The sequence below is a fragment of the Quercus lobata genome, chromosome 6, assembly GCF_001633185.2.
Source record: "Quercus lobata isolate SW786 chromosome 6, ValleyOak3.0 Primary Assembly, whole genome shotgun sequence".
NCBI lineage: Eukaryota > Viridiplantae > Streptophyta > Magnoliopsida > Fagales > Fagaceae > Quercus > Quercus lobata.
Window position 1 is genome coordinate 8,522,694 of NC_044909.1, and position 60,634 is coordinate 8,583,327.

The window sequence follows — 60,634 nt, forward strand, 5'->3', positions numbered from 1 at the left end:
GCAATTCAGTTGCCCATTTTCTAGCTAGGAAGGCTAATTCTAGCAATGAGCTACAAGTTTGGATTGATTCCTGTCCTGATGACATAGCTCCTCCTGTAATTTGTGATGCTTTGTAATTTTCTTTCTTGAAATAAACTTGACCTGCTGGGTATGGATTCTCAAAATAATAATAATAATAATAATAATAATAATAATAATAATAAGAAGAAGAAGAAGAAGAAGAAGAAGAAGAAGAAGAAGAAGAAGAAGAAGAAGAAGAAGAAGGAAAAAAAAAAGAGAGGAGATATTAATACTTTAAATGAGTATTAGTACAATTTAATTAATTTTAAATGAGTATTAATACATTTTCAATATATATAGAGGCCCATTAATACTTATATATTTTCATGAACATATGCTTTAAAAACTCATGAAATTAATGAGTTAGATTTTTTTTTTTTTTTTTGGAGAAACCAGACCAAAAGACCTTGTATTATTGAATATATATATAATATATATATATATATATATAAATTAAAAAAAAAAACAAAAAAACAAAAAAAAACAAACAAACAAACAAACAAACTACTATGAGTCACGAGTGACTAGGGGAGCTACATCCTCAAGAATGGAGTTAAACCAAACCCGTAGCTCATTACCAAACTTTGAACCTCTGGCTAAAAAGTGGGCAACTGAATTGCCTATACGTTTTACATGGGAAAAACTACAAAACTAGAAATCTCTAGCAAGTGACAGAACATCACTAACCACATGCCCATACTCTGGGTGTGTTGAATCCTTGAGCCAGATTACTTGAATAATAACCTCGGCATCGCCCTAAAAAATGTAGTCCATGGCCTACAGTTCTTTTGCAAACAGTATTGCCTTATGATAGGCCAGAAGTTCAACAATTGCAGCGGAGGTGAGAATCTAGATTCTTTGGGATAAGGCTCCAAGTACCTCCCTGAGCAATTATGAACTACAACACCTATATATCCCTGCAATACCTATCTCATTGAAAGTAGCACCATCAAAATTAATTTTTAGAGAAGGAGAGGGGAGGAATCCATCTAACAACTCGAGGCACTAGTGCTTGAATCCAATTCTAAGGATGTAGGGCTGTTTGAAACTCATGGAGGAGAGTCATCACTTTGGTTCGAATTCTGCAAAGATCAACAAAGGCTTCCCTAAGTCCATCCGAATTTCTTTGAGTCCATATCAACCAGAAACAGATTACTAACAGGTTCAAATCAATGTGATCACGCATAGAGAAAGCCATCCCCAGCAAATCTGAGAATTGCAGAAACTTGTACCTGAGTAACTTAATCAACTCATCATCCTTAGACCAAACTGCAAAGAGACAGGGGCAACTCCAAAGGGCATGTATTATGTCTTCATTGCCTAATTTGCACCTCGAGTAGAGAGTCACTTGCACCACATTCCGTCGCTGTAAATTACACAGAGTTGGAATTGCATTATGAAAAGCTCTCCACAGCATATGTCTTACTTTATGGGGTACTTGCAAATCCCAAATGCCATTCCACTATCTGTGAATTTTCTCAGGATTTAAACAATTTGGTTTTTGACTTCTATCCATACCAGCTAGAAACTTATAGGCACTCCGAGTTGAATAGGAGCCATTGGGAGTTGGAAACCAAACCTGCTTATCCTTTACTACCTGGCAACTTAGGGGGTTGCCAAGAATCATGTTAGCCTTATGTGGCAGAAACTCATGCCTAACTAAATCAAACCTCTAGGTATGAGTACCCTCGTCAATGAGTTCACTAACTTTGCATTCTTGTGGGAGAGCACCAATAGATGATACAATCCTAGCAGCTGGGGTTTTGGGCAACCACCTGTCTTTCAGAATATGGACTGATTTCCTATCACGGATTCTCCAACCTAACCCTAATTCTATCACATGCCGAGCTTGAATAATACTTCTCTAGGCATAAGATCCTTTGTTGGAGCCATCACATTCCATAATAGAACAGTTAAGGAAGAATTTCGCTTTAAATACCTTATGCAGCAAGGTGTTCTCACATGTATTGATTCTCTAAATTTTTTTTTCCAATAAATTGTCATTAAACTTACTCAAATCTCGAAACCCCATACCTCCTTCGCACTTTGGAAGACAGCTTCTCCCAACTCACCCAATAGATTTTTCTCTGCTCACCTCTATACCCCCACCAAAACTTCCTAATCAGAGATTCAATTTCATTTATAAGCCCTTTTGGGAGCTTGAAGCATGACATAGTGAATGTGGGGATTGCCTGAATTACTACCTTAATGAGAATTTCCCCCCTTGCCTGTGATAGCAATTTTTCCTTCCACCCTTTCAGTTTCTTCCAAATTCTCTCTTTAATCAAACTAAAAGACTTCTTTTTTGCTCGACCAACTAAAGAAGGTAAACACAAGTATTGCTCATATCTTTGAATTACTGGGACCCCTAAGAAGTTTGAGATGGCTTCACGAGTCTTGTGAGAAGTGTTAGTGCTGAAAAAAAATGTTTGTTTTCCCCCTATTAATGTTTTGACTAGAAGCGTACTTGTATAGGTTGGGAAGAGCTTGGATTTGTATGCATTCAGGAATAGAAGCCTTACAAAAGACCAGGCTGTCATCTGCAAACAAAATGTGAGAAATCTTAGGTCCAGCAGCATAGATGGAAACACCCCATAATGCCCCTTCCATTTCAGCCTTAGTAAGCAAAGCATGCAATCCTTCAGTAACCAATAAGAAGAGGTAAGGGGATAACGAATTACCTTGGCGAAGCTGATAAGACTCTCTTGGAATTAGGATTTATGGTATGTCACTTCAAGGGGACCTAGGCCTTTATAGCTAAAAAGGTGATGAGGAAGGTAAAAGAAACAGAGAGAGATATGTAAAGGAAGTATGCAATCAGAATCTTCTTATTATTCAATAGATACAATCAGTGCCTCTTATATACACCTTACACACCCTAACTAACTACCCAGATTATTAGCTGGACTAACTACCACTAACTGCTAGCAATACTACCCTACAATACGCCCCATAGTACAATAGTACACCTACAACTCATGCTACAATACAAGTCTAATGCAATAGCATAGATACAATACAAAATTGGATGCCTAACATACCCTTCCCCATTTAAAACATCTTGCTCACAAGGTGGGGAAACCTAGAATGCAAACAGTGCAAAGACTCCCAAGTGGCCTCTTTAGGAGGATATCCTAGCCACTGCACCAAAACTTCAGTGATAACCCGGGTCCTCAAAGTCTTAGTTCTAGTCTTCAACACAGTAATGGGCTCAATGGCAACCTGCCCTTCATCATCAACAGGTGCCAGAGTTGGCAAGGGTGTGACATGTTGGCCTAGCTTCAACTTCAAGCAAGAAACATGGAAAACAGGATGGATTTTGGACTCAGGAGGTAAATCCAGCCTATAAGACACCGATCCCACCTTCTGCAGCACCTTAAAAGGCCCAAAATACCTTGGAGACAACTTCCACTTCCCTTTGTAAGCCAAAGTTTTCTGTCTATAGGGCTACAGTCTTAAGTAAACCCAATCCCCCACCACAAATGATCTATCTTGCCTATGTTTATCAGCTTGAGACTTCATCCTTTCTTGTGCAACATGGAGATGACCTGTGAGAATAGACAGAACTTCCTCCCTTTGGCTCAAAATTGAATCCAAGACATCTACCTTGGTTGTGCCAGGAATATAACTCTACAACTTTGGAGGAGGAAAACCATACAAAGCTTCAAATGGTGACAACTTGAGGCTAGTATGGTAGTTGGAATTAAACCAAAACTCTACAAATGGAAACCATTCAGCCCATTTAGTTGGTCTATCACTAGTAAAGGCTCTAAGGTACTGCTCCAAACTTTTGTTGACCACCCCAATTTGGCCATCTAACTGAGGATGATAAGCTATAGACATGGACAACACTGTACCCTGCAATCTAAACAATTTAGACCAAAATAATGAAGTGAAAGTTGCATCTCTATCACTTACAATAGAGGCAGGCATGCCATGTAGTTTGAATATGTATTAGAGGTATAAAGCAGCAACCTTAGCAGCATTGTAAGGGTGAGACAAAGGCACAAAATGGGCATACTTGGTCAACCTATCCACCACAAGTAAGATCACTTCAAACCCTTGAGATTTAGGAAGTCCCTCAACAAAATCTGAGCTCACATCAACTTAAGGAGTAGTAGGAATGGCCAATGGTTGCAGCAAACCAGCTGGGGCAGATGTCTTAGACTTGATTCTCTGATAGACATCACACTTTTTAATGAATTTCTTCAAGTTAGCCTTCATGCCATGCCAATAGAACTCCCTCTTAGCTCTTTGGAAGCACTTTAAGAAACCTAAATGGCCAGCAATAGGACAATTATGAACCAACTACAAGACTTGTGATTTTACAGGGCACAAGGGTCCTAAAAAGAATCTGCCCTTGTGGAAAATCAAATCATTCTAGAAGGTAAAGCCTTTAGGAGGAGCACCAGATTGAATTGAAGATATAAGCTACTGAACAGAAGGGTCTTGAGAGTAGCTATCCTTGAGAACAGCCAACCATGTGGGATCAGGGACTGAGAGAAGGAACAAACAACTTGTTTTCTGTTGTAGGGGCAACTGTGAGTCCACAAGAGCAAGGTTAGATTTCTTGGAAAATGCATCTGCCACCTTATTCTTAACGCCCTTTTTGTATTCAACCACAAAGGCATATCCCAAGAGCTTAGCCAGCCATTTTTGCTAAGCTGGCATGGCAATCCTCTGCTCCAACATAAATTTCAAGCTCTAATGGCCAGTCTTCACAATGAAGGGTCTGCCCACCAAATATGGTTTCCACCTTTTAACAGCAGTTGCTAAAGCCAGGAGTTCAGTCTTATAAGTAGACAAATGCTGGTATTTACCCTTTAAAGCTTGGTTGTGGGTCTATTATCTTGCATCAAAACAGCCCTAAGACCAATACCAGAAGCATCACACTCAATGGTGAAAGGCTTGGAGAAGTTGGGAAGAGCCAAGACAGGTGGGTGACTCACTGCTGCTTTAAGAGCATTGAAAGCCTTCAAAGCTGTATCAGACCATAGGAAGCCATCTTTTTTTAGAAGATCAGTTAAAGGTTTAGCAATGGTGCCATACCCTTTGATGAACTTCCTGTAATAGCCTGTAAGACCTAAGAAACCCTTTAAAGCCTTGACAGAGGTTGGAATTGGCCACTCCTACATTGTAGCAATCTTCCTAGGGTCTGCCTTAACCCCCTTACCAAAGATAATATGGCCCAAATACTCCACCTCAGAACTCCCAAAAACACACTTAGACCTCTTTGCATACAAGTGATGAGTCAACAATACATTCAACACAGTTTTCAAATGAGCCAAATGATCTACCAAACTCTAACTATAAACTAAAATGTCATTAAAAAAAAAAACCCAGAACAAACCTTCTCAAATAAGGCTTGAAAAGTAGATGGGGCATTGGTCAAACCAAAAAGCCTGACAAGGAACTCATAATGTCCTTCATGACTTCTAAAGGCTGTTTTGGGAACATCTTCTAGCTTCATACAGATTTAATGGTATCTTGACCTCAAATCCAACTTGGAAAAGATAGAAGCCCCTGCAAGTTCATCTTACAGCTCATCCATAACAAGAATAGGAAACTTATCCTTTATGGTTGCCTTATTTAAAGCCTCATAATCAATGCACATCCTCCAACTCCCATCAGCCTTCCTAACAAGTAACATAGGTGAGGAAAATGGACTTTGGCTAGGTTGAAAGGAACCAAGTTCAAGCAACTCATGTACAATCTTTTCAATTTTTGACTTCTGAAAATGAAGTCAAACACCTTAGAAAACTGGTCCAAAAGGTCAGAAAGAGTAGTATGCAGCAGTGGTTCATCAACTGAGGTAGGGGTGACTGCTAAAATCTGGAGAACCAGCCTTTTCCTTGTAGCAGAATCATTAAAGAACCTGTCAATCTCTGAAAAGACAGACCCTTTAGGATGGAACCCCTTTAACAATACCCTATTACCCAAGTAAAGAAACTTCATGGTCAATAACTTGAAGTCCCAGCTGATTTCCCTAAGAGTACTTAACTAGTGATTACCTAAAACCACTGCACAACCCCCTAAATGCGATACATTCAAATCCATAACAAACTTGGACCCTTGGATTGCAAGAGTGACTTCATGACATATTCATAAAGTCCTAATAACACTACCATTAGCCACCTTTACTTCCAAAATCTAAGATGTATCCAAGTGTAAATTCAGTATATTCAAGTCTGACACATCCAAAAAATTATGTGTACTGCCTGAATCAATAAGAGCAACTACTTCATGGTTTTTAATCATACCTTTAACTCTCATGGTATTAGTTAAGGGGTTGCCTATCAATGCATATAAGGTGATTCAGCAAGAGTATCTACATGCTCACTCCCTTGGACCTGATCTTGGGTTCCCAATAGTCCCCCATCATCATCCAACTCCACCAATTGCAATCCAAACTTATGCTTAACCTCCTCACATAACCCTTCCAACAAAAATACCTTTGTTCCCTTATACTTATGGCCCAACTGCCACTTTTCATCACAATTATAACACAGACCTTGTTTCCTCCTTTCCTCCATTTGTGCATTAGATAACCTTTGCATAGGAAGTTTAATCCTTGAATTAGTCTTGGTCTCTAACTTAGGTAATCCCAAAATTGAGGGCTTCCCATTATCCACAACACTGTTGAAATTTTTCTTGCTACTTAGTAAATATTCTTCCTAAATTTTGGCTAAACCAAAAGCTTCATTAAGGGACTTTGGCACTAGCATCCTAACTAGTAATCTTATCTCATCCCTTAGGCCACCCAAAAAATAGCTCAATTTATGAGACTCAGATAAACCAACAATTCTATTAGACAGAATTTCGAAATTACCTTTGTAAGCAACCATAGTAGAAGTTTGCTTGAGCCTAGTAAGTACTTCCATTGGATCATCATAGGTTGTGACCCCAAAACAAGTCTGAAGGGCCTTCACAAACACCTCCCAACTTGCAAAACCTCCAATTTGCTCAGCATCCCGGAACCAAATCAGGGCCTCGCCATCCAAATGGTAAAAAGCTATAATGACCTTTTGATGGTCTGGGGTATTGTGGTATGAAAAGAATTGGTTTGTTGTGTAAATCCAATAAGTTGGGTCTTTTCCCTAGAATCTAGAAAATACCAATTTCAGGTTCTTGATTGGATTCGTGATGGGAGATTCATGAACTCCCCGATTGCTACTTTGAAGCAAAGCTCGTGACCCCTGAATTGGAGATTGTCTTTTATCTTCAGCTTCAACTAGTTTCTGCATGAACCCAGTAAGAGTATGCAATTGCTTCTGAATTTTGTGTATTCGAACGTGTTTCAGTCATGGTGGTGGACTGGATCAAATTGCTATGATGCCACTGATAAAACTCTCTTGGAATTAGGATTTATGGTAGGTCACTTCAAGGGGACCTAAGCCTCCATAGTTAAGAAGGTGATGAGGAAGGTAAAAGAAACAGTGAGAGAAGGGCAGAGAGACATATGTAAAGGAAGTATACAATCAAAATCTTCTTATTATTCAACAGATACAATCAATGCCTCTTATATACAACTTACACACCCTAACTAACTACCCAGATTATTAGCTGGACTAACTACCACTAACTGCCAACAATACTACCCTATAATACACCCCACAGTACAATAGTACACCTACAACTCATGCTACAATACAAGTCTAATGCAATAGCACAGATACAATACAAAATTGGATGCCTAACAGAAGTCCTCTCTCAAGTGAGATAAGGCCATGGGGCTGACCATTCACCATAATAGAATATATGACGGATCGAATACAGCTTGATATAAGAGAAACCCATCAAAGGAATCAAACTTTTTGAAGAAACTAGTTGAGTGTGGTACAACTTATTATTAGTTTTCTCCAATATTTCGATAAGTTTTACCAAAAATCTTGTAACTTAACTAATTGACACCTCAAATTCCAATAGAAACATTTAGGATTCAGATCCCCACTCTCAACTATTGATGTATGAAAAAGATATTTCAATAAATTTCATTGTAAAAAATTATAATCTTTAGTTGTTTTATATATAGACAAAATAGAAATACACTAAGAGTAGTATAGTGATTTATTCATATTATATATATGTGTTTACAAATTGAAAATTGCATGATATCGTAGCTAATATAGATAGTCATGTTTCATTCCTACTAAATAATGCATATATCCTTCAATTTTTATTTTTATTTTTATTTTTATTTTTTTTACATTCTTGATTGTGTGTTACTAAAAAAATTTTCCCCTTTTTGTTGGACATAGTTTCAATAGTGGCAAAAACAACTAAATTTGAGTAAAAATGCCATATTTCAAATCAATTGTTTCTCACATAAAAAAACCAATTGTTTCTCATATAAATCTTAGAAAAATAATATTAAAACTTCATTATGCTTAAAATAATTAATATAACAAAATAAATATATTTATTATATTAGTAATCTTTCTAATTACATAGAATACATATTATAGTATTAGTTCCACACACATACAAACGCGCCTGCACACACACACACACAAAGGAGTTAGGAAATTTAAAGGATTAAGATTAATTTTAGTGAATTCACAAATATTTAATTTTTTATCGCTTTTGTGACAATTGTTGTCAAAGCAACTAAACATAAGTAAGAATGTCATATTCTAAATTTATTATTATTATTCCAACTAAAAATTATTTTTTATATAGAGTTTATAAAAATAATCATATAAATTCATTTAATATAAATAATTAATGCATAACAATAGATAATTAATATATGCATTTACTCTATGGGCTAATTCAATGAACCGATACTTTAATATAAATGCAAATTTTGTTGAAGTAGAAAACTAAATAAAGAAAAGTTCAAGGAATGCGCCACATGGCACAACCTCATATTCTCCAACATGAGATTTTTGATATTTTATGTAAGACGATTTTGGATAATGTTTTACATATATTAGAAGAAAAAGTACTAATTTAAAGTAAAGAAACATATACATTTTGAGATATTAAAAATTAGTTTAGTATTTTCACTACATATTTGTAGCCTTCTCAAGGTAAGATTAATTTTTTTTTAAATCATGAAACTAAAGATAAATGTAAAAGAGTAACGGGACAATGAAAATCAACTAATTTGTATTGTGTTCACATATTTCATACCATAAAATGAAAGTATGTCCAACTCTCTCACCGTCTTTTACTCATCGATAGTGTGACATAAACATGACATGGGCAAGTGCGTGTGCATATATCTTATAAATATGCATTTACTCTATTGGTTAATTCAATGAACTAATACTTTATTATAAATGCAAACTTTGTTGAAATAGAAAACTAAATAAAGAGAAGTTCAAGGAATGTGCCACATGGCCCAACCTCATACTCTTCAACATGAGTTTTTTGATATTTTATGTAGGACGGTTTTGGATAATGTTTTACATATATTATAAGAAAAAGTAAACTAATCTTGGGTTAGAATTAAAAATTAAAATTATTTTACTATTCAGCTTATTTTTATTACTATTCATGGGCTCAATTGCACTTTTTGGCACTATTCATAGGCCCACTATACTATTTCAACTAACTTATACATTTATCTACAGTACTTTCAACAATAATTTTTCAGTTTTAACAAAATAAACGGTATCTAAATACACCCTAAATTAAAGTAAAGAAATATATACATTTTGAGATACTAAAAATAATTAGTTTAGTAGTTTCACTGTATATTTGTAACATTCTCAAGATAAGATTAATTTTTTTTTTTTAAATCATGAAACCAAAGATAAATGCAAAAGAGTAACGGGACAATGAAAATCAACTAATTTGTGTTGTATTCGCATATTTCATACCATGAAATAAAAGTATGTCCAACTCTCTCACCGTCTTTTACTCATCGATAGTGTGACATTTAAACATGATATGGGCAAGTGTGTGTGCATATATCTTATAGATGATTTAAAATTAAACCATGGTAGAATATGGCTTTACATTGCGCACCAAATATTCTCTCTACTTATATACCCAAAATAAAAACTTCCCAACCAAATTACCTAAACCTAAATCATATTTAAGCCCCTAATTTTAAAATGAAAAAAGAAAAAAGAAAAAATTACCCATAGGAGTTTTGGCGTCTTGATGGTAGTGAAAGACCTGTATAACAGAGGTGGTGACCCCCTTAGATTCCTCTTTCTCTCTTTCAAATGTTTTGTTAGTCTCAAGTCTTTTATTTTGGTAATATAAGTGAAACAATGTGTTTTATTTAATAATTCATAACATTTTTGTGTCTTTCTATCTCTCTTCAGGGCCTTATCTAGTTAGTTATTACCATTAGTCCTTAATTATTACTTTTTTGCTTTTTTAAAAATACTAAAAAGGTGGGTATGCTAAAAGACATGAAGAAAGAAGAATAAAGAAAGGTGTGGCGTAAGTTTAGTCAATTAATGAGACATTAATGAGATAACAGTAAAATAAGTTAATGTGAACTTTTAGGTAATAATAAAAATTTAAAAAAAATAACGAAAGAGGTAAAAAAAAGCCTAAATGCAAAATTAGAGCGTCACTTGGTAGGATCTCATGCACTCCCGCATGAGGTCTCTGCTTTTATATATATATATATATATATTGATTGATGATTGATTGATTGATTGATTAGCTATAAACTATGCCTATAATTGGTTGAAAATGTGTGTAAGCACTACAAAAAAACCGGTCTAAAGCTGCGTTTGAAAAACGCAGCTTAAGACCCCAAAAACGCGGCTATAGGCTTTGAGCTGCGTTTCCTATGGCCGCGTTTATAACACGGCCTAAAGACCGCAGCTCAAAGACTATAGTCGCGTTTTTCAAAAACGCGGCTAAAGGTCTGACCTATAGCCGCGTTTTTGGAAACGCGGCTATAGACCAGCTTTAAGCCGCGTATGAAAACGCGGCTATAGGTTTTTTTTTTAAAAAAAAAAATTCTGGGTTTTTTTTTTCCCCAGAAAATTCAAAATTGAAAAATCAAATATAAAAAATTCAAAATTAAACACAAATACAAAAAATTCAAAAACAAATACAAATTCAGAAAATTCAAAATCAAATACAACATACTCACAATACAAACACACCCAGAAAATTTTAAATTAAACACAATATACTCACAATACAAACACATGCACCCAAAAAATTAAAAATCAAACATAAATCCAGAAAATTCAAAATCAAACACAAACCCGGAAAATTAAAAGCAAACACAACATACTCACAATACAAACACAACGAAAAAATTCAAAATCAAACAAGAGTTGTTCCAAAATATAACACAAACCCATGAATCTCCTCTCATTCAACAAAACCAACCAAATCTAACACTAATTCCATTCAATAAAACAAAAGCACAAGCTCAGAATCAAAAAAGAACACAAACCTGTGAAGAAGGAAGAAAGAAAAAGGAACAAAAAAAAAAAAAGGAACCCAGATGGGAAGGAAGAAAGAAAAAGGAAAAAAAAAAGAAAAAAAGAAGAGAAAAGAGTTACCTGGATGTGGAGAAGGAAGAAAAAAAAAAAAAAAAAAAAAAAAGAAAGAAGAAGAAGACTTACCCAAATGTGAAGAAGGAAGAAAGAAAAAGAAAAAAAAAAGAAGAAGAAAGAATGAACCATCTGATGAATGAAGAAAGAAAGGGAAAAGGAAGAAAAGAGAGCAAGTGGGGGTAGGTGGGAAAGTGGGGTACAGGTGTGAAAGGTAGTGTACGTGGGAAGCTTCAGAAAATTTTTTTTTTTTTTTTAAGCGCTACCTATAGCCGCGTTTTTAGAAAACGCGGCTATAGGTAACCTGTAGCTGTATTTTTTCTATGTAAAAACGTGGCTAAAGGTGACCCGTTGCCGAGTTTTTAAATCACAAAAACAGAGCTACAGGTTACCTATAGCTGCGTTTTTTGAAAAACGCGGCTGTAGGTAACCTTTAGCCGCTTTTTAAAACACAAAAACGCAGCTATAAGTCCACGGTTGGACCTAAAAAACGCGGCTACAGCTTATCTTTAGCTGCGTTTTAAGTTAGCTATAGTGGCGTTTTTATAAAACGCGGCTATAGTATGTGGCTTTAGCCCCTTATAGCTGCGTTTTTAAAAAAACGCAGCTAAAAAAAACGCAGCTATAACCCGCATATTTTGTAGTGAAGGCAAGCAGATGAAGTTATCATTATTCCTCGCAAGCAACTTCTCAAGGTGGGGATGATTTATGAGGTCTAGAGATTATGATTAGTTTGCTGTGAATGTCTTTCAACTTGGTTTGCTAATAAAATTGCTTGCATGGAAAATCTTTTCAAGTATCATATAGCGTTTGATGCTACAATAGTTTTTAAGTATAAAATAGTGTCTATCTTTCATATAAAAATAAAATGTGTAACTAGCTATTATGTGCTGATTCAAGGCATAATGGGAACTTATTCATAATTCAATAGTTACCATGAAGGAGAGGGATTTTGATCATGAATGTCTTAGTTGGAAACGTTAAGAGGTGTTAGTTGAACTACAAAACTCTTAGTAAAATTAATTGATCTTATACTTTATCAATGATGGATTAAAAAGTTTTCGAGTTTGGCATTTTAAGTGGACTCATATAAGCCATACCATGATATATAAGTAATAAATTATAAAAGATCCTGGCTAGTTTAGAGAGACTGATATCTAGATATATAAGTAGGGTGTAATTTGTACTTACAACCTAAAATTTAATTCGAATCTAAATTAGCTTCTAATTGTAGTTTAATTTTGCACCAAGTGCTTGATTTAATCAATATATATATATATATAAAACCGAAGCTTTTGAAGCTTCCACAAATTTCCACATCAGCACAATATTAAAAAAAAAAAAACATAAAAAAAAAACGCAATAAAAGACACCCTTTCACGATGTCTGCCTCCCGATGCTCTGTCTTTCCCTTTCACAATGCTCTGCCATCTCTTCCCTGCCTTTCTCTTCTACCAGCTCCTCCTCAATCAGACCCACGGCAAACCAACAGCAAAGCATCACATCTAAAAACCCAAAGATTCCTCAATGAAAACCCACCATACCCACAAACCAACAAACCCAAACTCTTTTTTTCCTATTCACAACATGATTCCAATCCCAGCAATTGCTATGCCTCCCTTAATCCCATCAAGCCCAACTCTATATATCATCGTAGAACCCGCTCCCCTACTAAAACTTTTCCCAAGATTGATAAATACTCCTGCGGACAAATCAACAAGAGAAAGGGTGAGCTAAAAGACAAAATCTTGAACACTTACCAGTTATCTCTACAAACCAGCCCCACAACCGCAGTGAACAATAATTCTAAGGAAGAAGAAGATGGAGGGACTGATATATATGGGTATTGCGACCACAGTATAGAGAAAGAGAAGAAAATATTTTTTGAGAAGCAAGAGAGGAAAATATAAAAGAGCAAGGGAAAGGACAAATAAATAACTTACGGTAATGTTTAGCAAAAAAAAAAAAAAACTTACGGTAATCAGACCCCTTTACAAAAATTAGCGGATTAGCCCAACTCTATATTTAAAAATAAAAAATAAAAAGATGGGCTAACCAGCCACTTTTTTTTTTTTTTAGAAAAACCAGCCACTTTAATATATATATATATATATATATATCAGAAGTTTTTGAAACTCTCACAATATTTAAATAGAATTATCATTTTATTTAAATAAAATTATTTTTGTTTAGTTCAAACTTAACAGGGAGTGAAACTCTATCTCTCTAATAAGTCCAACTTAAACTCAAACTCATCATTTTTTATTAAACAAAATTATTTTTGTTTAATCCAAACTTAATAAGGAGTGAAACTTTATCTCTATGACAAGTCTAACTTAAACTCAAACTCAAACATTGATATTATTATTATTATTATTATCTCTCTACTTCACTAATGTGATATTTTATGATAGGGTGCAAACCTATAGCCATGGATTATTCTTTTGAATGTAACCCAATCTTTTTCTTATATTTTTCTATTTTTTAGTCATATATATTTTGTTTTGTTTCAATAATTTCTAAGCAGTGAATTATTTGATTCTTTAATATTTTTTGATCTTTGAAAAGTTTTAATATTTAAATTTTTGAGTTATTTTTTGCTGTATCTGAAATTATCTGACAAATTTTTTATAAGCCATTACACGTTCAAGTAATGGTTTCTTCATCAAATTGTAACACAAATTGAAGTTATACAAAAACGAATCATGTAATGGTGTAGTTTTTTAATCAATTTAAGACTTTATAAAATTATTTTAGCCTACCTTACAAATAGGTAGGTTCCCGTGCATAGCACGGGTTAGCGACTAGTTTTCTTAATACTGGTGCCAAGTGACCTTTAAGGTTGACTTATTTATTGGAAACTCTTGGGTATCACACCCAGAGTTCTTCCATTAACCCATGTTCTCCAATCATGGGAATACATCCTGAGAATCTCTCTAGCTAGTCTCTACCATTAACACCACTCCTCCCATCACACTTTCTATATGGAAAGAGGCTAAAATCATGGGAAGATGATCAGATCTAGACCACTATATAAACTTCAGGCTTCCTCCACTCCAAGGTATGAAACAGAAAAACCTTAAACTATTGATCTTATTTGGGTTCATATGAGTCTCTAACTTAAGTATCAAAGAAGCTTAAGCCAACATCCCACTAGTGCCCTCCAGTAGCGTTCTTCCTTCTTGTAGGTCTTCCATAGCCTCTTGAGTCTCGATGAACAAGTGGCTCACTAATTTTTCATGCATCATCATTAATATAGTTGCTAAATCATTTTCTTGAATTTCTTTTTCGCATGTTATTAGATCTTCAAATTGTTTAGCCCGTACCCTTGCTGCTCTCCTTTTGTAATTGTCTTAGTGTCATCCCCGTCTCCTCTCTCCCCTCAATTTGTTTTACAGGTTGAGAAGACAGATGGTTGTGGCCCCAGTCTTTTTCTTAATAAATTTTGTATAATTCAACAAAAAAAAAAAAAAAGCAACATTTTCAGATACTTCACTTAAGCTACAAATTGGCAAGTACTGTTACAAAATTTAACCCAGAAATGAAGTGTCCTACTAGTGCAATAAATCGAGTTAGCATCCAACAGATAGGTATGGTGGAGTACAAGTGTACAACTTGATATCATGCAAGCCATAAATAAACTTGTAACTATAACTACGTTGGTGGAGTACAACTTGAAATCCTGCAAGCCATAAAGAAAACTTCTTTCTATAACTAGGCGTTCCCAACCTCTTTCATTGAAGCAAGCAATTAAAGCAGATACATATACAAGAAAGGGACTCTTTGAAACTCGTAGTAGTAATATTGTTTTATGTACTGTAAGTCTGTAAAATTTTTAGGACTAGATACGGAATTCAATTTAAACCATTAAGGAAAAGTAGACAGTGTCACTGCAATACTCTTAGCCATTAATAGGTTGTTATATTTGGAGGTTAAGGGTTTTAGAGCCTCTAAACTAACTTTGAGAGCTTTCTCATTTCCATCAAAACTCCTGAGTCCTGAGGCTTTAGATAGGCCATAATATTGTGCATTTGAGTGGTGATGTTATAGAAGTAAAAAGGCCAGAAGAAGAAAATAATGTAGAAGAAAAAGAACAAGAAGAGGAAGTTGATCAACATGAGATTTTCAATGGTCTCAAACGTAAAAAACTTTCTTGGACATAACCTTGTTAGAGTAGATTCTTTCGATTTGAAGGCCGATAGATTCACCTCGAATCAAGGCACTGGATCTCCTCAAGTACTATATTTTGTTTTTTCTTTTCCTCATTTCTTTTATTGTTGTTGTTATTGTTATTTTTAAATAATATTATATAAGTGACTCTAAAATTTGATGACTAATTAGAGTGTGTTTGGATTAATTTTTCTTGGGCATGTAAACGCATGTTAATTTAATTGTTGTTGTTGTTCTTTTTTCTTTTTCTTCTTCAAAAAATTTGTTTATTAGAATTAAAAAAAAAATTCTTGTATTTTCAAAATCAAAAATATGTTTGATTAGTTGTAAACACACACACACACACACACACACACACACACACAAAAAAAAAAAAAAAAAAAAAAAAAAAATCTAAAACGAAATACAGAAAATTCGTTTGGATTGATAACTAATTTTTTTTTTTTTTTTTAACCTGTCCTGAGCATCCCATTATATTTGAGGCTTACCATGTGAAATTGATTGTGCAAATGCTCAATAATATGCTGCAAATTCTAAGAAAGATAATTCTTAAACCCAAAGAAATGTACAAGCAGTAGGCCAAGGATAAAAGTGTTGTCATTTTGGGGAGAGAGGAATAAGAATCACTATTTGTTCAAAATCGACAAAAGTAACTGAAAGGTATTATAAACAAATAGTAATTCAATTAGCAAACAAGTTGACGAAAAAAAAAATCAATTATTATTATTATTTGGTTTCCGATATGATATTTTGAAGTGTTTTAGTGCAGACCTTGGATTGGGGAAGCATCATGAAGCAGGCAATTCAAAGCAATCGGGTTGTGTATGGTGATTTGGGTATTTTTCCTACCGGAGTTAAGCACAAAGATGACATACTTGGCCTTCTGTCTCTAATCTTTTACTCATTTATGTCAATTACTTTGATAAAGTATGTTTTCATTGTGCTGCCTGCCAATGATCAGAGTGATGGTAATTAGTTAATTAATTTTCTCTCATGCTATTGATAGTTTTGGAAATCTCTGTCAACTTCCATCTTGTATTGACTATATATAGTGGCATGCATGAGGCTTTTAATGTAGTTAATAAAACTGGGGTTTGGCTTACCTCCAATATTTTTTTAACTAAAATCTCCTTTTATTTTAATGAAAAATTGCCACATCACTCACTAACTAAATAGAAAGTGGAGATTAAAACTCACTACCACTTGCTATTATATATTTAAAACAAAAGAAGATTTTCAGTTAAAAAAATAATGGAGGTAAGCCAAACCCATAAAACTGTATATTTAAAACAAAAAAAGACTTTCAGTTAAAAAAGTAATGGAGGTAAGCCAAACCCATAAAATTGAAATCGTGAGTTTAACTTATCACGTTTACAGTGTTATTTACATTTGTGTGAGCATCCACACAAGTGTGTAATAAGTTTTAGTCTTATGTTTTTAACCACGCATGAGAGGCAAGTGGCCTCACCCTAATTACTCACCCTAATTACTGGATGTTTATCTTCATGTTATTTTTAAATTAAGGAAAATATTATAAAGTTATTACAAATTTTAGTTCAAAATATTTGTTATATAATAATGGAATAATTGTTTTGTTGTAAGAGTAACTTTTGCTTTATATTCCCTTATATGCTGCTCTGCGTAAGTCAGCTTGACGCATAACTAGTAGACTGAAGATAAAGAAGTGCTTCACTATTAACTAGATCAGGCGCGACTCAACCATTGGTGGTTTAGGTAATGGCTTAAGGCCCCCAAATTGAAGAAGACTCCCTAAAATAGAATATATTTTATCCGTTTGTCTTATAGTATTACACAAAAATAATTGTGGGGGCCGGTCAATCACTAAAGTTATTAAAGTCAAGTTAATTGGGCCTGTGGCCCATCCGAGGAGGCAAACCTGCCCGAGGAGGCCCATATCAGATTGAAGGGGTAACCAAACGAAGGGAAGAGGGAATATCATGAAAGGGGAGTTCAGTATTCGTCTGAGGACAAAACCCTTCTTGGCAATACGAGTCTGAGGACGATCAGGACACCATCTGGTTACAAACATACCTCAGAGCTACGTCACCACTCAAGGTGGGATAAGGGGCCAAAGGTGGGAAAGAGAGAAGGCAAACAAATATCTACGGTAACAGCTGCCTCCAAATTAATTGCCTCTCAACCGACTCTCTGGCAGCATTAATGTGGAAGTGATGCCTGAACAGTGATGAAACAGCCTTACAGCTACTAGAAAGAGGTTCCAGAAGGTCTTAGATAGGACAGAAAGAGATCCCCTGAACCCAACCTACACGTGTGTGGTAAAGATGGAATAAAGAGGACGGTATATAACATGAAAGGAGGGCATGCAGAAAGGGATCGGAACATAGAGAAAAACAAAGAGAAGACTCAGGAAGAAAACTTGAAAAACAAAAGAACTGTATCTATTTCAAAGAAAAACCGATCGTTATATCAGCTCTGATCCATCTATAAACGTGAAGTTGAATCTTTTTACTTCTAGAGAGGTTAATTTAGTTCTTGAACACCAACACTCTACAAATTATATTGTTTAGGCCTTTTAACGTACAAACCCAATATCATTTTGGGGCCGTTATGGATTGAGTCCTTACAATAATAATAATAATAAAAATAAGGTCTCACAAAAAAAAAAGACATCTTCTATTGGCCAATTTAAAATATAAGACTTTTTTTTTCAAATGTTCAACATTTTATTAATACATTTTACTATATATGTTTGCGGTAATTTAAAAGTGTAAACTTTTTAAATTTTTCAAAAATTTTACTTTTTTGTTCTCTCTCTATCAAAATTAAAATTAGAATTAATAGTTTTTGAGATAAATTCATTACTGAAAATCCATTGTTCAATAACTAAGGTTCAATATTGCCAAGAGAGACAATGACCATTTAAAATATAGGATTTATTCTAATACTAATTGTTTTGATATTTTTAGAGTTTTTGAGATTGTGCACTGTGAAACTAATCGACTTTGGAAAACACATACACACGCGCACGTGCACGCACACACATATACATGTATTTAGAGTTTACGTTTGTGAAAATGTTTGTTACATATTGTAATTTCCCTATATTCTTAATAAAAAAAAATAATTCTTCTCATCACCACCCACGGATGTAGGCCTAATACCAAACCACATAGATTTTTGTGTCATGGTGCATTTTTTTTTTCTCCCTATTTTTCTATCTATGTTTTGTGTAAAACCACTACAATTAACTATGGGGGGATGAGAATCCAAATCAATTAATAAAGTAGGAAAGGGCATTTCCAAGGAGGGGAACTCCACGAAGTATCCCTAGAAATGACCTGTTTAATTCATAAGAAGTTCGAAAGGTTGCAATTGATGGGGGTGCTGAGGTCTCTTACTTAACCTCGAGAGGTCGAGAATCAGGAACGAAGGGAGCACGGTGCAATCCCAGGGGGGACAAAGGTAACTTGGTATTAAACAAGGAAGAGAAGAAAAAGAAAGGACAAGGTAGCCATCCCATCCACATTAAATGCATTGCAACCACTTAACTAGCTGCATTAATGGGAAAGATCCAGATGCATCCTTGCTAAGTTAAATAAAGGCAAGAAGCACCTGGATCAAGGGGGGGAGGTCTAGTTTTTGAGAGAAGAAGAAGAAGAGAGAGAAAAATCATCCAATTGTAATACCATCCTCAGATTAAACCCAAGGACAAACACTTAGCCATTACTAAGCTCTATCCAATCGAATATTAATCACTACACACGTAGTTTAGATCGGATTTCCATCTTTTGTCTTGTAACGGGTACTTAAAGGTTGACTTTGTATCTTATCTCTATAAATTCATTGTGTGAGTGAATAGTAATTGGATCACGATTATTCTATTTGTTCTTTGTTTCACTTTTTGCCCCTCTACATTAACTACACAAAGAACAAATGAATAAGTTTTTGCTATCTCAACAAACATGTTTTAGAGAATGGGTTCTTTGTTTGGATTGATAGGCTATTTTAGTTTTTATTTTGGGTTCTTTGGTTAAGCAATTGATTGTTCCAATCTCCACTAGATCTTTTTTGTTTTGTAATCATCTATTTACTTGGGTTTTTTTGGAATGACATCAAACAATTCGTCAATAGAAAATTTTGATGGGAAGAATGATTTCATTCTATGGACTGTAAAGATGCGTGCTTTGCAAGTTCAACAAGGATTATTGAAAGTGTTGTACAAGGATATGCTTTGTCAACAATGCTCTCAGATGAGGAAAAGGAAGATCTCTTCGTAAGGGTACATAGAGTAATTCAGTTATTTTTGACAAATGAATATCTAAGAGAAATTGTAGAGGAGAAGACAATTGTAAGATTGTGCATTAAGTTAGAAACTCAATACATGATTATGTTTCTCTCAAATTTCCCATACATGAAGCACTTGATATACACCATTATGATGAAAAAATGTACACGTGTATTTGATCATATATATAGATGAATTTAATATGATTTAAAAAAATATATATATATTGATTGTAATGTAGGTGATGAGGATCAAGTCTAATTTTGTCATGTTCATTATCTTCTTTTTCAAAGCACTTTGTTGATAGTTGATACCACGATATAAAAGATGTTTAAAAGTCCAAGTAGTTAAAATGAAGACTTTTGAAAACTAGGGTGAAAGTCAGGCTGAAGGTCTATTTACTAGAGGTAGATCCAATGAAATTAAATCTAGTATCAACAAAGATAAATCTAGATCAAAGTCTAAATCTAAAAAAGATTATATATTTGCACTGTTAAAAAAGAAAGGGCACCAAAAAAATTTAAATTACTCTAAGCAAAAATATTAAAATAAAAAAATTCATTATACTAATGATACAACTAGTGTTGTGGAGGATATCCAAATTCAAATAATAATAGTTTGTGGCATATGCGGCTGGGGCATATGAGTGAGATTGCATGACAATATTAAGCAAACAGGTTGATCGGAAGGTCAAAAAATTGGGAAGTTAGACTTCTATGAGCATTGTGCTTTTGTCAAGGAGTGTAGAGCAAGTTCAACACAATGAAACACAAGACTAAGGGCATAATAGATTATATCCTTTCAGATATTTGGAATCATTATCTTATATATTCAAATAGTGTTTATTGGCACTTATTAACTTTCATTGATGATTATCCAAGGAAAGATTTGTTATATTTTGAAAACATAGGAACAATATGTTTGTCACCGTTTGGCCTTATAAGAAGACCCTTGTTAAGAAACAGGCTATTAAAAAGATCAAGTGACTTAGAAATAATAACAATTTCGAATATTACTAATGTTTTTCATGGTATCTGATTATATCATTAGTTGGAAAACAACATTATAGTTGACGATTATATTGCTTTGTTTACTATTGAGGAAGAGTATAGGAGTGACGTATAGACTGTGAAGAAGCTATGTGGCTAAGAGGTTAGTGAATTAGGTTTGTAGCAGGATGATATTGTTGTATTTTGTGATCACCAAAGTGTAATACATTTGACTAACAATTAGATGTATCCTGAGAAAACCGAACACATTAGCGCCCAATACAACTTTATTCACAATTAGAAATGTTGCTGCGACTGATAATCCATCGAACATGATACCAAAGCTGGTTCCTCTGCACAAGTTCAAATACCACTTGAACCTTATCGGTGTTTGTAGTCTGTGATAATCCTTAGGGGTTTTGGTGAAGGCAATGAAGAAGTTTCATTTATGAGGTTTGATCATATTCAAGTCAATGTGGAAATTGTGGAAATTTGTTATAGTTGGCTCGAATTGGTGTAGCACTTGTAGTGCCACGTTGTCTATCAAAAAGGCATTAAAGCCATGTCGACTTAAGAATCCTAGTTCTACTTGGTTTTTGAGATTGTGCACGGCAGCACTAATCAAATTTGTGAAACACACACGTATATCGAAATTGCAGTATTCTTTAACACACTCACAACTTTGGTATCTGGCATGCCAGGTTAAGAAGATTAAAAATACTGTGGCGTACAAGTTCTAGTGAGAGAAAGCTCTTTGGCACATAGGATTTCTATGAGTGTCTTTGTGCCATATTTTCTAATTTTCCTAATTTCTTAGTAAAACTCTTTCTTCGCTATTACCAGTAAATATAGACTAAATTAAGCTGAACTACGTAAATTTTTGTTTTCCTTATGTGATTATTTTATCTTTTTATTTCTATTTTCAAATAAAGTTACTATATATAATTTACTACAAATTAGTTTTCCGTTATTTGATCAACCATGACAAACAATATCATCAACAATATTCCTTCTTTCCGTATAAGGAGTTTTAACATGTCTACTTGATACAAATTATCTTAGCCTACAGTAACAATTTTCTTCCTTTACAAGACATTATCTTAACACTAGCAATGCAACTGTTCTTTCTTTTCTTTTTCTTTTTTCCATTTTTTTTTCCCTCAAAAAACCCTTCGGAAAGTGTTACCAAATACTTTGGTGAAGAACATATATATGATTACCTAATTCGAGCTGCTCTGCAGTTAATATATTATAGGTCCACATTCATTACTATGAGTTGTCCTAAGCAATGTCACATGCGTGTGCACTAACCAAATAGGAACTAAAAACAGTAGTAGTTCTTTTGCTACAGATCTACATCAATGTGTCTTATTTTTCCTCGTTTTGTTCAGCTACAAGAAACAAATATTGAGGGAGCCACACGTAGAATAATGATAATTAGGTTACCAAGTTCTTTGGAAGCTTTTAAACTCAAATGGGATGGTTACAAAAATTTCTATTCTAGGATGTGATATATAATGCTTCACATTGCTCACTGTTGATTAATTTTATTATTTTGGAGCTAAAATATTAAGGAAATGGATTAACAAAATGCACCAAACTTGGTTTTTTTTTTTTTTTTTTTGGAGAGGGGGGGGGGGGGGGATGTTAAAAGACCGAGTATATATCAAACTAGCTAATACACACTAAAATCAGATATGAGCTTCCATTCATGTTGTGCATGGTGTATTGCATAACTGGCAACATTGTGCTTCAAATCTATGCACTAATACATATTCAACCCTCCTTAAGATGCTATTAATACTACAAAATCTATGCTTAATGGAATTCTTGCTACTCATAATTAATGGCATTTACTCATTAAATATAAAAAGATATATGTTAATATTGTTGGTGTCATCAATAAAATTCTCATCCTAGAAGGATATACTCTCACACTGTACGGAAAATGGAGTATGGAATTGTTGGATGTTTTCTAGGTTTTAGGCTTGTCCTTCAAACTGTCTCAATCTAATCCAGAGAGTTGGATGAAGTAGTACTCCAACAAAAGTCTTAAACATTATAAAGGAATATCCCAAGTTGCACAGGTAAGGAAACTAGAAAAACCCTAAATCCTAAAACTTTAAAAAACCTTAAATGTGAGAGAAACCTTTCAAACCCTAACTCTTGTCCTCTCTCTATCTATTTGTCTTCATGTTTATGAAACTGTGGCTTGATACAATGAACCTGATCAACATTACTCAATATAATTTTTTTTGGGTATTTATTTGGCGTTTAGTGGATTAGGTATTGGGTCATTGCTGAAATGCATGTGGTCCCCAACTCACAAAGCTGTGGGTTAAAGAAAATTAAACCCTAAACCTAAAAGAAATTTACTTTAACCAATCTGGTCAACATCCACACTCATACAAAATATATACTAATTGGATGTGGACTACCAACTCTATTAATGGAGACTTCATAACAGTATTTGTTCTGTATCGGCGGCGTGAAAGCTAGGGCCTGCCCTTAAACAAGTTGAGATGGAGAGAGATTTAGAATTGCTATGTAGATGAACTCAAAATTAAACACCGTTTAGATTGGTAATTCATAGACTTAATAAACATTTATGACTAGATTGCTCATGCAGGTGATGGAGATTTAAAAAAAAAAAAAAAAAAATGAGTGTGTATATAGACAAATCGTAAGCAAATTCCTATATCAGCATCATATTTATCAATCAAAAGTTGACATGATAGTGATTTACTAACCTTTTGTGGTCCATCTTGTTGCGCGACGATGCTGGAAAGAATTAATGCTTAATCATCACTATTTTTCCAGATAAAGAACATTAAGATCAAATTAAACACCCCCAAATTTCCACTCCCTATTTTCACATACTAACTAATATGAATTTGTTGACAATTGCAAACTATGTAATTCAGGGGAAAAAAAGAGAGCAAAGATTCACAAATCTAAGATGTGTTATAAAAAGCACGCAGATAAAAAATTAAAGGTAAGAATCCATAAACCATAATCTTCTTCATTAACAAATAAAGATTATAAATTTAAATCATAGTGCTTTCTAGTGATCCCTTAAGCCTTAAAAAGGCTTTGAGCTGAAGCTATTATACTCCTTTCAATCACATTGACTTTCTTGGAGTAGGAGCTAAGCGAGAGCATGATTGCTTGGTTAGGACAGCAATTTCTATATGAAAATGGTATTCATGCTTCTCTTTCATTGTCTCTAACCCTGTCTTGGTTAGTTCTTTCTACTTCTAGTTCTCTATATCTGTGCAAATACCTTCTTATTGGCCCGGAATAGTCATCGAAACCTAGTGCTTCCAGTGCCCAGCAAACATCATCTCCATTCACAGTCTTGCGCCTTTCCTTTCTGCACTTCTCAGATGCCTCACTGGTGACAAAGCTAATGAACTCAGACACACATTCTTGCATAGTTTCCTTGGCTTCCTTTGAGATTTTTGCATTTGTTGGCAAACTTTGCTTCATGATCCTGCCAACGTTGGCTATTGGAAGCAACCGCTCTTGCTCTTTGATGTTATTATTATCTTCATTTGGATCATAAGCTCCAACATTATCGTCCATTTTCTAGCATAGAACTTGTCCTTGACAGAGTCACAGACTGGTCCTTTCGGATGTCAAAAGCTTTCTTTATATACATGTACACATAAAAAGCTGTAACTTATGTCTTCTCGTTTAAAATGACATGTGGCTATGCCGATCACATCAGCATCAATGGTGGGCCTCTTGCTAGAGCTCCATCACAAAATACCATGAAAGTTTTTGAAATATTAGACCAAGTTTCAAGTAATACCAGAGGCACCCAAAAATTTCCAACCTTTTTTTTTTCATTACCTGTTGAACTTATAAGTTTTGATTAATACAACGTCACTTTCATAAAAATTAAAAGATTATTTAGTCATACTTTCGGAGTACATCAACATAATACTTCATGTTCTCACATAAATAATGGATCCAATCATGAATTTAAATTAGAAAGACCTAAAATTTACATGAGAGGATGGAGTAGTAAATAATTACTCATCTTATCAACACATATTATTAATACTACTTTTATGAGTAATACTACCGTCACAAACTATTTTACAATATTTTTACAAATTATTAATGTGGCTAACTTCTCATTGGTTTTCATCTAAGTCCACCATTAATATTTATTTTTCATTTACTAATAATCACTCATCATATTATTAATTTGTAAAAAAATTTCTAAAAATTTTTTTATCTCTTGCATTTCTCTACTTTTATTCACTTGCATCAAGAAAATTATTTACATCAACATAACACTTCATCTTCTCACATAAATGATGGATTATATCATAATTTAAATGGACAAAACTTAGATGCAGTACCTAAGGTGCTAAGGTACTGTTCCTTAAGTTTTCCTCTTAAGATTCAGCCATGTGGCTTAATAATTAAAAAATACATTTTCATCCCATGACAAAGAATTCACATGACATAATCTTAAGAGGAAAACTTAAAGGACAACACCTAAATATTGTACCTAAATCTTGTCCAATTTAAATTAGAGAGACCTAATGTTCACATGAGAGGAGGAAGCATAAATAATTACTCCTTTTTATCGGCACATATTATTAATACTATTTTTATTTTATACTAATCACTGCATATCATTTATTTGACTAAGTCCAACCCTACAGTGACAACAACATACAAGAATATACCTTATGGGTAATTTATTAATCAACTGCAATTGTAACCTTTCAAAATGGCCTAAAGGCTCCAAGATACACAGGAGTCATTAACTTCTTCTTTTTGCTGAATCACAGGAGTCATTAACTTGATGGATTTTGGTAAAGTTCACTGATGAGCTCAGACTAATCAGCATGCTTAGAATAATGAAAAGGTGCGACTTTTGTAAATGCATCATGTCGTGGCATGGAACCAACAATCCGTATACCTTAAAAAAAGGATTAAAAATTTGAAGAGAAAAAGAAGGAGAGCTAATTTATTATTAATTGCATAATTTTGCTTGAGATTTCGTCATTCTATACGTCAGCGAAGCATTTTTTTTTTAAAAAAATTTAATTATGTAAGGTTGTAATCTGAATTGTTAGTAATTTAAATCCGTACATGTAATGCTACAAAGACATGGCTAACTGTCCAAGAGCTCAAAATTTTGCCGACACTTTCCACTTCAGTCACATATATATATTGTAGGGACACGATTTTTAACGACCCAAAGAGGGCTTTGGGCTCGTATGTAAAAGGCCCGAACAATATGATTTGTAGAGAGTGGGTTTGGAAAGGCTAGGCCCTGGTCACCAGACGGTGGGTTTTTCGTAGTGTTCACACATGGTTGAGTTGTCTTCACCCCTGGAGTCTTTCTCCTAGAGATGGGCTGGGAGGCTCTGGTTTTTTAACCATTTTTCCACCAGCCCCCTCTTCATGGATTATCTTTCCTTTTATACCAACATGTAGCCATTCTCCAGCGCCCACGTGTAGGTTTGACTTTCTAGGGTAGATATTTGTCCCATCGGCCCATACCTAAAGTGGTTGGGAGTGGTTGTAACAGTTGAAGAATACGGCTCTGTCAGGTGCAGAGCATTGAATGGCGATGAGAGCAGCTTTCCTCGGATATTTTTAGATTTTCTTTCAAGTTTAGTCCTATACCAGTTTTACCCCTTTTTTCCGGTGGGATTTTGGATCTGCCGAGGACTGAACTGTCCTCGGCTGTATCCCGAAACTGTCTTGTGCTCTATATTATCGAGTTTGGGCCATAGCTCTCCTCGGCTTGGGCCTTCGGACTCTCCACGAGCAAATGGGCCTGGCCCACAAATTATTGGGCCCCACATATATATATATATATATATATATTGAAAAGTCAGAATCAGATATTGGCATATCCACTTTCATGATGATTTGCTTTCATTTTTCTAGTTAAATCAAATAATTTTGCACTTAGCTATAATCTATTGTCAAAGCACTGAATAATTGACATAGTTATTGCCCCTGAGATCATCATAAGCTTCGTATATAATTGCCTGATGCCACCATTTGGCTTATACTATAAAATTATATATATATATATATATATTAGTTTGAAAAATCATAACATAAATATGTAAATTAACCAAAAAAAAAAAGTATATGCCTAAATTAAACTCGCTATTATAATTCAAAATCAAGGTTTTACAAGTAATAGCATTAAAAATTCTATAAAATTCACAAGCAAAATAAACCAATGTCATAAGATTGCAATAAAGTTTTTGCTAAATAAAATTTTATTACACGTATTTAAATTCTACATATTAAAATAATAATAAAAATCTCAAACTATGTAAATAAAGGAAGAGGAAAAAAAATTTTAAAGACTTAAACTTAAAGCAATAAACAAAAGAAACACAAAAAATCATAAACAAAAGAAAAGAAAATAAGGTTCAAACAATAAACTATATAACATATATTGTTATACTCATACCTATGTGCTACTTAGCTAAGTGAAACTAAAAAGTGATGTAAAACAGACAGTACATGTCTTTCTAGAGCAACAGGGGCGCTGGAAGTCACTACGCAAGATCAAAGGGGATGCCAGTAGAGGCCATTGGGGTGATAGTATTAGAATTGCATTAAATTTGGTAAGTTGAAGGGAAACGACATTCTAATCTAGACTCATTATTATGAGTATCGCCAAAATTTAGATGAATTCCTTCGTGAAGGCCCCCGAAAACAATGTTTTTGCTATTTATTATAATATTTGTTTTTCTTTAATAACTTTTAATTTAAAAGTCAGAATAAGTTCCTATCTCTTTTGGGACGACTCTTAAAGTTAGTAGTTTATGATTTTGCATTTAACTCAATTTTGTCATTTTTGGTAAATTTCGATATTTTATCACCTAATCGCATAATTAGTGTGAATTAGGGTTTTAATCGTTTTTCTTAGTATTTATATATTTTGTAGCCGTCAGAGGCAAAGGAGACTATTATCAATAAACACAAACGTTTTGTCAGATTTTCTTCTGGTGGATTCCAGTTTTTATCTTCTTGTGGATTAAGGGAAACCCTTCATGAATTCGAGATTTACTATCAAAAACTAACAGTTTAGTTTCTACTCCATCAAGAGAGCATCTGTGTACTTTCTTTAGGCTTCCGTGACATCAAAAAGTGATTTGTTTATAGTAGAAAATTGATGCACAGTTGCAAGTTTGGGGAACTGAAACTATGAAAAGTGATGGGTAGAGTAGTGTGAATCGGCAGAGAAATAATAGAATGGTGCATTTTTTATATCTCTTTAGGTTTTCCCTTATTTAAATTACTATATTATCACACATTAAACAATAAAGAAGCTAATAGGATGGACCTATTAATGTAATTTTGCACAGTTCACAAACCTAGTCAGGTCAAACCCAGCTGGGTAACATGATTTGCTTAAAATCCGTCGGGTTTTACCAGTTTTGATTGGGTCTTGTGCACATCCGATCCAATTGATGACCCGAACCGATCTATGTGCTAGGTCACCGAGTTACTAGTCTAACTGGCAGGGCCAGGCTGGGTTTAATAACACTGGCTTATAGAGGTTGATTTTCATTTTTTAAAAAAAAAATAGTCTACAAAGCTTGAATCATCAAAAGTTCTTACTTGTCACTACTTTCTATTTGCTTGCTTTTTCAGCAAAACAAATGGAGGGTTGGTGAGATTTTTGGTATGATATTAAGCTGGAATTTGGAATAGAATCATTTCCATATTTTACGATTTAAATTTTATTTATGATAACTAATCATGTATATTATGTCATCTTTCTTTTTTTTTTAAATTGTATATTGTATCATGTTATTTAAAAATTTTAAATCAAATTTAATTTTAAATTTATAGTATTTAACTTGAACTATAAAATATATTTATTTAAATAAATTGCGAACTGAATTGAGCTAATTCGAACTAATCTTGGGAATTATTCTACAAAATTGGCTTACATTTTTCTTTCTCCTTTAGAACAAGTTCAAACTCGATTATCATTGGCTAATGGCCTAACTTATCATTTTCACAAAAACCTGATATTTTCTTGAAACAAAAAAATAAAAAATAGCACTTTTCTAATTTAAAATGAAAATTTTGGCAGGGAAAAAAAATTGTGTCCTTGTATATGTTACTAATTACCATGCCTTGACTGGAAAACAAATTAAGTTGTGGCAAGCCAGACTGATTCTCAAGGATATAGTACCATAATTATTTTTCTACAGAAATGATTCTTCAAGCTTATAGTTCTGTCTATAAATTCAATTTTCTAGTGCAAGCATTTGAGAAGTCATTCTCTTTCTTCTCAAACTGACCAATCATGTTATGGTCATCCCAAAAAGAATACTCTATAAAAATAAATTCGTCAATATTTTTTATGTATGAACAATTCCTCAATAATCTTGTTTTAAACTATTATTTAGATTAATCAAAATTAATTTTATAGTCATGATAATTATGGAACAGCACTAATCTACATCTTTGATATACCAATCTTGATTTTCAGACAACATTGTACGACCAGAAAATTGTATGATTATAGTACGTTATAGTGGTCTGTACTACTGCGCACACTGCTAGCTTTTTGCTTCCATTAAAATCGAGAGCACTTAGATTCAAGTAGCTCTGCTATCTGGGGCAAATGAAAGTATGGTGGAAGCAATTATAAACTGAGCCTGAATGTAAATTGAAAACTAGTATAAAATAATACTAGGAATGTGTATGCATGTCATTTGAGAATCTACCAAGCAAATAAAAATAGGAAGTACTTCTAGAATCTTGAGGAATATCCTGTTGTCTCCTTGCTATTTCGGCAAAGAATCTTCTCATCCATCTTCCTCTTAAATCTACTTTGAATGAGAAATTTTAAGAATATAAAATTTGTCACAGTTTTCTAAAATGTTAACTTTTAATTAAATTATGCATAAAATTTACGTACAGTAATTAAGTACTATTCATTTAGTTCTTATTTTAAAATTCAACTATATGGTTGTACTTAACTAAAAAATACATCTTTATTTTATGAGAAAAAAGTCACATGATTGAATTTTAAGAAGAGAACTTAAGAAACAACACATAATATGTTGTACCTAAGTTTTGTCTTTAAATTATATCTTCACATTTATATTAATATATTACTAATATTATTTTATGTATCGAAAAATGTTTAAACATGTCACCTCAACAATTGTAAAAAAATTTATTAAATATTGTCTTCAAGATTTATTGAATTTGAATTCCAAACAAGATCTAAATCCTCATTGATGGCAACACCAAGTAAGTTGAGCCAGATGCTACTTTCCCATGCTAAGTACATGGGGGGAGCACAGGGGCCTCGATTTGAGCCCGAAAAAGAACGGAGCATTTATGTAATAATATTTTTATCGAATTCAAAAAAAGTAAAAAATAATAATAATAATAATAATAATCATCATCATCATTGATGGCCACGGAAGAGCAACTCCCTCCTGGATATTGGCCCACTAGGATCAATAGGACAAAAAGCTTAAAGATTTTCATTATAATTCCAACAGTTGAAAAGAAAAGGATTAAGTGACCAATCACCTTGTTTAAACCTCAACGGATCTTCCGGGTTTCTGATACCTTTGGTGGAGACTAAAAGCATCTTGAAGTAGCTGATGACCAATTAAATATTCTATAGTCAATTTTGATTTTTGTTTGGATCCTTTTAGAAGTGGATTGATTTAGTTTACCAAAAAAAAAAAATCAATTATCAAAATATATTTGAAGTGACGAATGTTATAGGTTGAACATGCATGCATTTGCTGTCCAAAGTTTGTGCTCTAGCTACTGCACATATTGGGTGTATCAAATAATCAAATTCAACCCTTTTGTATAGCCGGCTTGAACCGAAAAGCCTTACATGTTCAAATGCAGCAAGACACTATTAGAGGACAGTAGGTTCTATTTCATTTTGTAATAGAAATTGGCTCTTTTATATATGTACTCACTAAATGATATAATCACTAAAAGAAAGTCTAGAAGTGCTTTCTTCTACTTTTTCCACTCATTAATAAACTCGATGCAAAGAAGCTAAAAGGAATGGATAGCCCAAAAATTAGGCTCTCAAACATTTGTAAGGAACTAAAGGATGGAACTAAACTTAGTCATTACTGATATATGATTTATGGAAAAGTTATTGTTCATGTCTCTAAGTCGTTGTTATTTGGACAATTTCCAAGGTGCTCCAGTTGTAAAAGAACGGATTGGGCCATATGTTTGTGTTGGTTCGATAACAATGCCATTGTCGAACATGTGTTGGGTCAACTAGTGGAGGCTGGTGGCTACAGCAGCGAATAAAAGCGAGTAAAGGTGGAGGGTGGTGACAACAGTGAATGAGATCTAGGGTTATTTGGGTACAAGGGAGGAGGTGAGATATTTTGTGTCAGTGGGATTAACATGTGAGATTTTTTTTTTTTTTTTTTTTTTGATATTAAGTATTTTAACACACACACAGGAAAAGAGAAAAATGTCTTAAAGGAACTAATAGCGGTGTATAACCAAAATAGCCTAAATTTTTTTCTTTAGGTGCCATTTTATTATTGGACAGGATAAAATAATTGTCTATTGTATGTTCCTATTTTTAGCATTAATAATTTGTTGTGTCTAACTTGGAAGGATGGCAATTGGATGGGAAGGGGTCAAGGGTGCTTCATCCCTATCCCGTCCCCTCTTCGTGGCAAGAAAACTGCCCCACGAGGCAAGTTAGGGATTGAGAGTATGTTGTTATCTCTAATGAGGTGTTTTCAATATTCATGAAAAAGAGATAAAATAGAAAGGGAATGAGTAATTAAGAGAGAACTAGTTGGTGGGAAATTAACTGCTTTGGGGATAGTAATGGAATATATAAAATAAATAAATTATAAATAGGGTATGAAAAAAAAATAGATTTTATATATACATAATCTAAATATATATTAAATAAAAACATATAAATACACATTTAGGAAAAGTTGGGGTAGGGCAAACAAAACCCATCTCCACCTCATCACCTTTTCGGAGTGAGAAAACCCATACGGGGCAAGATGAGTAAAGCATTTTGCTATCCCTAACCTAGACCATTACTTTTGAAAACAAAATAATAATAATAACTAGCTCTTCTATTTTTTTGGTAAAGATTTTAATAATTTGCATTTATTATAATTTGAGATTTCTACTTTTTCCAATCACCCAAAAAAAAAAAAAAAAAAACCTAAGGAAATTATTTCCCCCACAAATGCATAAATCAATACTACCAAGAATTTTGGAAGATACCTGTTTGCTCAACGAATGGTTTGAGTCTTGAATGCATTGACCAATCTCAATTCCAGACCCGTAAATTGTGTCCCTAACATCAAATCCATTGAAGTCATCAATTAGTTGCTAAAGTTTGGCTTAATTTTAAAAAATAACCATTGAAGAGCACAAAATAAACAAAATGTCAAAAAAAAATTTACACAGAAAAAGAAACATGAGATTAATGATAATGAAACTTGACCTTCACAAATATAAGATAAATATAAAACTGACTAACAAATGTGGAGGTTAGTGATAATAAGGAGATTGTGAGTGAGAAAGTGAAAAACAAATATAAAAGCGTGAGAAATTACATAGTAGTAACTGCTTTTTAGTAGGAATGTTGGGATGATAAGGATGGATAGAAGTTATAATACTGGTTTTATAGTAGGAGTTTTTTTTTTTTTTTTTTAATAAAGAAGAAGAGATTTGGGAAAATAAAAACGTGAGATTAGAGTAATGAAATTTAAAAATAAATAAAAAAATCAAAAAAAAGGGGGACAAAAGAAACAAATACATCTTGATGAAGTAAAAAATAATAATAATAAATAAATAAAAGAATACGTGGGGTGAGTTTTGTAGATTGGAAGAATTTTAAAACTAACAAAAGAATTATCCTATTTTGTAGGGAATTAGAGAGTAGAAGTAGGAATTTTAAATCAAAGTAAAAGTAAGAGTTTATTAGAAGCAGGAATGCATTTTAACGTAGAAGTAAGAATTTATTATTTTTCTCAATTTACTATTTAAACCCTATTTTTTAAGTTTTAGGTATGGATATTTTTTACAGTAAAAAAAGCAATAACTAACTTTCTTTTGCCAATTTACTATTTTAACCTCATTTTTAAGTTGTTGGTTAATTAATTTAGGGGTATTTTTTATAAGAAAAAAAAAAAACAATAACAACTTTATGAATCCTTTTAATATATATAGATAGATAACAACAACAATAGCAACAACAACAAAATGACACACATGAGGTGAATGGGGAGCATAAAACTATTGGTCACATGCATGGTAAAAGAAATCTTTTTTAAAATTTAGTGTTATAAAAAATATATATATATATTTTTAATAGTTTTGGGGTGAAAAATGATATTTTTAAAGTTTAAGAACAAAAAGTGTAATGATTTCAATAGATTTTGGATGAAAAAATAATATTTTTTTTTTTTTAATTTAGAAACGTAGAATGAAACTTAAAAAAAATTTTAAGGGTAAAAACAATATTTTTTTTTCCCTTATTTATTAACACCATGCAAACCCAACCAACCATGTTCAAACCAAAAACAAATTCTGTCAATTTGAAATGGTTTCATTTAAATTCAGATTAAATATTATAAATTTAAAGGTGTATTTAATATTCTTTTATTTCAAATGACAAGAATAATACAGGCAAACTGTTTAGATCCTAAAAGTTATTGGTATTCTTTCCCTTTTTTTTTTCAAAGGAAACAGAAGTTACGAATTATTTACAAGAATACTGCCTGACCTTCTAGGCATTGAAATTAATTACTTGCCCATGTCGGTCATGGAAGACTTGGTGTCATGTTTAAAAAATATGGAGCATGAACTCTTTCATCTTGTCATGTTCAAGACCCAACCATGCATTAATGCCTCCCCCATTTCTCTCACTTTTTCCATCAGAAAGAAGCAGCACAAACTCGCTATTCCCACTAACCACAGGTCCACCATGACCAGGCTTCCCAAACCCAAAGTCAAGCTCACCAAAAGGCAATTTCGACCAAGCTGAAACACAGAAGTTCCCTTTACAAGTTGCAGGGATGCCTCTATAAACCACCAACCAGTCTATCTCTGACCTCACATTCTCTTCTGTCACTCTCTCAATTGCTTCCATCACCTTCTCAACACATAAACAGAATGGCTTCTGAACCAAATCAGCCACTTTTGAAGTGGCATTTGCTGTGATCACAGCATTCCCTGCAAACCCACCTGGCAGTGTTGGGAGATATTTTAGACCTGATGTCCACTACAAAAAGAACTTTTGAGAGTTTATCTGAATTTGTGAAAATAGCCTTTGTTCTTGCTCTCCAATGGTGAGCTACAATGGATTCAAAGCTTGAGCATTTATTATTCATGGCTTTTCCTTTGAGTCCGGTAATCATTTTAGGTGTAAATGAGAGAACTTTGCGAATGTATTCTTTTGAAAAAATCAATGGAGATGGGAACAACTGGCTAGGTGCAGTGAATGATGAGGCAAGAAACGAAATATCCTTTAGCTTTACATATTCCTTAATCCTTGTGTGAGCATTTGATTTGAGGTGGGTTTTTGCTTTTAAACATGTTCTTTCATATATTGTATAATACTTGGCTTCTTATGCCTTCAGCTCTGCATTTAGAGGAAAGATTCTGAAACATTTCACTAGCTGAACTTCCATCAAGAATGCCATGATTTGTTACAAAGCATCCACATTCAATCCTTGCTGTGACCTCAAAGTTGCCTAAGCATCTAAAAGGACTTGCTTATTTTAATAGAAAAATTATAATTTGACCTAGCTAAAATTAGGGTTGCGCATAGGTTGGATTCAAGGATTTTCAACCTACCCAACTTCCTAAAGTTGAGAAATCTTCAACCAACTCATTCTAACTTTTTCGTTAGGTTGAGACTATTTTTGTCGGGTGTAATAAAAAAATTCATTGAATTATTTAAACTCATTATTCAATAAATTATTATAATTTACACAAATGAATCTAAAACTCAAAATATTAAATAAAACTAGCCTCTGAGCATGCACTCACGCTTGTGCTCAGAGGATTTTCTATTTTTTTGGGTAAATTTTAATAATTTACATCCATTATAATTTGAAATTACTACATTTTCGAATAAAAATAAAAAATAAAAAATAAAAAAAAAAACCTAGGGATGTAATGAAAATCTGATGAGTATTATGCGTTTGTGGGTGAAATCATTTTTTCATCACACCCCTAGGTTTTTTTTTTTGTAATTCGAAAATGTAGTAATTTCAAATTATAATGGATGTAAATTATTAAAATTTATCCAAAAAATAGAAGAGCCTCTCCCAATTACATAAACACCCGCCAATTATTAACCCTAAAAAAAATCTCCCCCTCCAACACTTACTGTATTTCTCTTAACAATATTCAACTCTCTCCCCTCTCTCACTTCTTTTTTTGGTTAAAGGGAAACAGATACAAAACGTTATCTCACACAAGCAATGAGACCAGTTCCAGTACTTCTAATTACATACATGCCAGCTATATCTAAATTTACCAGATACAAACATCAGGGCTTGGTGGAGAACTAAAAACAATAAAATCTTCTTACATGGTACTCCCCCACCCTGCAAGCGCATCCGCACATCAATTGCCTTCTCTATACACATGCACCACTCGAACCCGAGGAATTCTTCTCAGCAAACACCTGTAGTCACATAAAAGAGGAGAGTATGGTTTATTAGTGTCCACATTAGAGTTTACAAGATCAACCACAACTCGCGCATCCAACTCCACAATCAAATTCTGGATCCCTTCACTTAAAGCTAACTTCAGACCATCCCTTAAAGCCCAGAACTCAGCTGAAACGCTGGTGGCAAGACCAATGGATCTCGCATATCCTTTAAGCCACTTCCCACTGCAATCCCTAATTAATCCACCACCTCCAGCTTTACCTAGGTTCCCACAAGAAGCTCCATCCGAATTGAGCTTGAACCACCCTTCAGGAGGTTTAGACCACTTCACCTGCATTAAAACTCTCTGACTAACTTTCCTCATCTTTCCAACACAAAAGAAATACTACACGGGTTGACTTAAACAAAGCCCATGAAGATTAGTGTTGAGTGGAGTATTATCAAAAACCACTCTGTTACGGTGCTTCCATAGATTCCAAATAGCAAAAGGAAAAATAACACTCCAAGGCACATTACTATGATGAATTCCTTTGTTGGGATCCCCATTTTCTCTTCATGATCCTAATATCTATAGGGAAGTGAGGGTCGGACTTTTATTGTGGTAGTGTACCTCATCAAATCATCTTCCATCACCACCAGTTCTAGGAACAGAGGATAGGTTTGGTTCAACTTTCCTAGTTCCTACCCCTAGATAAATCGTTCAACATTCATTTTGGCTAGTCGGTGGGTGTGTTCATTTAATGCGAAGATGACATCTGCTTTTGCTTTATCGATGGCTTTCCCCTGATCCTCATTTTGCTCGATTCAGTTTTTGATTGTCTCTCGCAAAACAGAGTTGCCAGCAACATATTCATACGTCTCCTTATTAATCTTATCAACAAAACATCGTTTAAGCACTCCAAAAGAAGAAGTGAACCGCACCATCTCTCAATTCACTCTGTTCAGATTGAATTTCTGTAAGGGATGAATTGCTCACCTGGGCCACAACAGCATCAGGTCTAACTTCCCTAATTAAACACTCAGCATCTATAGCTGATCGCTCGGATAAATTCTGAGCAGCCAATATATAAATTACAGACTGAGTTTCGGGCTCACGAACCGCAAAAATGAAACGTTTTGTGTGTTCGGGTACCGAAAGTTTACGAACCAGTTCAACAGACAATCTCAAGTCATCATATTTCAGCAAAGAAAAAGGCCATAGATTTTGTATGTTCGAGAAAAACCCAAGTGCCATTTCACGAACATTAACACCCTGTTTGGTTACTCAAAAAAAAATCAAGAAAACCCCGGAACAAAAATTCCTGTCTTTAACGCCCTATTCTCCAAAACTGTTTGTTGGGCAAAATTGAGTGGACATTCACATTACTGCTTTTATAAGACCCAGATAAAGAACAAAACCCAACTTTAATTTTTTCGATTCCTAAATTTTTTTCTCAGCAAACAAACGGGGTATAATGAAAAAGAAAAACCCAATATAAACCCTAAACTTTCAAAGTGATTAGTTGAACCCAGAAGAAAGAATCATCAATAAAAGTTGGAGATTGAGATGGAGGCACAATCTTAAAAAACAAAAATAAGATTTCGATATGATTTGGGTATTGGGTTTTGGTACCTGGTTGTTTGCATTGAGTTGTGTCTTTGTCTACAATGATCTCTCTGTCGATGTCAAAAGTGCACATGTAGAACTTGGTAAGTGCCTACTACTTTTAAAACCATATGCGACCGAAGAAACAAATACAATGAAATAAATAAATAATAAATAAATACTTGAGATGGGTTTTATAGATTGGAGGAATTTTAAAACTAATAAAAGAGTGATCTTATTTTGTAGGGAGTTAGAGAGTAGAAGTAGGAATTTAAATTAAGAGAAGTGTTACGTCCATAATATTTTTACAACAAATGACAGGTGGTTAATTGTTATTGGTTCAAATTTGAATTTAGCACAAAAATTACTTTTTTAACCCAATAATAAGAACTAGTAACAACTTGCCACTTACGATTTATTGTAAAAATATTGTAAACATATCATTTCTTTTAAATCAATGTAAAAGTAAGAGTTTATTAGAAGCATGAAGACATTTTAATGTAGAAATAAAAATTTATTATTTTTGTCAATTTACGATTTTAACCTCATTTTTAAGTATTAGGTAGGGGTATTTTTAACAGTAAAAAAAAGTAATAACTAACTTTTTTTTGCCAATTTACTATTTTAACCTCATTTTTAAGTTGTTGGTTAATTAATTTAGGAGTATTTTTTATAGGAAAAAAAGTAATAACTAACTTTTTGAATCCTCCTAATATATACCGATTAAGTCTCAAGATACCAAAATAAATCAAATCAACTAGTTTAAACAAAGTTTCAAAATTAAAAATAAATCAAACTAACACATTTAAAACACATATTTTTAACCATCAATAACTTGGGTTGGGTCAAATTATTCGAGTTGATTATTTTACAAACCTGAACTAACCCAATTTATCAATCCACAAAAAACCAACATGAGGTATCAAATTCAGTTGAGTTGAGTGTTTGGATTGGTAACCCAATTTATCAATCCACAAAAACCATGAGATATCAAATTCAGTTGAGATATCAACATTAATATTTTCTGGAAAATTATTCATTTTTCGAAGAGCATTTTCTAGAAAACTATCTCATTTTCTAATGTTTAGTAACGATCTTGAAAATAAGCTTGAGAATGTTTTCTAGTATTTGGTATGCAACTTTTTTTATTTATATTTCTTGTATAATTTAAAACATGTACATACATATGCATATACATATACATCCACATATACATCCACATATATATATATATATATATAAATTGACAAGGAAATACATCTTCAATAAGTACAAATAACAATAACTTTTAATTGTCTACTATTTTTACTGGTACACTAATTGTTTACTATGGTCAGCCACAAGTTTTCAATATTACTCTAAATTATGTATTTACGTAATGTATCTACATAATATATCATCATTGCATAATATATCTGCCAACAAAAATAATTCCCCTAAACAATTATCATTTATTATATAACAATATTATTAATTTACCATAAATATTGTCCTATGTAAACGCAATTTAGAGCCATAGAGGCACTATATTTAAAATTTTCGTCTTTTACTTCATTCATTCTTTCTTCTTCTTATTTATTTATTTTTTTTTTTTTTGCATTTTTATATGTAAAAAAAGAAGTAACTTCTGCTTGGAATTCATCAAACTGAAAATTTCTTAGAGGAAAAATAAAATCAAGCTTGAAATTCAAAGCAAAGAATTAGGATTTTGGTATAGATGAATGAAATAATTACCGATGCAAATCTGTTCTCCTTTGCAAGTCAGAGCTATTAACCGATCAGTGAGAGAAAAAAAATCTAATCAAAGAACTGTGTTATAGAGGAGAAGAGAAAGATGAAGAAGAGAGACGAGAAACAGATAGAGAGAGAAAGATCTATAAGAAGAGGAGAGAGTAGAGTTAGCAACAGTGAAGGTGTGAGGACTAAGAAGAGAAAAAATAAGAAAGCTTACCATGAGAGAGAGAAGGTGCCAAAAAATTATGTTTCCCACAGTTACAAGTGAATATAATACTTATAGGAGATGCAATGTGTGAGAGAGAGATTGTTTTCCAAAATAAAAAAAATAAAAAAAAAAAATGGAAAACAACCTATAGAAAATAAGTTTTATTTTTATTAGTGTTTTCTGTTAACTAAAGATAGTTTTCCGTTAACCAGTTTTTTTTTTTTTTTTATGTTACCAAACACTAAAAAATGTGAAAAATTATTTTTACAAAATGTTTTCTAGCTAAACAAACAAAGCGTAAAGGAAAGCATTTTTCTGGATGGTAAAAAGTGATGTTTGGGTTAGGCTTTTGCATAGGCCACTAAATGATGAAATGTTGGATTTGGAAGAAAGTGTTTTCCAATATCCTTCAACCTAAGCCTAGAGGTGGCAGTGACAAATAAAGCTTCAACCTCCCAATCTCATGGTTGAACTTGAGCCTGCCAGCCATGAAAATATGAAATAGTAAAGAACTAAGAGCTCATCAGCCACTGCTTGCGTCACTCTTTGAGAGATATTTAATATTGAAGAGCTCTTGTCTGGAGGTACTTCAAAAAGGAAAACTGTTTCAACAGGAAAAGTTACTGCTAGGACAATGTTTGATAGAAAAATTGTTTCTGTTGGGTCTAAGTGGTTTTTTTATGGGCTCAGGTTTAAGTTCAATGTCTAGTAATAATTGACCCGTTGAGATGATAATATGTGTCTATTTTTAGATACATGTCATTATCTGACCAGATTCAGTGCACTAGATACACTAAACCTAAATCAAGTCTTTCTTTAAGAAACTATTCTTACTAGACCTTCTTTTACCACATCTTGATTGGTTGTGGGAATAATGATGTCCATGGAGAGAGGTCACATAGCCTTTTGAGATCAACAAGATGATTGGCTGTGTGTAATTGTTATATTTATGTTATATAGTGGTGGAAGATCTAAAATGTAGGGCTGGAGATTTGTGAAGATATGGGTGAGAAAAGCATGACTAGTGGGTTTTAAAGAGTGGGTCCTCACTCCTCACTCCTCACTGATTGGTCAAAGAAGGCTATGTTTAATGTTGTAAACAACTGCACAATATTCACGATTCATGGAACCTAAAACAAAGGCATGAGATTTTCGTTTCTTTTTATGCACTCTATTAGCGTACATAGCACGTAATCATCATTCATTTCACATTTTAAGTGTTGCTATTATTACAAAATATGAACATGTTGCCGGAAATAAATGTTGTGTGTGCAGGAGAGCATGAAACATTTTCCCCTTTATTATTATGGGTCTGGTTAATGTGTGCCTTAAACTATCTATTTTTGGAAATATTTTCTCGAAAATTGAAAAAACTGTTAATACTTTTTCAATTTTCAAGAAAATATTTCCAAAAATAATTAATTAATGTGTGCACATTAGTAAAATCCTATTATTTTTATTATTACTAGTCGGAAACCCGTGCAACGCACAAGAACTTACCTATTTATAATAGACTAAAATAATTTTATAAAATTTTAAATTGATTATGAAACTATACTATTGCATGAATTGCTCCTATTTTTTTGAGTTACAATTTGATGAATAAGCCAAATTTAGATATTGAAAAAAAAAAAAAACTAAAAAGTTTTAATGTTAAAATGTTCGAAAGGGGAAAAAAAATCAGAAAATTTACTGGCACTGCCTAGAAATTATTGAAACAAAACAAAATATATATGACTACCAAATAGAGAAATATAAGAGAAAGATACGTTACCTTCAAGAGAATAATCCATAGTTATAACAGTTGAAATTTGCTAAACTGTTTCAAATATTGCAAAAAATTGAACCCAAAAATTTAGATGGTCAAACTTTCAAAAGACAATAAAATTAAAAATCAAAACATTCAGAACCTACAAATTATTAAAAAAAAAAAAAAAAAGTCATTATTGCGAGACAATTTCAGTAAGGATGGAAAGTTTTTCTAAGTTTTTTTTATCCAATTCTTCCTAATTGATGAAAAATTTGGTTCAAACATTATCGAACACTTTGAAGGTGCAAATAATATAGGCTTCCAACATAATCTTTAATTAATAAACAAAGAAGCATAACACCATAAGAGAAAACATAAGATAACATATAGTGCATAACCTTACTCCACAGCTGTGAGAAAATATTCACACAAAAGGAATTGAAAACTTGTACATACGTTTCCATAAGGTAAAGCTTAAGGTTATATAATCTAAAATAATATAGAATATAGCAAACTTACTACAATACTTATAGTTATACTATATATTGTAAAATACTACTCCATACAAAACAAAAGCAAAAAAAACTAATTCACAAAAAAGAGAAAAAGCAATAGCAAGCGTACCAAAGAAATTGAAGTTTAGGGTTTTCTCTCTTAGGGAAGACGGACAGGGGAGATTGCTTTAGGGTTTTCAAAGATTTTGTCTCTTATATATATATATATATATATATATATGTATAAAAGAGACTCCTGTTAGGACTCTCTTACTATTTAGTTTTAAAAATTAAAATTTTTTTAAATTAAAATGATGATGTGGAAAATTGTGGGAGTTTCAAAAGTTTCGGTTTTATATATATATATATATATATATATAGAGATTATTTTGGTCTGGGTAATTCTAAAAAAAAGTACATAATCTAAGTTGTTCTATGTTGGAGTCCGGGCTCTTATCTTAGGCCCATCGTATCTTAATTGGTTTGTCAGAAAGCCCAGGCCCAACGAAGCTGCCCACTACAAATTAGCCCAACGTTATCTACGGCCTATCGTATATAAGCAAATAAGTTTAGACAAACACTTTTTTTTGATAAGTTTAGACGAACACTACTCATGCGTTTGGACTTACTTCTTTTGTTGAAAGCTTTTTAAAGCATAAATACTTGTTATTTTTTTTTCACATAGATTATCAAATAATCTTTTTCTTCGGCTTTGCTTGGACAACCCAATTTCATCACATTACTCTTATTCTTATTATATTAACAAAAAGTTAGCTTATTTGTTTAAAGTTACTTTTAATCTCATCTCATCTTCTAGTAAATAAGTTAATAGCAAATAAGTGTAGTCAAACACACTAGTAGCATTTGAATGTAGCTTTTTTTTTGGTTGAAAGTTGCTCAAAATTATACATAAACAAAGAAATAAAGAATTAAAAGAAAAACTTGTTTATGACAGGAGGTTTTGCAACTTCCCACAGTGACAAACAATACCTTTGTTTTGAGTTGTTTATCAAAACATCTTTTGTTTCGTTTCATTAACCAACCCAATTGCTTTTATATTAACCAAAGATTGCTAGAAATATTATAAATTTTACTACATAATAATCTTTATAAATTGATGTGTCATTAATAAATTAATCATATTTATTACCATATAATTTTGTAAAGTTTATATAGTAAAATTTGTAGTATATTTAGCATTTTTCTTAACAAAAATATCATATCCCCAGGAAAATTTTATGTAAATTGGCCTAAAAGAAAGAAGAAAAATACATAAAGGTTGAATCATAAATTCATAATAATTCATGGCATGAAAATTTTGTATGCCATTCCTTGTTAGGTAGATTTTGAAGCATACGTTAGTAAGTTTTATTTACTCATAATCCTTTTCATTTTTGGGTAAATCAGGATAATTTTATTTATAAGGCAAAAAAAAAAGACTAAAACGAATCTGTTCAATAGTATCAACAAGAGCCCAAACAAGAATAGAGTTGATAAGTTAGGATCCCCAAGTCATACAAAAAGTGGCCAAGAAATGGGGTTGTCCATTAATGGATCTAGTGCAAATAATAGCAAACGATACATTAACAAAAAGGAGCTTTTGGAATGTATTTAAGAGACGATGATTCTATCATTCATTTACATATATCTCTATACTCATCTCTTTCATTCACTTTTTTTTTTATATGTATCCCAGTTAAGTTATACTTAGGTAGCAAAAAAAAACACTTAAAAAGTATTTAATTAGGCTTCAAGATTTTGACAAGAGAAAGAAAAAATATTTGGAGAGAGAATGTAAAAGAAGCTTGTCTACGTTCTCACTTCTCATACAACACGTGAAAAATGTCAATATGTTGTCACCGCTCAATCTTCCACGTTGTGAAATAAAAAATAATAATAATAAATTTATTAAATAAGAATAAAAAAATAAAAAAATAAAAAAAACGAATAAGAAAGAATTAAAAAACAAAATAGAAGGAAAAGAAAGTAGACAAGGTCAAAATTCTAAAGCTCCTACGTTGTTCAATTGGGTCAACTGCTTGAACTGAGAATCAGTGGGCGACTCCTTAATTTGTACAATTTACACTTTCTGGAACGTTCAAAGTTCAATGAAAGGTCCAAGAGAGAGTTTCCCATACGTTTATTTTTATGTCCACAGGAATAAAATAAAATCCTTAGCTTGACAATGACAAGGATAATTTTTGTCAAAATATTTTCTTTCCAGACCAATTTTCTGTTTGCAACTAATTCCCATGAAAATTAACAAAGAAAGTAAAATAAAGGAGGAAAAAAAATGTACTTTAAACAAATTAAATGACATTTGCTAAAAGTCTTGTAGTTCAATTGGTTTCTCTTAATATTTATAATGGAAACATTTGGTGTTCAATTTTTATAAAAAAATAAAAATTTAAAGAACATTTATTGGTCTTTCACAAGCGAGGTGTGAAATACCATTACAAGGAAAGGGAAACAAATAGATAAGTCATGGGTGGATGCATATTAGTAAGGAAAAGAGGCAAATCAAGCATACTTTGAATTGTTTTTTAACTCCTCTTTATGGATGTTATTTGTTATTTAAATTTAGACTCTTTTATTGATTTTTATTTTTATTTTTTTAAAAAAATTGATAATTGGAGAGGGGAATTTAAACTTTAGACATTTTCATTTGAAATATCAAAATATATCAAGGTAAAAAACAATTAGATGTCAGTTATTATTTAAAGTTATACTATTTTTAACTCTTCTTATGGATATTATTTATTATTTCAATTCAGACCATGACGAATGCCGAATGGTATGTTAACACTGTTTATCTTGGTACTTTTTAACGACTTAATTTTAATAAAAGTTTTTCTTTGACAAACTAAAAAAGATTTAAAAATGAAAAGAAGAGAAAAAGAAAGGGGAAGTAACCTTTGTCTAAAGACCCTATCAGACAAGGTGGTTTTTTTTTTTCCAATTGATACATGCTTTGTCACCCGCTTTAGTGATGTTGATAACTATTTTTCTTTCCCATAAAAATCTAACCCATAGTCAATCTTTGCATTATTTCTAAAACAAACACCAATTCATGGAAAGCATACTCCCAATTCTCTTTTTTGTTTATAGAAACAAAATTATTGTTTGATACATTGGTAGTGGTGATGATATATATAGATAGAAAGTATAAAAGATAAATGGGAGTATGACTGAATCTCCAAAAACTTGTCTACACTAAAGTTTGTGCCATTGTGATACGAAGCTCTAGACCAATATATAATGGCTAATAAACACCTTTCTTGTTTCACCTCCCATTTTGGAGTTATTATGGGCTCCTCATTACTCATTAGGAGCTTGTGCGTCGCAATTTTCATGACTCCATCTCATAAAGTCACGCTCTAACTCTAACAAAAAACATACAAAAGCCATGTTTCTGACTTATTATTAAATTTTAATGATAGCAATAGCTTAATGCTATTTACATATTTGTGTGTATTGGGTTATTAACATTACTTTCTTGAGAGGTTTTCTTTTTTCTTTTCTTTTTTTTTTGTGAGAGAGATGAATTTTTTTGAGCCCATGGCCCTGAATTTATTACAAAACAAATTTAATTTTTGTATTTTATCGAATCATGTGTTGTGTTATTTTACCTCAAAATCAATTGATGATAATAAAGACATACTTAAATTTTTTATAGTATCCGACATCAAAATCGACATACCTATTTTTAGAGTTATTTGAGTTTTGTTTATATTTTATTTCATTAATAATAATTAAAACATCAAGTAAAGTAGCCTGAAAGGCATAGTACGCTACAACTCCAGGCAGGGTCAAATCTTCCCAGGCTAATACTTTTTTTTTTTTTTTTTTTAAGAAGATTCCTAGGCTAATACTTGACAGAGCTCTAGCCTCTAGGTGACATTTAACCTACGAAATCCACCAAACATACTTATATCATCCTAAACTTTATAGACGCATTAAAAAAACAAAAAGCTTGAAGGGCATATTTGATAAGTGATTTTTGATAACGTTGTTTGTATTTTTTAAAAATATATATAGATATAAAAGTATGTAAAAATATTATAATATTGTTTAAATATTGAAAATTATTATTTAAACAACAATAACATATGGGTCCTAAAGCTGTCTTCAAAATTTTCCAAAAATAATAAGAACTAAGAATTTCAAACTAATGGTTCCTATAATCTATTAATTGCCTTATGTTTTTGGTACTTTAAACTGCATTTGAATTTCAAAGATAGCAAAGCAACATCAAATTTTTCCCTTAAACAATTTCTTCTTTTTTTGCTTTCTCCCCTTCTCCTGCATTCATTTCAACATCCAAATTGTTTGGCCAAAAAATTCAAAGGAACTGTGTTGTTGACTGATAAATACTAGTGTCTAATTAAACCAAAATAAAACTAATTGCCTTAATATTATTCTTAACATATGTTTTGGCTAGTTTGCTTGGATGAGATCTACACTCGATTTTTATAATCTCAACGAGAGTAGATAGAAAGAGATATCCGTTTTTTACTCCTTTATCCTCATGCATAATTATGATGCGTGATGCATCAACGTATTCAAGTCAAAATTAAAAAAAAAAAAAAAATTTAAGTCATCACTAGATTAATATATTAATTTTTGTGTTTATTGTATTTTTTATGTTCATGATAATAGCTTGACTTAGCCAATAAGAAAACAAAAAATGAGACAAAGAGAGTTGGCTACACCACCTTCACATGTAGGATGCCCAAGGCTTAAGTTTGTTTTCATTTTTGTTCTTGCTTTCACTTGAATTTAGAGAGGGTTAAGAAAATGAAATTGGATTTCCAATTCTTTCTGGGATGGAATAAATTTAAGTAAACGGTCAAATCATGCAAAAACCTTTCTTTTATCAATACTCAAGACCTTCTACTTTGATAATCTGATTAAGTACTAATTATCTTAAAAATTTAAATTATTAAAAATTAGTGGATTTAATCATTTAATTTAAACATATACAATTCTCACGTTCATATAAACAAATGATTATAAGTTATATCTATACCATTAGTTGCAATTTGACCCTTTCTTAATTAATATGATATAAGAATTTCAAATCATGGCCGGTGGTTTAGATGTCATGTGACTCAATTTTTTGCAATAAACTTATGGAACACATTCAATTGCTTAACTATCCTTAAAAATCAAATTAAAAAAAAAAAATGAGAAACTATAATGAAAAATACTAAGTCCACAAAACTTTCACAACAATTCTATTACTAGTTGTTACTAGCAGGTAAAAAAATAATTTCAATGGTGTATTCAATTAAAATTAATAACAGCTTACTACTTAAAATTTGTTATAAAAATATTATATACGTAAATACGTCACACCTCTTATAAGTCTTTACTCTATAACCCAGCAACAACAATACATTTTCTCTTTTAATTACACAATTTTTCTACTACTAGTCTTTTTTTTTTTTTTTTTTTATGAAAACTACTAGTAGTATTTATGAGTTTGTAATAAACCAACCCAACATGAAAGTCCTACCTAACCTAACTTTTATTTTATGGCTTAAAAAAACCCAAATGCACCCGAGTTAGCTAAGTGACTCAGTTGGAACCCTCACGTGTATTTAAAGCTGAGATTTCCTTACAAGGAATTTGAGCTAGGGCAAACAACAATATAAGTTTAAAAAAAAAAAAAAGGTTTTCCAAATGATTATTTCCCCAATAAATAATTCATTAAAAAATAAAATAAAATCAATTTCCATCCCAATAATAATATCTTATTTATAACGACTTCTTAATAAAGAAAAGTCTCAAAGGGGGTAGTTTGGTAATTCAAGAAAATAAAATCCAATTCAAAACAAGATCGTTATCGTGACGTGCTATGGGCGCGTGGGAAATTCTCCGAAAACAACTTCCCTGCGCCTATATTAGCTTCGTTGTAGCAAACAATACGATGTGACACTCACACCAAACAAAACGTCCTAGCATTTGTTCATTCCTAACAATAAATGTACTTCGTACTTACACAAAATTTTTAACAATTATCACAAAATTAATGATATTTTGATGTATCGGGATTGGTAGGTAATAAAACCGGTAGATTAGAAAGTAATGTTCCTTGTTCCAATCAAACTAATTCGCAGAGAAAACAAAACAAAAACAAAAATTCAAACTTTTTACTACCTTATACTTAGAATATTAACATTAGGAAAACAAAAACAAAAAAAAATTTACAATTTAGTACTAAATGTCTATTTGGTATCATGTAATTTCTCGATAACCTATTTGTTAAGTATGAGACAAATCGGTTAATTTGTGAAAAAAAATTAGCTATTTAAAAAAGAAGTTTTGTTTCTATTAAACAAACACTAAAGTGTCAAGATTAATGCAATATTATTTTCATATTATTATCGATATCACTTTTATTAAAACAATGTAAGGGACAATTTTTTTTCTTAAGCTAATAAATTATGATCAAAAGTAACTGTTATATAAATCCACCACATGCAACTACTAGTTTTTATGCACTTATGTTTTTATTATGCATATGACAATAATTATGGAAAATCTTATGTCATTTAATGCTTCAATAGTTCTAGTTAGGCAAAAGTATTGGAGAAATATTATATCCACAATATTTTAGCAACAAATTTTAAGTTGTGGGTTATTATTAGTTGTTACTAATAAGTCAAAAAATAATTTAAGTAATGTGTTTGAATTAGAACCAGTAACAATTTATCACTTTAAATTTATTTTAAAAGTGTTGTAGAAATATTATAAACACTTTTTTTTATTAAAATAACATGTTATGAATTAATATAATAAAAAGACTTGTTAACGGGTGCTTTTAAAAAATGTTAATAGACTATTTTAGAAAAAAAAATAATACCATTATTTTTTTTCTTTTTTCATAAAAAATTATAAAATTATTTCTTAAATCAAACTTTTCCCTATAATCAGAGTGAGGTGCACCGTGCACGTAAAAATGATGATGGGAATGTCAGTTTTCCCAAACGAGAAGAACAAATTCTTCAATTATTGTAATAACTACGAAATAATTTTTTTTGTTAAAATTTTTTTTTTTTTTTTTTTTAAACATGCATGGTCTTTTTTGGTTAGCAAAATTGAGTGTTAAAAAGGCAAGACGTGGCGCAATGCTATTGGAAGACGAGAAGAAGTACTCGTGTACCGGTTCCGAGTCGATTTGATCGCAGTGGAATCTGACAAGTGCCACGCGTCGTCTAATGCTGCAAATCAAAACCACGCTCCTACATCCGCGCGTGGACAGAATATCACTTTCGTACAGAGAGCCCACACTCCTCTCTCTCTCTCTCTTTCTCTCTCTAAAAACCAAAACTCGTATATTATTATTCTCTCTCTCGCTCTCTCTCTCTCATTCTCGTCTCGTTCGCTCTCTCTTTCTCTGAGTTTTTATTTTTTCTCTCTGAGAGAGACTTCTCGTATTTTTTTTTGGCTTTCTCTTTAGGCTTTTTAAGAGCTTAGTCTTCTTTCAGATTCAGCTTTCGTGCTCATGAAAGCTTATTAAGCTCTCTCTCTCTCTCTCTCCTCTTAGCCTTAAGCCCAGGTACAACTCTTTCTCTCTCTCTCTATTCTATGTTTGTATTGTGTGTATGTGTATTTTTTTGTGCGTATGTTTTACACTTTTACTTTCTCTCTCTACAAAAAAATAAAGTGTGTGTATGTGACTAAGTTCACGTTTTGTTTTTATTTTCTATTTTTTTAATCTATGAGTTGCCAATCGAAGCAAAACCATGAACACCCATTTTCTCAGGTTTGCTTCTTCACGTGCGTTTCTGCTTCTTTGCTCTATGTTAATCCATGTAGCTATAGTAAAAATAAGTAATAAAAAATAATAATAATAAAGACTTCTGTGTGTGTGTTTTGCTGCTTCGCTTGTTGTACGGGTTTAATGTAGTTGAACTAAGTTCTGAGTTTGTAACTGTTTCTTGTTGTGTAAATAAGTCTCTTTTTTTTTTTCTTTTTTGGTTTTGTTTATGGGAGGATCATATTGGAATTCTATTTGTGTTGTCTTGGTGCTTGTTGTACTTTTTTTCCTTTTGGGGTCTGTTTCTTTTCTTGCTGGTTTTGGAAGCTGTCAGTGTTGCTGTTTTTTTTTGGTTAATATTATGCTGGGTTTAATAATTGAGATAAATGTGGTTACTGGGTTCTGATATTTTTGTGTAAAATTTTTATCTTTTGGATGTGGGGTTGCTTCAATTTTTGTTTTTGGTTGGAAAATGGATCTGGGGTTCATTATTTTTGTTCTGGGTTTGCGGCAATACAATCTGTTTGTAACTCGTCAGTGATATTTGAAGTTATTTGTTATTGTTTAGTTGGGGATGTATTTTCTGTTATGGAAGTTGGTATATAGTCTTTTGTTTTGTGGTGGAAGCAAAATTGTAATCTTGTATGTATTCTCATGAGTTATTGGAATTTGTATATCGCAGTTGAATTTCTAGAAATCTTTTGATTGGTTTTGAATTTATTTTCTATTGATTAAGATATTTGGCATCGTATTGTTTGTTCTGAACAGAAACTAACAATTTTGGTGATTATATAAGATGGAATAACAATATTAATATCTCAAACCAGGGTAGTCGAACCATTTTATATATTTTGTTTTTTTACTAGATTTTGGTTTCTTCACATTGTGGAGAACTGCTAATTATTTTTGAGAGTAAAGGTTCAGAGACAAGCGTAGATCTTTAAATGTACCAGATAAGCTATGGCATTGTATTTTATTTCCTTTGAGGACTCATTTAAAGGTGCCAGCATTTTCATAGATTTGGTAAGACAATTTTTGCAATAAAAAAAAAAAAAAACAAAAAAGGATAGATATTTGTTGCAAGGTATCTTACATAGTTTGCTTTATCTCTATTGTTCGCTACTGATTTAGTATGGAAACATCATGAGGCCAAAAATGTGAGACTACCAGATGTGTTTATATTTTCTCTTGGGAAAAAGGTCTATGTAATTCTCGATTTCCTTGTGTGATTTCTAGTCTGTGGGGGTGGGGGAAGGAAGTTACATTCTTGCCTCATATTTTGTTTCTATAAACCAAATAACCATATTGGTTTATTTAATTCTTTAGCAGATGGATTCAGTTCAAGTCATTGACCGTGGGGATTGCATTGAGGATGCATTTGATGAGCAATCGCTTTCTCCAGAAAGCTCTGTTGCATACGATGTCTTTGGAGAACCCCAGGAATTTCCTCGAATGGGTGATGAATATCAGGTTGAAATTCCACTACTGATTTCAGGATCTGAGTATCTCTGGCTTACAAAGAACCCAGCTGAAAGACCCCATGATTTTCTAGTGGGATTGGCTGTACCTATGATGTGGATCAGTGATGAAGTTGAGTATATTAAAAATGAATCAAAGGAAGCATTTGGTGGTTCAACTGAAGTATTCAACAAAGACGAGTCTCGAGGAACTGAATGCATCAGAGAGACCCACATTTTTTTGGAAGGTGACAAGTTAGAACCTAAAGCTGAGCCTACAAACAGTACAGTAGACAATGGGATTAACTTGATAGAATCAACGAATGTGGCTAAGCAACATGAAATGAAGATAGAATTTCATGATATGGGTAGAGGCAAAGACTACCGTCCAGTTCCTGGATCCTTGGGTGACTTGTGGAGTGATACAGAAGAGGCCAGTTTCATCCTTGGTTTATATATTTTTGGGAAGAACCTTGCTCTGGTGAAGAGATTTATTGGAAGTAAAAAGATGGGAGATATACTGTCATTCTATTATGGGAAATTTTATAGGTCTGATAGATACCATAGATGGGCAGAATGCCGGAAACTAAGAAGCAGAAGATGTATATATGGACAACGAATTTTTACAGGATTAAGGCTACAGGAATTTTTATCTCGGTTGCTTTCCCGTGTGTCAGAGGAATGCCAAAATACTTTAATGGAGGTATTTCTGAAGTTCTTATGGACATTATTAAAAATTTTAAAATGCTAAGATTTCCAAATTACATGCCAAAATGCATAACAAGGTGAAAATGCTGAATTCGATTTAGAAGTATTCATCTAATTGCATGGGCGCTAGTTGTCAGAATCTTATCACTGTTGCATTTTTTTAGCTTAAGATTGTTAAGCAACAAACAATAGTAATTAATGTTTCTTTAGGTGGTTACAATTCTAAACTCCCGTATTGACACCTTTAGATTTTTGTTTTTTCTTTAGTTTTCTGGTTAGGTTCCTTTTGTACACACCTCTGCAGTTTCTTGCAGTTTTCAGAATTCTCACCATTATGTCCTAAGTACACTAAAGATATGTCACACTGTTTGTTTTATGGTAAATGTGATTGTATGAGAGTGTGAATCTATCAACTTGCATTTTTTATATTGAATATTCTTTCCAATCACCTGTATATAAACATGATTTTTGTTAATCAAATTGTGTCAATTTTATGCACAGAACTGGCTCTCTGGTAAAAATTTCTTAGTGTTTCAAGGATCACAATGTATGAATGTTTCACTAACTGGTTTTACAGATTAAAATTTTTAATGTTCACTTTGCTCAAACTTCAAGTTTCTGTGAAATCCTCTCTCAAGAATTCTTGCGAAACGGCCTCTCTTGATGAAGGCCATTTTAAATGCAGTACATACTATACCTGTCATTTGCTCTAACGAATTTCGTCTTTTTCTCCATTTATCTATCTCCGTAGTATTTTGTCATTTTTATGATAAACTTCAATCTATAACCACCCCACAAAATTTTTACATTTACATGTATACATAAACTTCAACTTGTTGGCAGGTTTCAAAGGCATTTGGAGAGGGAAGGATGTTACTAGAAGAATATGTATTCACTTTAAAGGCTTCAGTTGGGTTGAATGCTCTTGTCGAAGCAGTTGGAATTGGTAAAGGGAAGCAGGATCTCACAGGCAATATGGAGCCTTTGAAGTCCACTCAAGTTTTTCCTGTCCACCCAGAAATACCAATTGGCAAGGCTTGCTCCACACTTACAACCTTGGAAATTGCCAACTTTCTTACAGGAGGCTTCCGGCTAAGCAAAACTCGATCAAATGATCTCTTCTGGGAAGCAGTTTGGCCCCGTTTGCTTGCAAGAGGATGGCACTCTGAGCAGCCCAATAGTAATGGTTGTGCCACTAGTTCCAAGCATTCTTTGGTCTTTCTTATCCCTGGTATTAAGAAGTTTTCAAGAAGGAAACTAGTGAAGGGTAACGACTACTTTGATTCTGTTAGTGATGTCCTGAGTAAAGTTGCTTTGGACCCAGGGCTTCTTGAGCTTGAAATTGGAGTAGATAATGACTATAGAAGCAAAGAAGAAAATGGCCGGACTGATGAAACAAAACTGGACAAAGAAGATTTCCCTGATCAGCAGCGCCACTGTTATCTCAAGCCACGAACTCCTAATCGCAGCACAGATGCCATGACGTTTACTGTTGTGGATACAAGTTTGGCTAATGGAAAAGCAACCAAGGTGAGAGAACTGAGAAGCTTGCCATCTGGAGTTATGAACACTCTGGCCTCTGGAAGTGATTCTGAAGAAGATGATGAGGATGATTCAGAGGAGCCAACAGATAAATCTGACTCTGCTGACACCTTGTACTCTGATAGAGATAAGCCCAGAGCCATGAATAAAAATTTTGACCCAGGAACCTCTTTTAACGGGACAGGTTTAGAAAATAATGCTTCCAATGAGGTGTTTCAGGTCAATGGCCATGATCATACTAATTTACCTGCTAATATCTCCTGTGACCAGAAGACCATTATGTGCAGTGACACACAGCCAAGGAAAGGTAAAAAGTGCCAATTGAGCCAGGGAATGGGACCAGACAAAAAAGATCATTTACCTCCTATTGCAAAACGACACCGGAAATTAAATGCTTTTGGTCGCTCAGAGACAAACCTCAGCAAACTCAACAACTTGGGAGGTGATCCATTAAACCCAGAGAAGGCCAGTGGTTTTGCAAAAAATCCTGATTTTAGTGAGAAAGTTGTTTCTAAAATGGATATGTCTCAGGAGAAGAAATTATCAGCCAGCTTGTCTAAAGGCAGCATAAGCATCAGTAGCGAAGGCATCCTAGGTGGTACCTGTTTTGCTGCTGAAGATCATCATGAAGGACCTCAACCCAGGACGTTGATTGACTTGAACTTACCTATTCCTCCAGATGTTGAGGCTGATGAGCCTTTCATGACAGAAACAAAAGAGAGAAAACATGATCAAATGAGCAATGAGCCAGATAATCCCAATGAGGTGAAACCCTCAGAATATGTGGCCAATTCTGAGCAGCAGCCTAACATAAATAACCGGAGACAGAGCACTAGGAGCCGACCACTGACCACTAAAGCACTGGAAGCTCTTGCTTTTGGATATCTAGACCCAAAGCAGAAGCGAAAAAGCAGAGATGCCTCATCACGAGAAACTTCAATGTTAAGACCTTCTCGACGTGCTCGTGGTAAAGTGAGAGCTACCGAGAATTTTGGTAATAGTATGGTGGATTTCAAAGTTGAGGAAATGGCAAATGGGATGTGTCAAAATAATAGTGACATGTTGACCAAGCTTCAAGTTTGACTCAAAGGGCGAAGATTCACAATGTCTTGGGTTTCTGAATTGTTAAGCTGCTGATGTCATGAGGGACAACATGAGAATGGACTTAACTGGCGTTTGTTGTTGTGCTTCTATGCTCTGAAGAATGCTTACCTCTCTCACCTGCAACCATGACCCTTCATTTCCTTCACTTATCTAACTGGTTCATCATTTGCAGCTCCAGTTACCTATTTCACAAATGAAATATGTTGCAAATTGACTTCCTAGACGTGGTTTGCATTAGACAAGTCTGCTCTGATCAGAGGTACTGAGAATCAGGAAAACAAAACTAGAGTAGAAGATACTTGTCAATTCAACATGTGATAGAATAGGGCTCCATTTCTCTACTTCAATTTGCAGTGGCTATGCTTAGTTATTAGTTGCTGCTCTAGTCTCCATTCTCAACCTAAATTACATGTCGCTGTTTCACTGCTAATTTAGCTTCTGCATCTATGCAATACAGTAGTCCATAGTGGTCCAAGCCGATAAAACGAGTACAGGTGTTTTGTATCAACATTTGCTACGTCCAAATGAGTTATAATTTCTGTTGTGTCCTGTTGGTTAAAAAGTTAACTGCATGAAATGGGAAGAGAACTTGATTTATTGCAATTTCTTTGCCCAAAAATGGAGCACCGGGTTGTTCACTTGTTCCTGTTTTTCCTTCTGGAAATCTGCTTTCAAGCTGACTTCAACGGTGCATACAGCAATGTTACTTGCCAAAATAGCTAGACATCAATTCAACTTGATTTAAGTTAAGCCTTTAAAAAAGTACTACTCCAAACCCGCTGTGCAAATCCTTCTGCGTGAGCACAATAATAGTTACTGTTAAACTCATTTGCCAGAGCATCTTGTTACACTTTTAACCATAGTTATCAAAACTGTTGAATTATTAAGTGCAAAAATGAAAAAAAAAAATGTGGTTTTTTTCTTTTATCAAAATAACTTCACATTAAAAAAATCAGACAATTCTAATGTGGTTTGATATTTTTAGAGAAAAAATAAATAGATCATAGGCTTATAACGAATTATTCAGTTTATTTTCAAATTTGGTTTTTCAATATTAACTTACATATCCCTTTTCTGTTTTTTTTTTTTTTTTTAAGAAAAAACTGTTGATCATTAATTATCATAAAAGACACCATTTTGTTTTAAAACTAAGAATAAAATTTAATTTGAATTTCCCAAAATGGTGCAAATTTGAAAGTTTAAGAACTTAAGGAACCAAATAATAGCAATTCAAAAGTTTAAAGTGTCAACTGCAAGTTATGAAACTTAAGACATTAAACCTAAAGCATTATTTGGTGTTGTACAGTGGACTAGTATGTATAATTTTTTTTTACATATTCTATTGTCAATATCAAAACATATGTTTTTCTAGTCATTCACAAATCATCTATTTTTCTCTCCCTCTAATAGCCACCTTATTATAATAACTACTTCTAACTTGTCTCGTACTTAATCTGTCTTACTTTTGTCTCTCCCAAGTTTTGCCTACCTTAAAGATCAAATAAAAACAAGACAAAACGCTCATCTTGCAGCCCAATTGACACCCATCTCTTGTCCCACCGTGGTTTGGGTTCGGATTTAGATTCCACTAGCCCTTCCTCTCGCTCAACCCACAAAAAAAAAAAAAAAAAAAAAAAAAAAGGATAATAATACAGTAATATATATATATATATATATATATTAAAAAATTACATTAGTAACAAACTAACATGACCGAGATAAAATCCCCTGCGTGGAACTAAGGAGTCCATAAGACCAACCGAGTAAGAAGGAAAACATATACGTGGCCCACTATACAACAAGCCACGTGTTACTCCTTCCAGCTTAATATAGAGTTGTACTTATAGAGGACACGCTACTGCATAACTCTCAGCTTCAGTTCTCCATGGCTTTCTTCTTCTTCCTGTCTCAAAATCTCAAATCCTGGGGTTTTTTTCATTGATAATCAAAGAATTCCTCATACGAAAAGCTCTGTATGTTAAATCATAGCTAAAGAACCATTTTTCTGTGAGAAAGAAAAAATGGGTCAGGCATTTCGTCGAGCATCTGGCAGAATTAAAGCATCTTCCCCGAATATCGAGCCAATGGCGTCGTCAAAGCCGAAAACCGTCGTCGATCGCCAGCCACCGGTAGTGGGTCCCACTAACGTGTCGAAGATCTCGAGGGCCGTCGATATTGATGCTGGTCAGCTTTTATTCTCGTTTTTCATGAATTCGGATTTTTATTTTGAGCTTTGAGTTTGTGAGATTTGTGGTGGAATTTCAAGAGAAAGAAGTAGTATTTTTTGTTCATTTCTTTTCCTTTTGATAGAATAGTAGTGTTCTAAGTGATTAAATTTATCATTTTTTTTTGTTATGGGCTTAAGCTTTTGGGACGGTTAGCGATTAATCATAGTTTATTTTCTTATCAACCAAACGAAGCGTTAGCAATGTAATTATCATTTGGTTATATAAATTTATGCATTTTTTCCAATGGGGTTTGTTATTTTTGTGCTATAATTGATTTTAGGGACTCTACTTAGCCAAGCATTGGGAACATTTTCTATAAAGAAGAGTCCAATGGACTCGCCTCTAGCTAGTAAAACCTACGAACAACTAACCCCACTTGCCAGAACTAGTTGCCCGGGCAATTTAGGGACATTCACCCCGGGCTAAGCAGTTTGATGGATGTGTATCTATGTATTTATAATTTTATATTATACATGTATATAAGTAGGCGGGTGCCCTTAGGACATTTATTAATAGACCATTTTAGGAAAGTTTTGATTACTGACAAAAATATCAATTACTTTTTTCTTTTCCCATAAAAAAGTTTCTAAAAATATTTCCTAAACCAATGCTCTGAAGGAATTCATTAACTTTTCCTATAGGTATATAGGAACAACAATAAAAAAATAAAATATTGTTTGTAAGTTAAACACGTACCCTGGTTCCTTTGGGACTTGAACCCACAACCTTAGCCTCCATCCCATTATTAAGGAGAAAGAAGTGACATTTGAGGCAGGACGCTCACGCACTCACACACACACACACACACACGTATAGTAATCGAGGATGAAGAATGATTCCATTTAACATTTGTGCACACACATTCTGTTTCATTTTTAAGTAGCTTCTTAAAGAATTAATAGTTACTGTTGTATTGCTTCATTGTTTTGGAGATGTGAATCTTTATGCGTCATGTTAAATCGCGTTAGAAATTTACAATAAAATATCCAGATAAGTGCTTTGAAATTGATCTGTTAGTGCAGTCATTCCCCCCCCCCCCCCCCCACCACCCCCTCCCAATCCCATATGCGCTTGTGTGATTATATATATGCGTGCATGTGTCTTGACTTATAGTATATGATTATTAGGATTGTGTACTGAATTCATTTTATGCAGATTGATGGTTTCATTTCTGCTTTCTTTTAGATGGTAACCCAAAAATCAATCCTGACAATGTCCTTGAAGTACGAGATCCAAAATATGATGCCATGCTTAGTCAAATGACTGGTAGAATTAGATCAAAGCCTGGAGGGAAACTTGAGATGGGTGAGGTGAGTTAATGCAAGGTGCTTGTCTTTGTGAAACTTCTTTTTTTAAGAACTATTTGAAGACTTATATTTGTCCAAAACTATTGTCTGATTTTGCTTTCAAATATAGGATTTACCAATCTGAAAAAATCTACCCCCCCCCCCCCAAAAAAAAAAAAAAGGGATCATGTAATGAATTAGGTGGTGCAATTTGATGCTGCTTAATTGCATTGAATATTGAGAAAAAGGTTTGTGCACTTTGAGGATATTGTATAGATATTGATGCTTGACTATTTTCTTAATGCACATTGTCTTTGATAAAAGTCTTTCAATTTCATGCACACAGAAAATTGCTTACCTGTGATTTATAATGGCTTTGTTCCATTTGACTGGATCATCATATGCCTACTTGAACGAGGCAACATATTACTATTACAGTATATGTATATTTGGTGCTGTGTAATTTTTGTCCACTTTGATCCAACTCATTGGATTGTGTGTGAGGGCCTATTGAATGCCTCACGGTCATTGATAAATGCTTGGGGTAGTTAATTTGTATACTAATATTACAGGCAGCTGTGGGAGAAAGGTATGATAGGCCCATGCCGAAACTGCGAAATACAAAACCTGATTCTGGCTATGAGGAAACGCCTGCCCCTCCAGGAACTCTGAATGTAGCACAACTTCGCCAAATTATCCTCCTGCACCAAGGCAAGGCTGCTGACCATGAGGGACCTATGGATATCCAACAGATTGCTGAAAAATTCCGAGTTGATGTTGTGCAGGTTCAAAGGATTGTGCAGTTCCTATCCATGCCTCCAGAGGACAGCAGTAAATCAGAAAACAGTGTATGAAGATCAGTAGTTTTCACTTTATCTTACAAACTAACAATTTTTTTGTTGAATAAGGGATGATTCTAATAGGCATTTGAAGGTTTCACGAAGTTTTTTTAACCTGAAATCCTGATTATATAGAGCATGAATCAGAAACTTCCAGCTATCAGTTTCTATTTGATCTCTAAGAAATTTTGTATGATTTTCACGTGTATGTGTGGTGAAGGACACCATAATTTCTTGAACCTTGTTGGGACATCTGATGTTAGCCCACAAAATGAGAATTTGTTGTTTGGATTCACAATTGGGGAACCCTTTCCAGTTGCATGAGATTATTGAACAACATATACGATACTTATTCTACGATTATTGATTAGAAGCATTCTTTATATTTCTCCATCTCTATCTGTACTTATTCTACGATTATTGATTAGAAGCATTCTTTATATTTCTCCATCTCTATCTGTGAGTGTAACCGGGTGCACTCAATTGCAATAAATTTTCTTAACTTCCTTTCATTGTGAGAGGAGCATTGTGTTATGTCGTGCAATTGAGTCATTGAATTCAGACAGATTTGGACATGTTATGCTGCTTATGCACATTACAGGCAAATTCAACAAGATAGTGTTAAAGCCATAGAATTTGCCAGAAACGGAGCAACCTGAAACAAGGCCATAGGCTACGTGACCTTATAACATGCAAAACATGTATATAGGATCAATTAATTCTTGATGTCATTTTTTTGTTATACACCATTTAATAATGTTTTATTTGACTAATATTTAGAAAATCCCATAGTAAGATTGCAGATTCCCTTTATTCTAAACGTATATATCAAATTTCATTTTAAATTCTAAATGTGCTGATCAAATTTCATTTTAAGTGAATGCAATTTACCATCCAATCTATAAATTCATGTTCTACATATTACTTTATAATACCAGAGATATATGTATATATATATATATATATATAATATAGACATTTTATAAATGACATCTCTATTGATTTTTTACCATCTTTTGATAGTTTTCTAGGATGAAGGGTATAAGTACACAATGTGATCATACAATGGATTTGTCAAAAAACACATCTCATAAATTACTAAGGTTTTTTTTTTTTTTTTTTTTTTTTAAGTGTAAATTACTAATTAGTATTTTTTTTTAATAAGTGTAAATTACTAATTAATCTAAACTTGAATCTTATTCCATACGCACCAGACGTAAGTCTTTTATCAATTCTAGATTTATTTTAATTACCACTTAATTCAAAGTAATCAAGTTTCAACTTAATCGTGTCATTACCAAAAGTAATAATGCGCATGTCATTCTATAACAATAAACAATTGATGAAAAGATAAATGTGATTTCTTCATGAGTATTGTAGGGATAAGAGCCCAAAATCGTATATTGGGCCTTGGGCCTTGGTCAAGAACGTTAATTAGTCCGAGGACGAATAAACGGTAGTGAGAGTATTAAGTTCAGAGTCTCCTAAGTAACATGCAAGTGGAAAGGTTGGAAAAGGTGGTTCGAGGAGGAATATCTCCTCAGATAAGCCAAGCGCAGATCAAATGCATATCCTATCACTCAAAGTTACCTTCTAGGAAACTCCTCTACTGGGGGCGTGCGTCACGAACATACTGGAAGAATGGGAGCTAGGAAATATCTAAGATAAAGCTGCTGCCACCGCATTGAATGCATTGTAGCTAACTTTTTGGCCGCATTTATGTGGAGAAGACCCCTGAACAATGCTGCATTGACTATCCCAACTCAGAGCGCCAGAAAGGATGTCCGATGGGACAAGCACTCAAGTAGTGGCTTAGATGATCAACAAGTGTAACATCAAGATTATCAAAGGGGAACTATATAATATAAAAGACCCTCCATAAAGAAAGGATCGGAAATTTGTAAAAGGGAGCACTGTAACAGCTTAAACTAGATTTGTAATCTTTTTCAATCAATATAGACTGGAACAGATCTCCTCGGATTGGGCCAAGGACAAATGTACTTAGAGAGCTTCATTCCATCCTTTATCTTTTGAAATCCATCCTAACAGTTAAATCATTCATTAGAGCCTAGTTCTCAAATCCACTCTCTACAAATTCATTGTACTGAGTCTATTGGGATTGAATCCAATCATACTTTGGGCCAAGGATCAAATTCAATCCTCACAATTGGCGCCGTCTGTGGGGATAACTTGTGTGATAGTGAGTGCAACGGTCAACTATGGTAGGATCAGGTCCCCATCAGCAAGACTCCATGGGGTCCTAACGACAGGATGATTTCCTTAATCTTGAACG

General features: G+C 33.1%; 3 protein-coding genes and 1 pseudogene across 6 annotated transcripts; 2 read left to right on the plus strand and 2 right to left on the minus strand.

The window, feature by feature from the left end:
• Window positions 1-24,032: 24,032 nt before the first annotated feature.
• LOC115950974 (nuclear transcription factor Y subunit B-5-like) lies at window positions 24,033-24,571 on the minus strand. Its single transcript, XM_031068260.1, has one exon. It carries the CDS (start codon window positions 24,549-24,551, stop codon window positions 24,171-24,173), a length of 381 nt encoding a protein of 126 aa, XP_030924120.1. The 5' UTR covers window positions 24,552-24,571; the 3' UTR covers window positions 24,033-24,170.
• A 9,233-nt stretch (window positions 24,572-33,804) lies between these two features.
• Window positions 33,805-40,053, minus strand: LOC115950637 (annotated as a pseudogene).
• Window positions 40,054-48,800: 8,747 nt separating this feature from the next.
• On the plus strand, window positions 48,801-54,591 carry LOC115994794. 4 transcript variants are annotated; one of them, XM_031119062.1, is made up of 3 exons: window positions 48,801-48,976; window positions 50,504-51,337; window positions 52,186-54,591. In XM_031119062.1, the coding sequence occupies exons 2-3, from the start codon at window positions 50,507-50,509 to the stop codon at window positions 53,965-53,967; spliced, it is 2,613 nt and encodes an 870-aa protein (XP_030974922.1). In that variant the 5' UTR covers window positions 48,801-48,976; window positions 50,504-50,506; the 3' UTR covers window positions 53,968-54,591. The 4 variants fall into 4 exon arrangements, with proteins under 4 accessions (XP_030974922.1, XP_030974923.1, XP_030974920.1 ...); XM_031119063.1 differs by having other exon boundaries at window positions 50,507-51,337; XM_031119060.1 differs by lacking the exon at window positions 48,801-48,976 and adding an exon at window positions 49,054-49,183.
• Window positions 54,592-55,768: 1,177 nt separating this feature from the next.
• LOC115993650 lies at window positions 55,769-58,726 on the plus strand. The gene is made up of 3 exons (XM_031117596.1): window positions 55,769-56,172; window positions 57,402-57,526; window positions 58,075-58,726. Exons 1-3 carry the CDS (start codon window positions 56,010-56,012, stop codon window positions 58,354-58,356), a joined length of 570 nt encoding a protein of 189 aa, XP_030973456.1. The 5' UTR covers window positions 55,769-56,009; the 3' UTR covers window positions 58,357-58,726.
• The last annotated feature ends 1,908 nt before the right edge of the window (window positions 58,727-60,634 follow it).

Excerpts from the sequence above, each read along its gene's own strand:
- LOC115994794 (XM_031119060.1), top strand. The coding sequence starts at position 49,139 with ATGAGTTGCCAATCGAAGCAAAACCATGAACACCCATTTTCTCAG. Across the intron at positions 49,184-50,503 it reads ATGAACACCCATTTTCTCAG|CAGATGGATTCAGTTCAAGT; the intron begins GTTTGCTTCTTC and ends TTAATTCTTTAG. Across the intron at positions 51,338-52,185 it reads GCCAAAATACTTTAATGGAG|GTTTCAAAGGCATTTGGAGA; the intron begins GTATTTCTGAAG and ends ACTTGTTGGCAG.
- LOC115993650 (XM_031117596.1), top strand. The coding sequence starts at position 56,010 with ATGGGTCAGGCATTTCGTCGAGCATCTGGCAGAATTAAAGCATCTTCC. Across the intron at positions 56,173-57,401 it reads GGCCGTCGATATTGATGCTG|ATGGTAACCCAAAAATCAAT; the intron begins GTCAGCTTTTAT and ends GCTTTCTTTTAG. Across the intron at positions 57,527-58,074 it reads GGAAACTTGAGATGGGTGAG|GCAGCTGTGGGAGAAAGGTA; the intron begins GTGAGTTAATGC and ends CTAATATTACAG.
- LOC115950974 (XM_031068260.1), bottom strand. The coding sequence starts at position 24,551 with ATGGACGATAATGTTGGAGCTTATGATCCAAATGAAGATAATAATAAC.